Below are 72,089 nucleotides of genomic sequence, written 5' to 3'. Positions count from 1 at the left end.
ACCATGGTAGGCATGGCGAACCTAATGCGTGAATGCTGGCACCAGAACCCCTCCGTCCGGTTACCAGCTCTCCGCATCAAGAAGACACTCCTCAAGCTCGCGGCCAACGACAACAGCATACGGTTGAGTGATGACAACGAGGTCTCCGTATAGAGGTACACGCTTAACTAAACTATAATAGTTAATGTGATGACAAGACTTGACAGGTACTGTGACAAGGGTTCAAGTAGGAAATAGTGTATTTAGCGGTAACATACACCTTTATAATACTTTAGGGTTTCGGTCTTTCAAATAACATTTATTGTGAAATGAATATACAGCAAAATTATTGGTTTCTTATGTAAAAAATACCAAATGGTTTGGTATGAAATTAATATGAATGATTATTGAATGAATCCCTAAAGTATTATTAAGCGTTTTTGTAACACTTTGTTTTACAGCTAAAATAATATTAAGCCCTGTTGCAAACTTATGAGTACATTTAACTTGTGTATACCTGTATGGCATTGTAACTGCCAAACAGATAAACAAATTTCGATTATTTTGACAGTGTAATGAGCGTGCCTTGAGATGTGAAAACTCAACTTCCGTCAGTATATTTGTGCCTTTATAAATACTCTAAACGTCTTCAATATACGACAATACACGAAAAGACAGTCTTAGATTTTTGGTTAATACGTAAATATACTCGAACGTAAAGATGACTGGGTATTAAAGGAAATGACTTGGTCTGTTATTTCAGAGGGAAAAATACGTGTTAGTCTATCCAGTAGAGTACAATAATTGTTTTAAGTTGTCATCTTCCCTTAAAAAAATCATAAATGTAAAAATATATCTACAAAAGTAAATTGGTTGTTTATCGCCTAACATAATTCTAGCCAAAACAATTCTAGACTACTTTTTAATTTTCGCTTCATAAATACTATAGAAGCTAGAAAGTTCCAGAAGGAAAGGAGGTAACGTGTGGAAACACGAAAGCTTTATTATAAAGTTAAATATAATATTGTTGCTTATTATTTATAGCGTAGATATTTTTACTGATGGACATAAAACTAATCTATATTATATAGTTTGGTAGGACTAGGCTGCTTTTGTACTGTGGTTAGCACTGTGCCTTTAACCATCTGTAAAAAGAGGGGTTCAATTTCGTTGTTTGTTTTTAATGTTGACAGTCTCTAGCTGCATCGTATAAACCGATAGAGAGTATTTATCATCACTTAATGACACTTAAAGTAATCAATACATGAAACTCTGGTTGTTGTGAGTTTTGATGGGTAATTAAATTAATAGAAAATCATGGCTATCTTTGTGTAACAAAACATAGAGTCTTCTATCTAACACAACCGGAATTAGGCAAAGCACCTACATTCGGTTGTTTTAGATTGATAAAATAGGAATAGAGAATGCAAATAAGTAGATTCTCTGATGTATTGAAATATACCATCTGCTATGATCGCTCAAATCTATTCATACATCTTTGACCGTCGTTACAGGTAAGCTTAAGTCTGACAACCAGTCTAACTAAGGGGTATCGTGTTGCCCAGGTAACTGGGTTGAGGAGGTCATATAGGCAGTCACTCCTTGTAAAACACTGGTAATTACCTGAATCCGTTTAGACTGGAGGCCGACCCCAACATAGTGGGAAAAGTCTAGGCCGATGATCCCGATGATGATGGTGGCTCAAATCTGTTTAATTAACCTGCCGTAACTGAAATTCGGCAGGCTAAATATTACAACAATGTCATTTCCTCTTACAAAACAGATGACCACAGTACAATCCTAGTCTAATTAGTTACTTAAACAAGAAGTGCCGAATAGTATTTGTAATTAGATGATAAGATGTAAAATATATATTATATTGTAAATATTGATGCGTAAGGTAGCGCAGCTGTGGATTCTGACGACTCACTGAATCTCGTAATAATCTTACTATTATTTTAAAATAAAAATATATTGTTTGCAAAATTTGGATGGTAATAGTGCTGCAATTAGTCAATTTGTTACTTTTTTATTCAATAACACATTTGTGTAAAGAATTCTCCGTAAGAAAAAATGTGTACAGTTTTCATCGTGATCCTTTGGTTATAAAAATCTGTTTCCATCCTTTCACAGCTTGAGCTATAAGTTTTCTTGAAACTATTCCAGCATATTACGTCACCAGAATCCACAGTTTCAACATAACTTAGAACCTCTTGAAAAATATGAATTAGTTCTTTCTCTTACTTATTACTTTGTCAAGTATGAGAGAGAAAGCAGTTTTTAGCGGCTATCAGTTTCCTATCACAGTAAGATTTGCAGTTGTAGAAGACAGGCTTCTATACGTCGTATAGTACACTGTCTGACTTCCAAAATTGTAATCGTCTTGTACTTTGAAAGGTAGCCTTTAAAATACTTTTAAAAAGTAAGTATGTTTTATTAATTTTGACATCCAAACTTTTTGGTGATTGATCGCTTACAGGCTGTATGAACAATTCAGTTGCCATATTGTTTTTTTTTACTGAATTTATAGCATTTGTTGTGTTTAAGTTCAAATGTTTCGCAGTAATGACAATTTATGTATTAATGTTATTATCTGGTATAGTTTAGAGACGAAATTTTATTGTCTTGCTAATGTTGTTCAAGATATATTGTAAGATAATCTTATGCTCTTCAAAGTGTGACATTTATGAAAGCGTTTAAATTGCTGCGCGAATTTGATCAAATGTATGGAATTGGCAAGTTTTAGCATTGTGTTTTATTAAAAGAAGTCTAATTCCTATATACTTGAGAATTTTCCTGCCTGATCTAATATTATGAAAAACAGATTTTATGTCCTACTGAGTGCCATTTATTTTTAAATACTTTGAAACTTAGTCCTATTATTAATTCGATAAATTATTGTATAAAATTGAGTCATGTTAATTGTAGTTTTTGTCTAGAGATTGATATTCTCCTCGAAGTCTCATCTATAATTTCCTTATTAGATAATAATAAGAATTAAATAATAAAATAATAATTAAGATATTAATCTTGGACAACATTACTGAGCACGAAAGCTTTATCAAAATTAAAAATTCTAAGAATCTCTGTTTGTATAATGAAAAACAAATTAATAAACTTTCACTCGTTGATGTTTCACTTAATGTAATTAATAAAACTTAGTTCGTAAGTTGTATGTTAAGTTACAGACACGCATTTATTTTGGTTCCTCTGAAAATACTCGAAAAAGACAATAATGATTATATTCTAGAGCTATCAGTGACCAGTTTCTCATAATTATGTCTTATAAAAAAATGGATTTTTGCAACATTCATTGCTGTACCAGTTGTTCAAATGTACGTAAACAACAAATCTTGAGTTACAAGCCTTATCAAAAGTATTGTGAAGGCCATATTTCGTCGAAATCCACTCCGTTAAGATTGTTGACACTTTAATTGATTTGACGATTGATTTTCCACTAGACAACTTATTAACATGTCTCCATGTTAAAAAAAAAACACTTACTAATTCGGTCATCAGCATCGATAGCTCTAATACAGAATTTTGATTTAAATTCCGTTATAAAATGTAGTGCAGTACCGAAGAGAGTGGGGTGAAGAAAGTATCACATTTATGTAGACTTGTTTTGTGAGATTTCATTAAATATAGTATGTCCATTGAATACGAGGGAGAAAAAGAAGTCTACTGGGTGTTATGTGCAGGTAGGTCAATGGCTCCGTAAGAAATCACATTTTCAATAATATAGTTCTGTGCTTTGGTACTGCACGTTACATAATTTTTACACACGGACATAGGATCCTAAGCCAGTGATTCTGTAAAACTATTGTGTTCACATTGTAAATATCTAGGTAAGAGTAAGTAAGTCTTATGATAGACGCGACGCGTCCGTTACGAAGAGAAATAAATATTTGTCTATTACTTTGGTGTTTTATTGTTGAACATCTTTCACTTAGGAAATTAGTTGTCCATTTAAAGACTTGTGATATATTCATATAGTAATATTATAAAGGTCTTTTGAGAAAAAAGTACACATAAAATTTAAAACATTTATTATAAATTAATATAATAAAAAGCATACAAGACAATAACTTAAGCTAAGAAATGCACAAGTTGGTACGTTTCTTATAAAGTTTTCACTTATTCTAATTAGTATTCAATTAAAACAGACTTCGATAATACTATTCAATTATAATAAAATTCATTGCGCACTCGACGCGTCAATCTGGTTTGACGCGCCGGTGTCGGTCAAGAGTTCGGGAGTTCGTCGGTCCAGCGGACGCTTTGGTAATAAATGCACGCGACTTAGCCTCTACTACGTTTTGGAAATATATAAAAAGTGGTACAAAATTGGTCCAGAGGGGATAGGATTGGGCCCTTACGTAAACATCTTACAGCTCCTACCACGACACAGAAAATAAAATAGCTTTTACTTAATCCAAATTGCAAAAATATCGCTCGGTTTCTGTGTGGTGGTAGCCTCGCACCGGCGCGTCTAGTCGTGGTGCTCGTCCTGCTGCAGCTCCTCCATGTCCTCCTGGTCGAACTCCGTGTCGTCTTCGGCGGTGGCCTCCTGGTACTGCTGGTACTCCGACACCAGGTCATTTACGTTACTCTCCGCTTCATTGAACTCCATCTCGTCCATGCCCTCGCCGGTGTACCAATGTAAGAAGGCCTTGCGCCTGAACATAGCGGTGAACTGCTCTGATATTCTCTTGAACAGCTCCTGGATGGCTGTCGTGTTACCGATAAATGTAGAGGACATCTTCAAGCCCTTAGGGGGAATGTCGCACACGGCAGTCTTCACGTTGTTGGGGATCCATTCTACGAAGAAGCTGCTGTTCTTGTTCTGAATAGAGAGCATCTGCTCGTCGACCTCCTTCATGGACATGCGTCCACGGAAGATGGCGGCCACGGTGAGGTAGCGGCCGTGGCGCGGGTCGCACGCCGCCATCATGTTCTTGGCGTCGAACATCTGCTGCGTGAGCTCGGGCACGGTCAGCGCGCGGTACTGCTGGCTGCCGCGAGAGGTCAGCGGGGCGAAGCCGGGCATGAAGAAGTGGAGACGGGGGAACGGCACCATGTTGACGGCCAGCTTGCGGAGATCCGCATTCAGCTGACCGGGGAACCTCAGGCAGGTGGTCACGCCCGACATGGTGAGCGACACCAGGTGGTTGAGGTCGCCGTACGTGGGATTTGGTACTTTGAGGGTTCTGTAGCAAATGTCGTAGAGAGCTTCGTTGTCTATACAGTAGGTTTCATCTGTGTTTTCGACTAGTTGATGAATAGAGAGCACTGCGTTGTAGGGTTCCACGACTGTGTCGGACACTTTAGGCGAGGGCACGACGGAGTATGTGTTCATGATCCTGTCGGGATACTCCTCGCGGATCTTGGAGATGAGCAGCGTGCCCATGCCGGAGCCGGTGCCGCCGCCGAGCGAGTGTGTGAGCTGGAAGCCCTGCAGGCAGTCGCAGTTCTCGCATTCCTTGCGGACTACATCGAGCACTGCGTCGACGAGTTCCGCGCCCTCGGTGTAGTGTCCCTTGGCCCAGTTGTTGCCGGCGCCGGACTGGCCGAACACGAAGTTGTCGGGCCTGAAGAGCTGGCCGTACGCGCCGGAGCGCACGGCGTCCATGGTGCCGGGCTCGAGGTCGAGCAGGATGGCGCGGGGGACGTACTTGCCCCCGTTCTCCGCCGTCGCAACTGTGGGACACGAAAACGAACATTAGCTATTAGCTGGAACTGTGTTGGACTTAGTTGTTGAGTAAGATAATGTACCTCATTTGCGTCACGACTTTCAAAAAGTAAAATGTGTCTATCCCTGTCGTTGGGGGCACAGATTGCGAAACGTAACAATACACTGAATTAGTCTAATGAATCTCCTTGATAGTAATACAACTATCATGCGTGGATACAGTAAATTAACTTGTGCAAATTTCATTGCTTTTTGTCATAGTAATATTACGATGTCGACTCACAACAGTAGGTATACCTTAGCAAGTAAAACATAAACTTATCATTTCATCTACTACCAATCAAATCGCAGTTTCATTTGTTTGCCAGAAATACTGACAAGATTAGTGATACAAATTGCAGTACAAATCATAGCTAGACAAAGATCGCTCGGTCACAGTCCGTAGCTCCAATGGCCAGGTCATTCACAGCAGACTTGAACTTACTACAGTAACTGGCACCGCTTTGTTTCTTCGACATTGAAATTATATCGCATCACAGATAATGATGCAAATACCTACTATTTTATTCAATAATTACGTTTTATGTTGTGATAGCTGTGCTTTTTACTTGGATTTTGCGATCATGGTAACCGGTAGTAAGTTTAATTTAAATAAATACTTTTTTGCCTAAAGAATCATAAACTTTTTCAATAAAAATGGTAACACAAAGTTTTAATGTTCAATATGGCAGTCAGCAGGTTTTATGTACTTTGGAACGTTGGAAATAAATCAATACCATTATTACAAATTGATTGACATAAATTGACTGGCATTTGTTTAGTAGGTCAAGGTATCACTCGGATATCTAGAACAGGCTTTTGTTTTAAACTAGAAAAAATATCTAGACTTCTACTCTACACACGATAAAGAGTATTTTGGGTCGACTAACCATAGGCTTGCTTCTCTCTTATCTTCTAAGCATTTTACGTTGGCACACTTTTGCAGTGGCATCAAGCAATCTTTTTATTTCTTTCTCATCAATAATTTCTTTTTATATAAAACCCGAATAAACGAGTGCAATAAAACATTTGAAGTAAGCGCATCGAACTGTCCAGAGGCGGGCATCGCGGCTGTATGAGTAAATAGTTAACAGTTAGATCACTGTTAGTCGGCGGCCGAGCGTGCGGTGCGCCGCAAATATCAAGTGTGGACTGTAAGAACCGAGGGCGATCAATTTCTCAACTGGATAACATATTTCTAATATGAGAACCATTCAAAACACATTTCCTGTCTGCCTGCCTAACGTACAAAGATGATTCTCATTCTAAAGTTGGACTCGTAAAGGAAGTTTCACTATCTAAATAGTAATCGTTGTTATTGTTAAATTTCATAAATTGGCTGTTTGATACCTAGCCTATTTGGTATATTTCAATTAATTTTAAAAAAGATATGGATATCTGGCTTAAGAAGCCGCGTACTTACAGAATATAATCTAAATAATCAGAAGCATTGACAGGAACGAAAAAAGCAAATTCAATCAATTTATCAGTCTTGGCATTGTTAAAAATGTATAAAAAAGAAAGTTGCAAAAAAATCAGTCGACGCCATACTTTTATCTGACACTAATTTGACGTTTCGAATTGTTTTCCCGCGGATTAGCGCTGCACGAGGGGTCATTGCACCCACATTGTTAAGTCAATCATATGTATAGTGGTTTTAATTGTTTCAAATCACTTTAATTGTTGACAACGCCAGACGTGACGATTTGTGTGTCACGAATGCAATGACGACTGTATTCTCTTCCTGGTTACACAATTTATTGTTTATTTAACACTGTATTGTGCACAGATCGTGAATAATTCAGTTGTAGATTGGTAAATAACATTGTATGAGCAAATTTTACTCTCTTACGCAAAAAAACCAAATAAATTCCAATTTGAATTTTGTTTACTTTACTAAATACAAAAAGTTTAATATTTCATGTTTTTTCTCTACGATACAGACGTACGTCGACTATTCTCCTTTCACTTGTCCATGTCTAGATCGAGAAAAATCTAATCTTATATCTGAAAACGCTTTTTTATAAAACAAAGACATTTATAATTACTCGCTTATTAGACATTGTCACCATTCTTTATTTTCACTTGACTTTTTCTTCATTATTTTTAATTGAGTGAATGGATTAATCGTTTATTTTTTATCTGTGATCTGTGATAAATGTGACCGCAAGATAACAATTTACCTATTAAGATTACATTAAGATCTTTTTGTTTCGCCATTAATGGGGTTTTATGGGATTTTTTTTTGGGATGCTAAGATAGTAAGGTGAAGTAATTCGAAAGTCAATAAATATTGCTGTTGGCCATTTTCCTGTTAGGCGAATTTTAATTTCAATCTTGTCTAATGCAGATAACTTAGATTTTGGAGAGAGCAGCCATTATTGCGGCACGCAGCTTTTTGCCTATTAATTAGCGAGCGTTGGCAAACTAAAAGTCTAAGATTTCTTAATATTGGTACCTACTCCTATAGAATGTATAAACATAAGATTAAACCTGCGTGTACACGGGGATAGTACTTAATTTAAACTAGTTTCGACAGTACATATAAGTGGGAAGTCTTATACATCCGTCATGAACATATTGGTAGAAACTATTACAAAACTTTGTTATAATTATGAACGAAAGAGATTATATTGGCTTCGTAAATATCAGATTGGTGTATACCAACACATGTAATAAATAAGACTACAATATTTAATAAAGTTCTCTTTGTCAAACTATAATTATACTGTTACCTTAGTTAATTGGTTATCAAAAGAACCGACCCCCGGCAAGGTCGAGTCAATCATGAGTTCATTACCTTTTCTACATCTAGTCAGAACTCAGGTATACTAGGAAAACTAGTATTGTCCAGAAAAAAACCAGTTCGCTATTGTGTTTTTATAACAGCTGATCTTTTGAAGTAGACAAGGGTTGGTAAAAAATGGGCCTTGAGACATAGATTGTGAAGTGTGAACTATTTCCTATTACAGGCAAAAACAAGATGGCTAGATTTTATTGTGAACAGTGCATTTAATTTGCATGAGTATTGAAAAACAACAAGACGAGTATGTTGGTTCTAGCAAATTTTCTGTTTGCCCAAATGCCGTGGTCTAAACATTGCCTTGGGAAGAGCTGGACGGGTAGCCGAGTGGTTGAGGCCACCACGGCATACCCAGTGCGCGCGACGTGTCCCGCTTTCAAGCCTCGTCTAGGGCAAACATTTGTGTGATCCACGAATGCTTGTCCTAAGTCTAGGTGTCTGTGTATGTGACTTGAACGTTTGTGAAACTCCCAGCGACACAAGGATAATAATCTTTAATGCGTTACTAAAAAGACAACAACAAGCTAATAATCCTATGCTTGCGGCAAAAAGGCCCTTCGGAAGAGGTAATAAGTAGTATTCTCAATCGTATTCCCTATAAAAGTTGGAAAAAGGTTATTTGTTGTTGTATACTGACCAGAGGCCTCATTGTAATAGACGGAGATGCGCTCGAGCTGGAGGTCGCTGGTGCCGCGGTACACGCCGGTGGGGTCGATGCCGTGCTCCTCCGATATGATCTCCCAGAACTGAGGACAAATGTTAACACTGTTAGATCATTTGTAAAAAAATGCTGTTTTATATACCTAGTCCTGAAAAGTATTAAAACTATTTTAGTAGATGTTGTTTAAAAACTTATATTAAGAATACAGTTAAAATAAAAAAAAATCGGACTCTCAATGTATCTCTTTTACACAGGACTATTTATTATATAAATTTAATCACTAAAGAAAAGTATATTAATTAATGTAAAATAAATTAAACCTATAATTATTTCAACCTTTGTAAATTCAATCACATAGGTAGCAATCGATATTTGATAGTTTCTTTTTTGTTATCACGAAGCCATTTTGAATGTTTTCCTATAATGCTACGATAAAATAGTCTGTTTTTAGTTTTGCTTAATGGTATTCGTTATTTGGAAAAGGTAAATAAAATAAAATATAAATATAATAAAAATTGTGCGTTTAGTAACTAAAGAGGATCCAAATTCCAATAAAGTCCCTAATCCAAAATTTAACACGCGCGAAAAATATTAATAACAAAAATTTCGCTCCCCTCCGTTCATTCTTAGTCATTCATCTTTAAAAAATGGAACAGCTGTCAAGATCATGTTGGCACATGTTTGGACCTGTCTTTTAGTTCAAAATATTTGGGAGATAAAGATGACCGTTACATTATCAGCTGAATTAGTCTTCCTATTTTAAGAAAGGTCAAAGTGTGAGATAATTATGATTTTACCGTTATTGTTTGTAAACAGCTGCCATTTATTTTATTTTAGAATACAGATATAAAGTTTTATTAATTATAGCTTAAATTAAAGATAGATTTAAATCTGTTCAAGTAAAAGTATAACCTGTGTTAAAACAAGGTTCGAGTTTTTAAAGGCAATATTACAAAAAACAATCATCTGTCAATCACATGTGCTTGGAATATTCTTGTTTGTGTTTGATATCAACCAATCACAGAATAATGAAAATTGTCAGGAGATATCATTTCAGCCTTACAAAACTTGGCTTTAACATCTAAAGACATCTGAAATAAAATAAATCCCTAAAAGAGCTTGAGAATCCCGAAGTTCTTTAATCTTATGCCATTAGTCTTGCAAGAAACTTTCCATTCCTAAAAAGTCCATTTGATACACTGTCTTTTAAGTCTCGTGTGTGTTGTGCAGCCACGTCACCCGCATGCACCAATTACATTCAATCGAAGACTATTGACACTCAATGGAGACAATAAACATTGTCAACAGCATTCTAAATCACAATCAATGCAGACAATGTCTGTGTTGTTGGTCTTCTTGTAGTACGTTATTTGTTGTTTAGTTCAAGATATAATTAAATTATAGGTTTGATCAAAGGAGATGATGTTAGAAGAGTTTAAAGGTGCAAGTGATTGCAAAAAAAGGTTAACTTGATAAATGTAGGTCAATTATGTATTAAAAAAATAATAGATAATAGAAGTTTGATTATTTTCTCGTTTACTTGCTGATCACAGACTGCATCTAGGAATGTAGAAAATTCTCTTTGTAAATTATTGTAAGTTAGATAAGCTAACTTACAATTTACAAAGAGAATCTCGCTTAGGTAAATCACTCTTTAGTAATTCGAAAATTTGCAAAGAGGATTGCTCTCATTTATAGTGATTGTATGTGTTATGTTCAAAACTTAAATTACAGTTAAAACAGACAAACAGACAACCAAAAATGTTTTATCATTTTACTCAAATAGCTCCAGGTATATGCCTAACTAGTTAACATTCTAAGTATAGTAAGCAATCATCTTTTTTAAGTGCTAGGACTCAGGCCATCAACCCCGTTACAAGCTAGCTAAGTTTGGGAAGTCCACGATCGCGTGCGTTCTAATGTGCCTGAAAGCGTACGTGAGACCCAACAGCCGTTGACCCATGCATTAATAAGCACTCGCTGAAGACATTGACTTTGTATCGATTTTTGGTTAAATATAACCTTATTTTTTTTTGCTTTTAACATATTATTTTAATGTAATGTGACTAGTAAAATTTGGTTGTACTTTTTATTGACAGCCATGTTTTTTTTAATAAATTACAGCCTGTCGTGCATTGCAAAAGTATTTTTCAACGTAGGTATCATAATCAATCAATCAATAATTGTATTGCATCCCATTATGTATGCAAAAGCTGATGGGTAAGAAACCTGATTAATTGTAACAGAATCAAGCAATTTCGTTTTAAGATTTTATTCTCGTAGCACCAATTTAATAGATAGGTTGCAATTTAATATATAAAGCGTGGTTAACTAAAAGATACAATGCTTCATACAGAAAATAGACAAGCATGCAACATAATAAATTAGATTGCGTCAAGTTTCTAGGTACTCTACATTAGCTCGCCGGTCGACAGTCACAGTATTTACCATGCACTAACGTTTATGACGCGCCATCGTCCGTCCAGTCTAGACACCATCGATCTGTCTACTTCACGGGTTTACCCAGAACAAGGCAAACACGCGACGTATGGCAACATTGAATGCATTATTAACGGCATGGCAGTTTGTACCTATTCCATTACCAAAAGGTATTTTCATAAAATAATGAATGTGGAATTCCACAAAAACATCATAGCCGCGTCGACCGACTGTGTGAATGTCATTTTGACACGTTTCGACAATGATAAACATTGCTAAATGTATGTAGTTATTAAGTTTATTTCCGATATGTCACATGACATTTACTTCATGGAATACATTAGACTAATCACTTAAAAGATTCGCTCGAATGTATGAACCATTTAAATGACTACTTTATTAGGTTTTAACACATTTTAATCGTTTCACTGTGACTAATTTTACCTAAGTCATTAAAGGTAAAACCCATTGTAATTGAAAGCCGGTAATTAGGTACACCTTCCTCGCACATATTGATTTTCCTTTTAGCAACCCTATTAGCGGCCAGTGTCCGGTCTGCTCCCGGTATGGGGTGCATTCAGCGGGTTTCCCTAATTACCGGTTGTGGACAGTCGCTAATACAAAGGTAGAACCTCTTTGTTAGCGTAATATCGATTTTTTATCTGTGGGTGCAGTGACATAGGGCCTTTATTAGTGTAATATTTTTAAAATTGTTTCACTAGTAAAGTTTAAAATTGCGTTTCATGTTAGACATTTGAATCACCTAGCTATAAAAACTGTCTACCGACTACCGATATCGTGTACAACAAAGTTACAACAAATAACAGTAAAAACAATTTTCCGCGGCCATTCGAAGTCGTGATAATAAAGAGGTTACCCACAAATCAATAGCCACATTAAAGTGAAAGTACCTGTAACACGGCATTAAAAACTCCCATAAAATGTCAGAACGAATAGGCTGGCAACATCGGCGAGCGCGCGAACCGTGCAGCCACAGATACCTAACTGTAAATGCGCCACTAAAAAGTTTTGTATTAATTAATTGTGATGGGGACGACTCACGACGTCGCGTCGTCGACGATGGCAATGCATTGAAGATGACAGCAGTCAGATAAAGGAAGAACAAAGTGTACAGATGGTATCAAAAGTACCTACTACTGTTGATGAAAATTTAATGCAATTCGGTTTATATTCGGTTACTTTTTTAGCCAGCAAATACCATTACGAGATTTATAACCGAATCTCCGATAGGTGCTTAGTACATTTTGTTTTGTCATTTTGACTGTCACAAAAATTAGCTTAGGACAATCTACAACAGAGCAATGTTCGTAATCGCTCTTAGATAAAACACGATCGCAGTTTTTTATGAGCACTAGCGATGCCTAAGTACCTACTTAACTATTGGCTTTGCATAATTCAGGTTCTTATTAAGTGACCTAGGTAATAGGCGAATTCACTTCGTGTCCGATTACATTCCAGCGAGGCAATTCTCCCACGGAGATTAAAACTAATCTTATTCTTGATGCAACACGTCGCTGCTTTGAATAATTTACAACCATTTCCAAGATATTTATTGTAATGCCATTTGAAGCTAATAGTCTATCCTAATCGTTGCTTTGACAGTTTACACTGTAAAATCTCTGAACTATCTGATTTTAAATCATTCGGAATACCGGTGTACAAAACTGTAACCTTTTTTGTTGGTTCCCCGCCATCTTGGAGACGCTCTCCACTGCAATTTGAAAATAGAACGTATTATTTTTTTTCTTGTTGCATCGCGACTTGGTCGTTGACATCAGAGTCGGACTGCATTTTATTTTTGGCCAGCCTCCGGGAGTGTTGCCATAAATGGAATACTAAGAATACCTTGTAAGATGACACTGTGCAGACTTGAAACAACATGCATGTGTTGTCACGAAAATATATTAATCGTGGGGTAGGTAAAGAATATATTCAGCATTTAATGTTAAACTCGTGCCGTCTTATGGCGGGTATAAAAAATGACACGTCGCGTGTCGCTAGCTCGCAGGAAACCCTAATTCCAGTTTCCTTCATTTAAGCATAACCGGACGAGCAGCTGATTCACGTACATTCATTTCTACTCACACTTAAGTTCATGTTGTGTTTTACGATCAAACTAGCGATTTAAAACTTTTTAACCATAAACTTCAAGAAGAACTGTGATAGCTATAAAAGGCAAAGATTACGCGCATACAGCCGCATAAAAATAAAGAGTTACGTTAAAACCAGATGGTGCTGACGGAGAAAAAACGGTAAAATAAACTTTAATTTAAATAACATTTATTACGAAGAAGATAAAAAAATAAACATTGAAACACACTGCAAGAACGATGTTGGTTTTTAATCGCTATCAGTAAAGGATTGCGTGCTGGGTGAAGTGTTTCCTGTCATTAAATTGAAACTTATCCGAGATTCAGCCTGATATTATTGTATTATTTTAATGATAAATTAGAGAAGTTAGACAGTGTGCACTGCTGTATGTGATAGCATTTGGCAAAAACACGATATGAAACGGATTCTGTATGAATTTATCAATGCACAATGTGAGTAGTATGTTCAATATTATGCAACAAGAAAAAGTTTTAAAACAAATTCTCAATTATTTACCATTTTAAGAAAGAAAACTAAAGAGAACGTAGTTTTATTTTTAAAATATCAAACATAAACAATCCGTACGGCGAGTATGTTGAAGTAAGCCGAATGTAAACATTCATTAGCCACTTGCTCTGAGTGAAAAAAAAAATAACGGAAGCAGCCATGTTGAAATTTAACTAAAGAAGTCAGTGAAAGATTTATTTCCTCTTCTCCAAGTTTAAATAGTGCCTACTATTATTTTAAATTGAATATAATAAAAGGGAAATAAATATTGAAGGAATACTGCGTAAAATAGATCGGTAAACAGGAAAATTGGACAGAAAACTGTTTTTGTTTTAATACATTTTGCAGAGGGGATTATTCCTTATTCTGTTTATGAAGGAGTACCTAGAAATAGTTTTAATAAGAAACCAATCAGAACATCTAATAATAAAGTAGCACTGTCATTGTAATAATTAATTCCATTTTGGTACACCGTCATCACGGGTACTAATAAACTAAGCTACATCAAGTCTAGACAGCATTCCAAATAAAATAAAATAAGTACCTACTAACTCTAATAAAAAAGTAATACTCGAGTTACGATATTAAATAGAAGATTAGACATACAAAAACAAAACAGATTTAAAAGTAAAACAAATCGGAAATGAAAGTGATAGAATTCTAAATTTACTTAAAAAAATCATCAGCGGAAACAAAAAGCCCATTGTTCAATCGCGTAGTTCAATTGTTCATCTAAAATTTTCTTTTACGTAGTTAGCATTTTTATTTAGTTGGTTTATTTCCTCGACGAAGTTAACATATCGTGAGCAATAGGTACCTGCCAGACAGATTAGCGATTACTCAGCGCCGAGAGTGCAACGACCGCGCCGCGGCCGCCGCAGAAAAAATGCATCACGTATTGTCTTTCCACAGAACTTGGTAGGGGGATGTGGTGACCGATAGCGTGGTACCAGGAAGTAGAGATCATTAGCTCTGAGTACACAATCTAGATTTTGCACGTAATGCTTTGTTAATTTAACTGATTTGACAAGAAGATTGATTGCTTTTCAACGAAGTTATAAAGGGATTTGTTTTTGTTTAAAAGATTGACATTTTCTTCCGTAGTTAGTGAGTTCTTTTTCGTATATATTAACAGAGACAACCAATATAAGTTTCTTGCTAGTTATACATACTTATTTGTCAATCTTTTATCATAACTTCCGTTGATACGTCTTCCATTGATCGAGAGACGAAAGAGCGTTTATTAATGAAGCTGTGATAAGGGTCTTGAAAACGCAGTATATAACAATATCAATGGAGTTTGTTATCTGGGTGAGAAACGTTTAATTCTACTTATTTTGTGAATGTAATACCTACTATACTTACAAGAATTATTGGTTTGTAAAAATAACATTAAACAACTGAGCTAGATCGCTACGTGATATATTTGTAAAACCTTGCGACTTTGTGATTTCACGCAACTTTTCAATTAAAAGTTATTTTGATAGTAACTGTCGTGAGAATGATTCATTATTAAATGTTGTAACGGTTTATTCACGCGTATTTATCAGGATAGCCCGACTAGGACTCGCGATCCCGTCGCGTCAGCTCATGATTACGGACTCCGGTTGGGTCCGAAACTAGTCGGGCTACCCCGATAAATACGCGTGAGTAAACCGTTACATCATTTAATAATTAAATTTATTTACCAAAATTTTCGTAATATTCAAATTACAGGTCTAATAATTTCCAACAATCCACCTTCCGGATTTTAAACATTTTAGTCAACATCCGTATTGCTTAAAGGAAATCTTAATGGAGTAATACCCCATAACTCTTATGTTTAACAGAATTCGGACTTCCAGCGAGGTATGAGTGACGGCTCTGTCCTGCCACTCAATTAGTCCGAATCATTCAATTAGGATAACGCTATGCTCAACGGATCAACAATTTAAGTTTGGCAGTTGTTAACAACCGAAATGTTATAATTTTAATTCTTTATTTGGGAATATTAAGGAGAAAGCGAACTTTTCAAGAGGAGTTTAGGGAATCTACTACAACTTAGATAAGTTGCCATTTATAGATGTGTGATGACATTATTATTCATGACGTTCTATATTTCTATAAAAAACTAACTTTAAAGCTGCCTGAAACAAAACTGTATTCGTCATAGACTACTTCTAGATTCGGCGGTCATAGAAAAAATAGAAACCATAAATTGAATGTGCCATTCTCTTTAAATTTTTAACCGTCACCATAATTTTCTATACGCAGCCGTTTCCTAGAAACAGTCATTATGACTCAATGGCAATAAAACTATTGTCTTTGCAAGTTCTGACTGTTTTAAGCTATGAATCAGACATCTGACGAAACTTGTAATTATGTCTGGTTATTAAACCAAAATAAACAATTACCAGCTAAATTATTAACTAACTTATATTTAGCTGGACTGCACACCTATTGAATAAGGAAAAGTTGATTGTGTTAATTATTAATAGATTAATATTTAAAGGTCGCACGTCATGACAATAATAATAAAATTGTAATTTAAAAAACAAAAAACCCGCCTGCACGGATAACTACAATTAAAAATCAACTGAAAAGACTGAAACAAGATAAAAATTCAAAACAGAATTGCAGTCGGAGGCATGCGCAAAGAGATAATAATTTATCATATAGAAGCACTTAATTTCGTGCCTGTACTGTAATTACTGCAATTCTGTTTTGAATTTTTATCTTGTTTCAGTCTTTTCAGGTATTTGAGGTATTCAAATGTGAAAATCCATTCAACGGTTCTAGAGATACAAGGTAATAAAGAATATTACATACATACAAGATACGCGCTAAACACATAACCCTCCTGGCAGTCGGGTAAAAACACATAGTGTTAAATAAATGTCAAAGGATCCAGATTCTCTTCTAATTATTTTTCATTCGAAACTGGTTTCCCCTTACTTTTCAATCTGTATTGGAACTTCATATATCTTTATTTTAACTCTCCGATAATGCCTTTAGACTCTTTAAAAGCAACAAAAACTAAACCTAAAGACATTTTCTTTTAAACCGATTTCACCTTGAGAGGTTTGTAAAAGACGGTATTGTACACGAATCAATGTTGGCTGGCATTGAAATGGCCAACACACTCGAGGGCAAGCAAACATGCCTGCGACTGTACTGTGTACACACTCGGATAGAATATAGTTCTTGCTTAAACATTGGGATATATATCGGATCTACGTGACCAAATATGCAAGGAATCCGATGGGTTAGAACTTAGTCGTGTTGTAATTCGATATTAGACTGTTTTTTGCCTTATTTAGGGTATTGATTGGCTCATTACAATATCAGAATATTGTCTTCCTTCGTCAGAGTCAGAACTGGTTTGCAGAATCTTATCTTGAAACATAAAAAGATACTGTGTTTTTAGAACGTAGGCAAATCCAACACTTTTCAAGCACTTTAATTTTCTATTTCTTATGTACGTTATAACCAAAAAAATATTAAATCAACGAATGAGTAAACTAAGTTCTCCCTACAGGAATACCTACCTACGAAACAGGCACAGTATCACAGTATTTTTATCAGAATCGGGCAGTAAACATCCACCACACAACCGGATAAAATTCATAAGGTAAACGCTACAAACACATTTTTCCTGACCGGACAATAAACAATACGATTTATCGGATTATAATCTATTCTATACCCGTCCGTGAGCAATACAATGAATTCTCGATATCAAAGCATTCGTACGCAAATATTTTGCATATGGACGCATGTAAACATGGCTGCGTTGCCGCCCACAAGAGATGGAATACCGACTTTTTTTAACAAAAGCGGCATTTCAATTTGTAAGGCAGATTTTTTAAGCTTCTCCTTATATGGAATGGATACTAAGAAAAGAGTTTTGGAAGTTCTTTCCTCAAAGCTTGCTTGGAAAATAAACGTTTTCTTTTTTTTTCAGATGAGCCGTGTAATGTCAATTGAAGTTTTGTTATCGGCGTTACTCGATTTCGCACGATTGTGACGAATATTGTGATTGTAACTACTTTCTTTCATAGTGTATTTTGGACTTACGAGTTTTGGCAACACCTATTTATCATAAAGAACATGTATTTTTTATAAGATAGTAGAATGTTGATAGAAGAACTCGCTGCAAACAAAAAGTAGTGAAACGAGATTGTACGAGGCTTAGGGGTGGGGTATAATAATAATATGTCTAGCACTACACTGGTCTGCGAATTTATTGATGACGTTAAGAACGACATTAAACATAAATAACATTTTAACAAAAAGTTAATAAATAAATTGTCTTATTTTATTATTGACTTTATAAGACTGGTCTCTTAAGACCAGTTTCAACCAGTTTGTTTAAGGAAAACATGTAAATAGGTATCCTTTAATATATATAACCTGCACAATTAAGTTGAATTTTGTTTCATTTTTTAAGACTTCTAAAGTCTTCTAAGACAAATGGTGAACTAGTGCTATAACCATTGATTGTTGATCTCCTCAATGTTGTTTTTTCCATTTTACTTATTAGGTATAAGTTCTCTTTTACCAAAGCAAAGTCAAAGTCAAGTCAAGTCAGCAAAGGATAATGAAAGTAAAGATATAACAACAAAAATCCTATGAAACTGTCGTTATTCTTCAAGCCAAAACAAATACGAAAACCAGTCCAGAGCTACATGTTCTACCATATGTAATAACTCGTTAAAACATTAAGGATTAGTAGCACTTAAATATAACTGTGGCAGCCATTAAAAACTTTACAGAAATGGCCCACATACACGCCATTATGGCCGAGTTGAAGCGATCTCCATACGTCACGTCAGATGTTGAGATGAAACAAATGAATAAAGAACAGATTTCTAATCGTTTGATACTATTTTGAGTACGTATTGGCAAAGCAGCGTGAAATTAAAAAGTTAAATTTAAATTTTATTTATGGATCTACCATAAAGTGCAGTTTTATGCAACTCCTTGACGTTGTAGGCTGCATGATTGATACCTTTGCATTAAAAACAACAATGACAGCGCGTTGCTGCCATTTTGTGTATGCTGTTGACTCACTGAATGATAGGACTTTTTCCTTTAAATAATATCCAGAATTCTCGTAAACAGCTCGATTATATACACATCAATTTAATATCTGTATTGTCCAGTCACATTTAACCACAAAATAATTAAAAACTATCCTCAATTTCCCATAAAACGCGAGAAATGCACTCCAAAATTCAAGCATTTAACGAAACCAGATAAAATTACTCACAATTTCCAATGTGGATGGAACGCACAACACGTCTGACTCAATAGCAGGTAAAATTATAACTAAACGTGTGTAAACACATCAATACATACAGACAAACCGCCTTTAGAATTAATTCGCACTTCTCAAGGGCGGCTTGGACGATATGAAAATTCTCTTTGAATACTTTTAGGAAGTATTCGTGGGAGACCTCGGCTTTGAAATGTCTCAGAAATTTTAATTTGTAGTTTCGTAGCAAACCTGTAAATATGGCGGCTATTTATAGAGAACATTTTCCAAATATTTTTTCAAGCGTGTTTTAACTCAAGTAAAGCTTTCTGACGCCAACCAAGTCAAAAAAAAAAAAATTGATGAAACTTCTGTAGCTGTTAATCGGGCATACTACTCTATGTCTCGCTATAGATTATTTTACCTGAACATCAGTTTCGGATGTTGTTATCTAACATCTATTAGCACATGAAATTGACAGTAACATGTAAATTACTACAGTACTAGATACTTATGACGTTTATTGTAGAGTAAACAATGGATAGTAAAATTGATGACGTTTGTAAAAAGGAACGAAGAGAAACGAATTGACGTATATGCCATGTTTATCATCATTTACGGGTAACGTAAGATTTTTGACTATTAATTTAAGTAAGCCATAGTTTGCTTAAATAAAAAAAATGAATTGCTTCTAACTAAAGTAACTATTAACGTCTCCGAATGAAACATTATGTGACTTTAATATCCTTTGATCTCCTGTTAAATGTCTAAGTTTAGATGGTAATGGCACAAGACCAATAGCAGATATAGAAATGCATTTGGACTGCAAGAAAAAAACATAACTGAACATTATTTCTGTATTTTTCTTATTTCAGGATTAATAGTGTCATAGCGAATATGGCTGAAAAAAAAACAATTATTTTTACTTTTTAAAATGCGAACCGCAAGCTAAACTGACGTCAAGAACATAAAACTCGCGCGTTTTTACCAATGACGTTTAAATACGTCAGCTTTATAAGTAAGTGCTTTATTTATTTATACACGAGGATTGACGAGGAAACTACAAGGCTGCACTTGCGTTGCATAGACAATTTAAATGTCAAAACGTCCGAAGTTTTTGCACAACTTATGATACTGGGACTAAGCTAGGTTCTTACTACGACAGAGACTTTCTATATGAACTCTTTCTTATAGACAGGGAGAGATTTCGCTACCTTAGGGTCGGCGAGTCTCATCATATTCACCTGAATGACACATTTTACATCAAGCGGTTCCATAAGCTATTTTACTAAGTAACGCATTTTTTTTATTTAGAATGTAACCCTAATTCTAACACGAGGATGATCCGTCCATTCCCTTTTATTTATCTAGGTATGATGTTCTAGATATTGATGCTCTGCTGATTAAAAGATGTAGTTCATAAAGAACCAACGGCTAATTGACATTTAATCAAACTAATTGTTTTAGTTTGTCTCGACTCTGCCAGACAGATTAAATGACGTCATGCGCTCATACTTGTGACAAACAATATCCCGATATGGATACTGTAGAATGTTGATACAAGACCTAAATTGGTTAGTCTAAATCTACAGCTTAACTTTTCAAGACAGATTTATAGTTAGCATTGCAGAAATTGTTACAAGATTACCTAAAAAGTAGCACAATTGTCGAACATATGGGCACAAAATCCCTTATTTTGCAAATCAAGCCGTCAGACGTCCAAATAAGATTTTAGCACCATAAAAGTAAGACAAAAACAGGCCGGATATTCGTCAGCTGTGGAGCATAAGACAATGCTCGTATATATGGCGCCCGCCATTATTAACAGCTAATGACATATTCCGCGCATGCGCGCCACTTCCCAGCGCTATCGTGATTCACGGCTGGCATGGAGCGAATTTTGAATTTCGAATGATCTGTTCGATTTATTGTTTTTATTGTCAGTGAATATTTATTTAAATGGAAAGCTTGTGTACAGCCCGTTGTTATGTAATTTTCCATTGGTAAATATTTAATCACAAATGTTGACGAAAACAATTTTTTTGAACTGTAACGTGAATCATTTTCTAAATAACATATTGTAGAATGCACAGTCAATTATCTATGACTCATCATTGGCCTAGCCTTTTCCCAACTATGTTGGGGTCGGCTACCAGTCCAACCGGTTTCAGCTAAGTACCAGTGTTTTACAAGGAGCGACTGCCTATCTGACCTCCTCAACCCAGTTACCTGGGCAACACGATACCCCTTGGTTAGACTGGCTGTCAGACTTTTTCAAGCTTCTGACTACCTGTAACGACTGTCAAAGATGTAGGAATAACAGCCGGGACCCACAATTTAACGTGCCTTCCGAAACACGGAGGAACTCGTTATGACAAAGATGGTCACCCATCTACGGACCAACCGCGTCAAGCATAGCTTAACCTGTGATCGAATCACTTACGCAGTTATAGCTTAGCCACGAGTTATAGATTATCTATGACTGTTCGCGTCAAAACAAAATCAGAACGGTTGAAAGAAAAATCGTGACTAATCAACAATCCGATTATTCATGAACTACCAGAAAAACTAATCTAATTTCCTCAAAGTAAGTAGATTAAAGAAAACATTTCCAGCTATTAACAAGTAACTAACAATATTTTTCAACAAACCATGATAAATCGGATTGTTTTGAAAATTAAAAAATAAACATGTATTATCTTGAATGATGCTTTATACGTTTGTAATTGGATAGATGATTACATTGCCGTAGTCGTTGTTAGCAACGATAGTTTGAACAATCGAATCGTATTCGTTTCACGTTACTTTATAACTGGTTATAAACGATCTCGTCATGACTCGACAATAAACTTAACTTGACGTGAATGGAACGGTTTTCTAAAAATATTAAAACCTCCTTCGTATTTTATGGTCTGTGAAAGGTTCACGTCAAAATATCCCGCCATTTTTTTTTGCCTTGTCTGCCTGTATTTTGATCTCTCGCATACAAATCCATACATCTAGATTCATAAAAATAAAACAAGCAAATATATAATTTTATTAGAATTAAAGAATTGCAACTTTGTTTCTAAGTAAATTTATAGTAAATAGCCTTAAGCCTAGTCTAACAGCCGTAATACATTCAGGGATATAGCTTCAATTCGTGACGCCCATTTTCACATTAAAACTAATGCCAAAATAGGCATTCCAAATCTGTGTATTAAAATTTAACACTTCTGAATATAGCCGAGAGTAATTTTAATTGAACGAACGTAACTAATATTCCTTAATTGACGTATCGTTAATTTGTTATCTTTAGCTCGATTAGTAACCATCGTTTTTTTTTTTATATAGAAACTTCTGTTTTCAAATCTATACTTAAAATATAAAGCTGAAGAGTTTGTTTGTTTGTTTGCTTGTTTGAACGCGCAAATCTCATGAACTACTGGTTCGAATTGAAAAATTCTTTTTGTATTGAATAGACCATTTATCGAAGACGGCTATAGGATATATTTATATAACATCACGCTGCGACTAATAGGAGCGAAGATACAATGGAAAATGTGGAAAAAACGGAGAAAATTCTAACCACGTGGACGAAGTTGCGGGCAACAGCTAGTTTATCATGTTTTACCTATGTGGATCGTGTAAACGACGAAATAATTACTGGTCATATGTATAGATGCAAATTTACGTCAGAGAATATCAAAACAAAAAACGCTTACTTAAATCTTGCCTACAGTCCGAAGTTATAGTGCAAACAAACATAATGCGTTAATAAAACTAGAAAAAAACTCTACAAGTCATTTTGATTAAAATCATTTCTTAAATTTAAAATCCGATTCGCTACCGAAGCGTTCATCACTTAGATTTGAACTTAACGATAACTGCCAATAACGGTTGTCGGTTCATATTTCGAACGAAATAATAGTTGTAATCACAAATCACAATACGAATGTACGCCTGCCATGGCTGCCAAAGAGATTTGTCTGTGGATTGACGTTTCGGGTTAACATAATAGACCGCTATTCCAAAATTTCCTTAATAATCGACCCCTTGGTATAGGAACGGGTGTTGATTAGTATATAATTCTATTTCTGGTCATAATTATTATTAAAAATACTAAGGTTGATTTTTTTATTTCTTTTTAATGCCTTACAACCGATAAATTGTGCTAAACTTGGCCCTGTTTGGGGACACTATATAATATTACCAGCCGGTAAATACTTGCACCTGTCGTAAAAAGCCAGAGCCATCTAAGGCAAGAGACGTGACCTCCACATAACAATTATAATTACTCCAAGTTGTGCCATTTACTAAAGTAATAAACTTTCAGCCTTATTAATGCTAACAACGTAGCACATTATTAGTACAAATTTAGAATTCCGTTATGTAAGTATGCTTAATAGTTATAAGCACGAAGTTAAGCAAAGAAATTAAACGTCTGAGAAAAAATCTGACAATGTTCTAATTAAATTAAGAAAGACGTTTTTTAATTAAGTATTTAATCAAGTCTTGGAGATAAAATGTGTCACGAAAGCGTTACAGACTGTTATTTATGATATAAAATTCTCGTTAAATAAACGACAATAGTTAACCAGTGGACGATAGCAGTTATTTTATTACTTTTCTCTTCAGCCAGGTTACGATAGTCGCTGAAACCGAAAAATTGTTGAAAGCAACCATTTTAAGTTAGAAAGCATATCATTTTGCGTTGCTCCAATAAAAAGTTGTAAAAGCGTAGCATAGAGACCGTTACTTAGGAGAATGAAAGCAGGCAGAGTAATAATGGGTCTTTGCGCTTTGAAAAAAAACGCTTTCTAGCACACACAAACTTTTTGAGGTTTTATTTAAGTTGGACTTGTCTATGAATTAATAGTTCGAAAATAAAACTTTGGCAAAAGTTCTTTAATTATTTTTTTATCGAATCGATGGACTACTTCATAACGAATAACTCATATTTAGTGATTTATTACTTTCCTAATGGCCCAAAGTCTATAAACCTTAATCCTACTAACATTATTTTCGAAAACATTAATAACTTTTTAATTTGTTCTTTATTTGGGTCAGTTCTCACAAGCAAACGCCATAAGGACAAGTACGAGTGATGACAAATGATTGTTTTCCATGAAACCACTTGAGCGGGGTTGATTGACAACCACCGTTTATTGCCGATGTGGAAGAGGGACGCCGCTCTATACGGTGTATAGCCATCACGCTTCCACATGAGAGGTCAGGTTACTTGAAGACGTGGTTGTTCCTCTGGTTTGGTCGGAGCGTGGCCGGTGGCGATCGCACGCAATATGTCAGATAACATCAGCATTATGTTAACTGTGTTAATACATTTGTTTTAGGAGTTTTTCTTTTGTTTTGTCAAAGTTAATGAGGTTTTTGTCCTGTATATAACATACGGTACTATATAGGACTGGTTAGCCCTAATCTTGAAATCAATTTAAATCATTTATTCTACAAGTAGAGTCTCATCACTTTTACATATCTTTTTTTGAGAACGCTGGAGTCGATATTTCTTACCCTGAGAAGAAATGTCGAAATAAACTCAGGGATCTTTTAAAGTCCAGACGATTATAAAACGCGAGTATAAGTGTATAAACTAATGCAGAGTATTTCTTTGGACTGGCCTGTTGACGAAAGTAAAAGATCAATCTCGGAGTATAGGGGCTAAAATTTTACAACATGATGATGAAAACATGACATGCATCATCTTGAACTGTACAGTCTAGAAAGGTATCTTAATTTTTTTTAGAAATTTACTTAAAAGTCGCGAAGCCTTCCGGGACTATTTCTCCATTCTTTCCATTTATTCAATCTTGCTTTTACACACGAATAAATACATGATAACAACCAAGTTAAAGTTCACTAGCCGAAACAAATGCAGCGCGTCTGATAAGCGATGATTCTACATGGTGAATGGTGATAAGGACACACATTATAATGACTAATGCTTCAGTAGAAGGGAAAGCGGGAATATTAAATAGAAACGTCATTTTCTCTTTGACGTTTATGTCCGCAAGGGAATTCACTGGTACTGCAGAATGAAAGTAGGAAGTCTGAGGAAAATATCCTGGAAAGTAATGGTCTAGAAAGCATAACTAATCGAGAAAATTATCAAAGGACTAACAAGGGGTCTTCCTGGGTCTTCCGTTGTGTAATAACGATAATCCCAGGGAACTCTCAGAGAAGATTGTTATTTTGGGCATAAGGAGAAAATTAAAGGTCTTCAATTAAATTCTCAATAATTCTTATCGGATGGTTTAATCTAAAATGGTATCAAACTACGAACATGAAAACAGTTACTGTTTTGTATATCGATGTAGTTACGGATACACCGAGACATAGAGCTAATATTAATAAAGTAATTGTATGAAATATGTTTCATTAAGAACCATCCAAGTAAAGCCACTCGGAGGAATAACAAGAAACCTATTTCTACTTCGGAATAACTTCCAAAATTTCACCTGTTAATGGGAATTTCCTATCAAAAAATCCAACAGTCCGGAAATCTAATCTAACAATCGATATTCGCGTATGAACTGCTGATTGCCGCAACTTAAATCGAACTTGTGTTGTATTGATCTATCCGTATATCAAGTTCCAAGTACCGCGATGTAAAAACCTTTGGAGACAGGGGAAAATTATATTAAAAAAAAAAACAGACATATAACATAAATGTCAAGTTGACAGCTAATTAAATCCAGGCAAGGTTTATTTTCAGGTTTTCCTGCTTATAATAATAAGTCTAGATTATAATTAAACACAATATTTAATTAACAATGTAACGTGAACAGTTTTATCTAATTATTGAGGTCGTCACGAGCTCAAACAGATTTTTAGATTATCAGCAATAAATTGTGTTTGTTCTGAGTTGGCATTTCTATTGTCTGTATAATGCTATTGTGTATTAAAGTTATTAATAAACAACTTTGTTCATTTTTTTATATCTATCAAACTTGCAACGTGTTTCGACATGTTTTACTTCTTGGTCAAAAGCAAGATATTATTTTTTCTAATTGTTCTTCGATAACTTAATTCAGTTCCCTCCTTCTAATTTAAAAAAATAAAAGTAATAATCATAAATGTATACAAAAATAGACAGACTATCTATTAATATTACATTTTTCTATTTAAAACACTTAAAACACCTAGGTATGCCGTAAATAATATAAAGTGCGGCACTGATAAGAAATGTAATTTTATTTTATTAAACCTATAACAAGCAATAAAACCTCATTCGTGAATAAATAAAGTTTTAAAAAGAAAACAAACTTCCAACTTTTGACAGACGTGTAACTGTCAAAATAACGTTTTCAATTCGAAATTTAAATGAATAAAGTACTCACTTTAGCTCCGATCTGGTTTCCGCATTGTCCGGCTTGCAGGTGCACTATTTCCCTCATTGTGTCTGTGTTATAAATTAATGTAAACTAAATAATATTAGTTCGTTGGTAGCGCGATCCCGTCACACGCACGGACGGACTGCCCGAATGAAATGAAATGAAAAAGGAACGGTGAACGGCGAACGAATCGGTTCTGGTCGGGGTGTGTGTGTGGCCAGCTGCGAGAATTTGCCTGAAGTACAGGGAAAAACAAAAACTTACTATATAAAAACTTATCATAGTGACTTCAAGATCATTGTTTGTATTAGACATCTAGTATTAATATCAAACGAAGTTTAAGAATACATTTCTATAAGATTTCATTTTCCAAACATATCTGTTTATTACTTAATTTATTTATATTTCCGCAAAAATTTAAGCACTCAAGTTTTATTTACTAATCCTATTTGTACATCTACAACCAAATTTAGTAATTTACAAGTACTGTCTAGTATTTACTTGATTTATTTTCCCACGATGAATGTTCGAGCATTATTCAGATCGGTGGCTGACAACACTGCGGTATGATTCACCGAGCGGACGCAAGTTCAGGCCGACAATGGAACCATAAATTAATTCGAGCGCTAATTACATTCTCTATGCCGACGACCTATGAAATGTTCCCGCAACAAATCTATGGCGGATAGACTAATAGAACATAGAAATAGGTTTAGCCTGTAGTCATTGTTATTTATTTATTTTTCAAAAAAGTTGTCAGAAAAGTGTTGTTATGTCTTAGGTCATTAAAATAGGTAATAAAGTTATTTTTATTTTTTCTATTTTTAGGTAGACGATTGTATTCATGTAAAGTTGATAAAATGTAGGAATATAAAGTCTATGTAATACTGAGATACTTTAACCTTTAAAAACAATCATAATACATTTTAATTAATATATTATTTTGTTAAAAAAAACTTAACTAGTCATTTGTTCCATAATAACTTACAAAACCTTTGAATTATATAAAATACTGGTAAATATTAAGATTGAATTGTTTTGATTTTCATCAATCACCTGAATAGCAAAAATCAGCATGACGGCAGTAAACTGTAAAAAATAGGTTTGATTCCCGATTAAAAATGACCTACTCAATTTTTTTTCTAAATAAACTAGTAAAAATATAGTTTACTAAATATCTTATACATAAATCCTCTTGGCAAGGTAATTGATATTCATATAATAAAAAAAAACTTATAATCTTTAATAAAATGTCATTTATAAAGTGTAAAATGCAAACGCAGCCATTTTTCATCACGATTGCAATAAGCCGTATAACACGATCTTATTGTATGTTAAGAGCAATATTTTCAGTTAACTCTGCGTTTTATTAGCTGTTTGAATGAATGCTGACTCACACATTCCGTTATTACTGCACATAACTTTCGTACAAGCAGTCTTTGTGCATTTTATTGATTTACAAGAGAACATCTTTGAAGTCAACGTGAGATTATCGTGAAGAACATTTGAATTCTCAGTTTCAGACGCCATCTTTTGTAATAATGGCGCCAATATGTGTTAAAATAACATTATATACAACGAAGTCTTTGTTGTTAGGAACGTTTTTCTATTAAAATAGTATAAAAAAACCTAATTTTAAAGTCAAAGTATTTTTATTGTGTTGATTGAGTAGGTTAAATTAAGTTAAATTCTAAAACTTAACGTTTCCTCAATGGCTTTTAAGTTTCAAATCTTATTTCTAACTTTCCAAATAGTTTCAAAACCAACTAATTTCTATTTGAAAACAGCTTGAAGCCATCAAAATGTCACAGACACAGTCAAAGCAAAATATAGTTAACATCCAGACTTTATTAGTCTCAAAATGAAAGAAAAAGTGTTTGGCGCCGCGCCAGCTCTTAGACATGTTTTCGTATCCCCCTAGTGTGTCTATATGGTAATGAAATGAATTTATACATTTTACTGTTCACTGAACTATTAATACTGGAATTATACATATTGAAACAGTGAATGTTTCAGTCTTTCTAAGCGTAATGCAGCTGAAAAAGCTAAAACAACGTTTTTTCGGAGCACTTCCATAATTAAAATTGAACTTAAAACATCTTTCAACAGAAATTAGCATAGTAAAATGGTGGCAAGGCAAGGATAAATATTATTTTCCTTCTTATAACTCTAACACTAGAATGCCTACACAGCATTTGGTTGTCTTTTACTATTTATAACTGCTTAGTTATGATGTATCCTGATACGTTATTGCATGGTTAACTTTAACTTACATGTAACTAAAAATGCGAAAAGCATACTGTCCGTCTTGTAGTTTTTTTGTATAATAACGGATACGTATTTTTTAATTTGTCCCGCAAACATAAATTGACCAAATTACAGTGAATGAAACTTACGCGTGACGTCACGATTGAGTATAAATTTTACCATATCGTTACGTCACAAGCCCCCTCTCCTAAACTTTAAAACAGTTAATCTTTGTCAATTCTAGTTTTTCTGAAAAAGGAAAAAATACGTGTCTAATACTTTTTAATTATCTAACTGAGGGACTAATGAGATTTTTTCTTTTTATACCCAGTCGTCATCCCTTTTTCGGTAATTCAAACAATGAATTGCCATTAATCTCATTCCAAAATAACTTTTTTCCCGTCAGTCGAAATGTCAAAAAATAACTTCTTAAAAAACATGTCTTTATGCCTTGTTTGTTCTTAGTTCGTTCGCCTTCACCTAATAATTTATGTATCGTGGTATTTGACCATCTTTGAACCTATGAATTTTTGAGCAGCTGTCGATCGATAAAAAGGCTTTCGTTATTATGGCCCACTAGCTAAAGTCTACGATTTTTATTTTCTTTGAATAGAGGATGATAAAGTCAAGATATCTTTTAAATAAAGCTTTGGAAATCATCGAATACATTTATAACAATTCGGATAATTTAGCCGTGAAAGACTTACATAAAAACAAGACACTCTTTTTTAACTTATAGACAAGACAAAGTGCCTTCTTTACCTTAGCAACTTATCTGCATACTTTACAACATTTCTATATTACTCATGCATCAATTATAGCCACAATAAGAGCTAAGAGCCAATGTATTCAATGCGGTCCAATGTTCTATTGTATCATTGTTGTCTTTAAAGGTAAGACTTATTCTGTGTGTCAGTTCAAACCTATCTGAATTGAGTATACCATCAAAATGTGTTTAATGGTTTAGTAGAAAAATAACTCAGGCATATTAGACAGATTTTATTATAAAAATTAATAGTCGATACTATAGCTTTTTTGCACGCAGTTCAATCACTGTTTTTCCAACTGTACTAGTATACAATTTTAAGAACTCATAACCCATAACCTTACCAAATTGACGATAAATGAAAAGATAGGAAAATAGGTCAGTTAAGTACAAATTAGGATTCCAAACTTACTTTTTGTTACCGTTACCGCGTTAGAGCCTGTTTTATGGTGAAATGAGGCCGATTTTATCGGAATTTTATCACGTTTCCTATTTTTGAGTAGTTTATTACGGTTCGTAATTAGGTTTGTTTACTTTCTTGTTTCAGATTCAATGCGACATTTTTGTTTCATTCCGTCTTTCAAGATATACCAGATTAATAAATGAAGCGATTATACAATTATCCATTTAAAAACAATATTATTTAAACTTTGAAATTTATTTTAATATTATTATTATCAAATTTCCCTTACTTTCATACTACTCATATTCCATTGCCAAAAAAAACAGAAATTAAAAATGAAAAATAATCTTTGAAGAAAGACGTGACAAACCGAAGTTTAAGCAGTGTTAACCAACTCTAAACTTATATTACCAACGAATTTGATATTTATAAGTGACTTTATACATTTAGCATTACAGTAATTTATACAACGGTTGTCAGTTTTTGCGGCGACTCGCCCGGACGGATCTAATGACCGACAAACAATGGGCCGCGAATATCCCGCCAGTTTTACTGTCAATTTGACAGCTAACCTACAATTAGGGATGCCAGTGTCCATGTTGAAATTACCTTTTCGTTTGAATTATTTAAAATTAGTTTCCATTAAGTATGACGATAAATAGCTTTGAGAGAAGTGTTTACCTAATTAGTGAGATAGTAACTGTTAAAAAAACAGTAAAACATACTTTAAATCGCCTTTATTCTAATTGAATTTGACTCAAACCAAAATTAATCGAAATCTCTCAGTCTTCTTGACAGCAATCTATTAGTAGTGTCGTGTATCTTAATTTGGCTATAAATCAAAATCTTGAAATATAAATTATACCAAAATGTCGAACGCAAGCTTTTAAACATAAAAATAATCAAAATAATTAACGCAGGTGGCTGAGCAAAAACTAATTTATCTTTAGAATACAGTAGCGATGATCGTGATTTGTTATTTATTTCTACAAGTTAATCTAGATACAAATTACAGTCGCTACTGTCTGACAAGTTACCGTGGCCAGTAATAATAGGTTTTTAAGATATATTAGACTTGGATATGTTAATCAAATGTACGGTTAAGCGTGGTGATCAATGACATCAATTTTTCGGAACAGACGATTTATATTGCAAAAAAAACTCGGTGAAGTACAAGATGGAGTCGCGATATTGAGGTTCCATATTATTATCAAAAGAAAAAAAGATTTGAAAAAGAAATCATCTGTCATCTGCATGAGCATAAAACATGACCATATAAGTCAAAATCAGAATATTATATTTCAAGGAAGCCGTTCTCCAGCCACTCTTCTCTTGATTGATTCTAGGTACACGGGTCCAAAGTATATAAGTAAGTAACTCTTTTAAAAATAATACATTATTGTTTTGTATGCAAAAATGGTGCAAAATGGACGAAAAAGAATCCAACATGGAAAAGTAAAAGAAAAAATCTATTAAATTTTACCAGGGTTAACACTGATATACTTACAAGGCATATTTGAGAAATAAATTACAAGAATTCCGTAAAACCAACAAAACAAAAGAAAAATATAACAACTGATCTTTAAAGCTGCATCTGAAACACAAAATTTATGAATCCAATGCATCTTTTTTACATAACATGCCATTCACAACTGATCCAAACCTTAATATGGTGTTAGACGATAACAGATACTCTGTATTAGGATTGAAACGGCCGCCATGTTGTAATCGATACTTAAACATAGCCCAACTCATCTTACCGGAGGCCCGAAACAGTAATACGTTATGTTAAGTATCAAAGTAGCTGTCACTGAATGATTATAATTACGCAACAGTCAATTTTGACTGCACGGATAGCCGTGTGGTTGAGGTCACCACGCCAAACCCACTGCGCGCGTCGTGTGATCCACGAATGCTTGTTCTGAGTCTGGGTGTCTTTGTGCATGTGTATCGTATGTTCGTGAAATTCTACGCGACACAAGGATTAAATTCTTTATTGCAGGAGTCGTTTATTGAAAAAAATATAGACGTTCTTCCTCTCCTTAACCTTGCTGTGTCTGACAAGGTCCATACTGTTCTCCATTATACGTATAGCATCATCTGTTAACATGTATGTATACTAGAAAGAAAAGTACAACACTAAAGTATTGTGTACTTCTTTTGTTTTCTTGTGAAAGTTCTTTATTTTTCCACCTCCCATAATTCTTTTCCCCGGTCTACTTCTCTTCTAGGTATTATTTAAGAAGTCCCTGACAACCATAATGACATATCAATTATATGGGGTAGGTCTGTGGAAGAAGCCGGGAAATCCATTCCTACCCCTTTGCAATTAATGAATCATATTCTTTTCCGGAACACAATTGGAGTTCTTTTAGATCAGGGGTTACCAACAAGTGGCTCGTGGATCGCGAAAACCTAAATATGTTCCGTGAGTGATTCCGTGAGGTTGAGAGCAAGGTATATAACGAATGAACACAAATTCCTCATAGAATGTTATTTACCAATAAATATGTATTCGCATTCAACAAGCCATCCAAACCTTACTAATCTGACTCGCAGTTGACCAGATTTATTATTATTCCTGCTTTCGGTCCCTGTAACAATATTAAAGTAGTCCCGGAACAAGGAAAGGTTGGTAACCCCTAACTCAGATAATAACAAAAATCGCTTTTACCACAGATTATATTCATAAATTCGATTGTATATAAATTACTTATTAAAGAAATAAAGATCGATTCTTTTTCCACCTTAACATTGAAACAGCTCTGTCTAGACCAGATAAAACTGTTATTATACATAATATGCATGACATTCAGTAATCTAGATTGCAGGCAGCACTAAAAACTAGACCGGAACAATATAATTTGCATTCGTGATGTACTTACTGTGAGAAAGTAGAGATTTCTATTTAGGTTGGACTAACTTACACAAACGGACTACATAATAATATATGACTGAATATTCCTCTGACGTCATATAGGTAAAGCTGAAAAATATTTTATAAACACTATGTAGAGTCAAATTCCAGGTGAAACAGCAGTGAGTCCATGAATGGATTCGTATGCACAAAATCGCAGATTCGAATCTTAACCTGGATTTCAGATTACAGATGACAGGCAAACTATTTTACTAGCTATTAAATGATGTAACGGTTTACTCACACGTATTTATCGGGGGTGCCCGACTAGTTTCGGACACAACCGGAGTCCTTAATCATGAGCAGACGCGGCGGGATCGCGAGTCGAACTCCCTTGATTAAGGACTCCAGTTGGGTCTGAAACTAGTCGGGCTACCCCGATAAATACGCGTGAGTAAACCGTTACATCATTTCATAATGAATCATTCTCACGACAGTTACTATCAAAATATTTTACTAGCTGAAGTAAATTGATGAAAACTGTCTCAACTGTATGAGCGTCGATGACTTTTCTTTCATCCTTCTTAAAAACGGAAATGTCATTTAAAATGACATAATGTGTAAATTAATTTTTCATTTACACATTCTTTGACATGAGTCTAAAATTGAAATTCTTTCATGCCTCAAGTGAAACACGGACAATTCACTTTAGTTTTTATTTATTTGCAGACTCTCAGTTTAATTACAGAGCGTCTTTTGAGCATTGGCATGGGTGGAAAGGTTTTCTTTGTGTATATTTGTAAAAGATACAAGTGTTAAACAACTAACTTAAGATTTGTAAATCAACACTCTCAAAACAAAACAAAACAAATCAGATGAAATATAAATAGGATTACTATAGTACCTAATATATAATTAGTAATTTATAAATCCGTAAATCTGTTTTCTTCAAATACAAATCGGATTAAACTTACAACCACGCACAGCAGTAAGTACTATACAGACATACAGTAAAACCTCCACTGAAAAGAAAAGCAATCTCTGAATAACCTAAATCCCCAGACATAACCAAAAACAAAAATAAAGCAACAAGTCGCTTCAGATGCTGGTGATCACGACTGCAGGACCGTTACACGCAGACGAAGCAAATCGCGCAAAAAGTCCGCGACGCGGCGACGGCGCGGCGGCGCGGGGACCGGTGCGCGCGGCGCGCCGCCGAGGTGTTAGCATACATACAGCCATATTGTATCAATGTAGTTGTTAACTTGTATAACATGATGTTTCAAAACAAAAATTAAAGTTTAGATTTATTTGTTTTATTTTAAAAACATGACTCCATCATTTAGGCCATCCTTGTGTAGTTCCCGCATTTAGGATATTAATCCTTGTTCAGCGGGAGGTGTCACAAACATTCAAGTCACTAAGTGACACCAAGAATCAGGCCAAGCATTCGTGGATCACACAAATGCTTGGTCTGTTTGGATCGGACCGTCATACGTCCCGGACAGTGGATTTGGCGTGGGGACCTCACAGATTCAGCTGTTTGGGCAGAGAATTTTGAGTAAAATACAATTTCGTTAGGAACGTGGCTCTTATAATTTTCAGGTCAATGTTAGGACCGATTTTTTGCAGAACTGGTCCCAGTTAGCCGTAGATAGGTAGGATAGGAAAAAGGGAAGGAAGATCTTTGCACTGCAACAGCAAAAAGACATTTAGAAAAGTAGTGGTTAACCGCCTATAATTCTGCGGTCCTACCGCGGTTGCTAAAAAGGTTCTTTACGATGTCAACATTGCTCACGGTGGAATTTGGAGACGTCGCACATGCACATAGAATAATTAAAAAAAAAGAACTTTGGCTTCAATATTTGTTTGCGACGGATTTTGGTGTGCTTAATTAGGCGACTCAGCTGCAACTGCGAACGTTCTATGGACAGTAATACAACTGTATACTTAAATACCATTGCTTGGCATTCGAAGTGAAAAAAAAAAAACAATCCGTCATGGGTTTTTTTTTTACTTTGACACCCGTCCACTGCTGAATAATTAAGTTTTGTCATTTCGACGATTGACCAGTCGGGCAGGCGAGCGACAAAGCCCAATGTCTGTTGTACCGTGTGGGTGATACGCGTAGGCGTGCTTAAACAGCTTTAAACCAAAGGACAACAACTGAAAAACTATAAAACTTTAATAGCAAAGAAGTCAGATTATTTTATAACTGAGGAAGCAAAGGATTCTGGCATTCAGCCAGGAAAGTCGTTGACTGTCGGTAGTGGCGCCTAGCGGCCGACGCAGGAAACTGACGCATTTTTGAACTTTTTTGTACTTGAGCGTTAAGAATCTGAGTATTTATAGAGTAAGGAGTTTGTTTAGCAGTATCTATAACTCGTAAAATGGACGTTTGTGTGTTTATCGTTCTATTAGTTTACAAATACATGTTTTAAAAAACATAATTGGCTAGTAAAACTCATAACTCATAACTCGTCGACTTCCTCAAGTAGGTATATATCGATATATTGATCCCAGCAAATTAGAGAAAAGTCACAAATTTTTAAACAGGGGTGTACCTATTTTCATTTTATTGTTTTTAAACCTAGTCTGCTCTTTAGATATGCGTTAAACCAGATAAAAGCAATTCAACGGAAGTATTCAGAGACCTCTTGACCTCTCTTTAGACATTAGCTAACCACTTGCATAATAAGATAATTATGTTATCTTATCTTGGCCATACATAACATATTAGATGTCATCATTAAAATAAATGGAGTAGGCTTACAAGATACATTATTTCTTTTGATAGAAAAGCTAGCATTTTTATTGAGAGTAAAATAAAAATCTATCTACTCATATACGATCGACTTTCATAATCCTTCGATGCAAGTAACAAAGTCGTCAGAGTATCGGACATTTGCCTAAACAAAAAAAGAAGTTGCGCCATTGTCGATGGACATAGCGCAGCGCTCACAAGTATGGCGTCTTTGGCGCCTGTTTGTTTATGTATCGCAAGCTATCTCCGCCATCATGCGATGTTTACGACAAATAGGCCGTTACCCTATGCCGGATTCCGCGTACTATATGTGCAAGCATTTATTTTTGTTTTATGGGTATTTTGACAACTATCGACATAGTTTGAAAGTCTTTCATTTAGCGGATAAATGAATATAAATGAATAATACCTGAATAGATACTTTGCCATAATTTGCAATGTCTTGTTATTGAATAAGGAAAAGGTTTGGATAAAGATTTTTTTTTTAAGTTTCCGAAAGCCCCTCAAAAGTCAGAGAATCTTCTCTTCTCTTCTAAATCTTGGGAAATTCTCTATGTTCTAAGTCTGCAGACCTACTATATACTTTTGCCGTATTTTAAGTACAGCTATTATTTACCATACTTAAAAAAATGCTAGCAAAGCATTTCCTAAACCAATAATTGGGTTTTCCTCCCACAAGATAACTGCATCACTACAATAGTCGCTATTATTAACAGGCGCCATTACAAGCAATTTCGGTGAAAGTATAAAATTAGCTACTGATGGCTAATACACGTGTATTTGAAAGTGTGCGATCTTTAACCTGTCACGTTTGGGTACCTGCACGTGTAGATGTGGCCGCGTTCTCTGCTCACCTAACTAAATAATTAGAGCGTAAAGATATGTTGTCGTTACGTTTGTACTTAGTTCCAAATAAGGAAGTTAGATGGCGCTGTCTTAAGAAACTTTTTAAATTTGTTTTTTTTTTAACACAATTGCTAAAATTGGCAATTATTCCATTGTATTATTATACATTATTTTATAAGGTATATAATATAGGTATATATTATATATTCTTATAATAATGAACACATAGCGATCATGACTAACACATTTAACTTACCACACTCTACCTTAATTAAATACCTTAATACAAATATACGTACATGGCCACATAGATACTTAAACAAATGTCTACTATCTATAGACAAATACACAATAACAGTAATAAATCTTTTTTTTTTCAATCAAACCTCACAAAGGATACCAACCTCCTTACACTCCGTCCAAACTATAAAACACCCAAATAAGTAACAATTGCCGAGCAATACAAAATAAAATCAAAGAAAACAATATCCTTCCGCTCGAAAAGTATCAATATCGAAACAGAAAGGTGCAGCAGTGAACTAAATTAATATACAAGCGTCCACGTTGCTCAAAATACTCACAAATCCCCGACAATGCAGACAAAATAAATAAAACAAATGATTTTTGACATTTGCCGTCACAACTTAACACTTACTTACACTTTATATTTTAAAACTATAGGGATAAGACTCATAATACTTTGAAATCGGTTTTACGATTGCAAAAGGTAAGTTTGTACTCGGTTTTGGAAGTTAGGAATGTATATTCTATTTAAATAACGGATGGATGACAAAATGAAAACTGTTGAGTTTTCACGTTTGCTTCACGTGCTCATAAACTAGTATTTCTAGATATTATGATTATTTTACTATGAAGGCTTCTTTATTGGGTTTGTAGGTACCCTGATAATTTCAGCCTCTAGCTTATCGGGAAGTGCCTCAAAATTGAGTTGCAAAAATCAACCGAAACGACAAACAAACAAGAAAAAAAAGTGTATAAAAACGTGGGAAAAATAGAGATATCGACAATTTCAAATACCTAAATACTTACTTGATGTTTTTTTAATAATATTTGCATTTTAGGATGTCGTCAAATTAATTATGCCATTTAAATGTCCATTATAATGTTGTTGTATTTTTTTATTTATAACGAAAACAACATTTTTCTGCTATTTACTGCTACTTATGGCATCCAAAACGCTAATTACGTAAGTTAAGCGTTTTGAACTGTAATTAAATAAAATTTAGACCTAAAATTGTATATCTATCATTTAAAATGAGATCATGTAGGCCGAATGTTAGTTTTCGGAGCTTTACACATAGAGTGACAGTCATCGCCCCATCACTATTCAATACTTTTTGCATTCCAAGTTACTCGTAATTTTTATAGTTACGGAGTCAGTAGCAAGTTAGCAACATTGATTTGTAGGGGTTGTCCTAACATATCACAGGCGTTGTAGAGTAAGGAAAAGCCTTGTTTTTTTCAAAGAAAAGTTCGCTATGTAAGTACTAAATAAACTGAGTGACTTTTTTGTTTTTTATTTATATTTTGACCATGCATTTACATTTAGTAGGTTATGTTTAATCATGAAAGAAGGTTGGAGCTTTCGGCCTATGGATCTGAAAATTTTGATTTTGATTATCAAACAAAACTCTACAAATAAATACGGAATTAACAAATATAAATCAGTGTTTTATAACCAAGGATAGTATGTGTTTCAAAGTTACTTAATTAATTTATATTTTATACCCTTGGACTTGAGACCAATTCTCAAGAACATCTATTAATAAGTCCGATGTTATCGGAATTAAACTGATCTAAAGATATCAGTATCTCTTCCTAGTTGCTAGGAGACTATAATCATGAATGTAGCCTTGACATTCATTCCATATTTAAATGCATTTGTTTTAATTTAATTTTGTACATAAAACATGTTTCAACAGCGCGATAGACTTCGAATAACTCTGGCGTACAACCTGCCAGCATCGGCAGAGTGGCGCTGAACAGGATCAGCCACTTGGTGTACCTGGATACTTAAGTAATGAGGACTTGACTGATGATCCAGATGTGGAGTAGGAGAGGAATGGATGTGGAGTGTATGCTTGTCCGCAGGGGTGTAATAAGGAGGTTAAACATATGCTATATAGAGCCTACTTCTAATCCTACTACACTTGTAGCCTGTAGGTCACCTATACACCGGGTCGTCAGCGCCTTGCGGATCCAGGATACGAGACTCCGACACTGTGGGGTGAACTTCGAGGGTTGAATTCGTTACCGTTTCACCCCGGAGAAAAAGGACAACAATGCTTTCAGGTTGCTGATGGGACTGCCTCGCCATGTCGCCAGTGTGGCGCCTCTGCAGAAATTTGCTATCGCACGAGTGGACGGGTTTCAAGCCATGAGTAAACGACCGTCATCGATATTGTTGCAGAGGGATAGTTCCAAAGGCTGTCTCATCTATAATTGCTTGTAAACTGAATAGCTGGCAGTGGATACAAATACATCCCAAAAATAATAATATTTACCATATCACCATAGTTCAAAGCCACAAATCTGCAATAAATATAGTCTTACAGGGGAAGTTTAAATCTGAATTATCTGCCTATTGTAAATAATATGGCCGCGAAAATTGGCTACATTTATTTTGTCAGAGACGCGGAATTATCCAATGCTAGTTTCGCGGCTTTGCACTATCCCCGTCGATTTGTTTTAAATTAAGTCTGTACTAATATTTATCCCTGTCCGATCTGCTGGTAAAAAGTATGTACGATTATTAAATACCAATTATGCTTGTACCTCAAACCAACAAGAAAAAGAAACTTAGTATTGTATTGTGTAAGAAGTATATGTTGTATAATTGGAAGAAGACTAGCCATAGTCTTCTTCCAATTATAGAGCAATAAGATCTTTAAACAAACAACTGTATACAAACTGACCCTTGTAACTAAAACATGCTGTTTAAAAGAAAGTGACTCATACTCATTACATAGAGATGCGCGCGAGCGTCGCAGATCAACCTTCAAATCGATCGACTGCCATGTTTATTGAGTCACTTATCGTCTTGAATTATTATTACAGTGCCGAGAGTCCGAGACGCTGCATTCAATAATAATAACATTATTAACAAATAGGTATTTGTGTAGCCAGACTGTATAATTAAACAGATTCAATATACGATTATAATGAGGTTTGTCTACTAGTTTTGAATTTAGATTCGAGAAAATTCAAGACCGATAAATATTTGCGATTTGTGCTGTCTCATATTTCAAATCTTTAATGATATTATTGTGGAAATGTATAGAATGGTTATACCCGAAAAGGATTCTTTTTTACTTTGTGTCTACGAAATTAGTAGTCAATTTATTGTATAAGGTGTGTATACTGTGTATACTGAGTGATCTGGTAAGCCATTTTCACTATGTCCAAAGTGCCTTTCATACTTATTTTCTCTGCATCTCAACCTTCCATAGTAGACAATTAAAGTCACTGACCACCAGATGTTGCCCAAAATTAACAAAAAAAACAACTGTGTCCTGTCAGTCAGTCACCAGCATTAGATTGTTAAATATATTATTAAAATCAACATATGATGGCCAGCAATCAGCAAAAAGAAAACAAGTTTGCGAAATTATAGCAAACAAAAAATTAACGAGCGAAGTCACGGAAAAAAACCTACATAACGAACTTATACAAGGAACCTATGACTTTATTCTACACGCAGACTTGTTTACAATCATTATAGTGAACAGATAGCCAACGAATACATGTGCGCTAAAATAAAATCAAAACACGCCATCTTGAAAAAAAAACTTTTTGCATTGGTGTTTTACTGACATCCTACAGGTGATAAATAGATTTCATAATCGATAAGAATTGTTGTGCAATGCAATGAAAATGTGGTTTTGTTTGTGAACTTTAGAAATGTGTTATTTATATTAATATAGTTTCTATTTTATTTTTTGTGTATTGGCCAGCGTCTGTCGCCTCAAGGAAGTAGTTTAGTTTTGATGGAGGGAAATGGATCGTTTGTTGATCGCGTAGGGGTCTAAGCAACCGGTCATTGCAACATTGGACTTCTAAATTCAAATCTTTGTACCGCGAGTGACATAGAACTGTATTGACGTCCAAAGTGTTACACGTTTTTTTTAAAAAAAAACGTAAGTATAAAATATTTATTTCAACATTTAAATGGAAAGTTATAAATCTTTTGCTTATCTCGACGCAATTTGTTAATTGAGTCATGAGCGAGAGAAAAGGGCATTCACACTTATAATTAAACTAACCTTTCGTAAGAATTATAATCGGCTCAATATGATTCTAAGTAAGTACGATGTTCATAATTTTATTTTATTTTTTCAGCACTAGAAAAACATGATAAGAAAAGTTTTTTAAAGTAAACCTTAATAATATATGACAGCCAAATATCTATTTTTAACGTTTTTTACGAATCGATTACGCTCTAAAATTAGCTAATTCTTAATCAAGAACATTAAAATAACATTTTATCATTAAAATACACACAATGTATAAAAAGTTCCTAGAATATCAATAGAATGTCTGTCCAGAACTATTTAAATTAAACCTCTTTTATCAGAAACTGCTATTGAACTTGACATTTACAAAGAAGTCGTTGTGCTATCGAGATAAAAATCTATTAAAATATTTATCAGATCGTTAACATAATCTGTAAAGATAAGGGAACAATGAAGTTTTGTTAATAAGAAGTGGACCTAGTAGATGTGTGAATACTTCATAAAAATTGCTACAATTTGTAGCAGTATGAAAATAATAGAAAATTAACTATTAACAGACTGCAATACAGTATTTATAGCTCAAAAGACGTCGTTGCAAAATATCATTTAGAAAAAAAAAACAAATACCTCTTGAAAAATACTTTGAGACGTTACTTACTTATGTTTTTGGAATAGGTCAGTTACGGACAGATATATCTTAATATATATAAATCTCGTGTCACAATGTTTGTCCTCAATGGACTCCTAAACCACTTAACCGATTATAATAAAATTCGCACTCCATGTGCAGTTCGATCCAACTTGAGAGATGGATAGTTTAAATCTCAAGTTATAGTCGCAATTTCTTCTAACCACGCGGACGAAGTCGCGGGCAACAGCTAGTAATATTATAAAAAGTTGTCACCTATTTAATTTCTAAGGATTTTATACATTATGGAGACCGATTGATTATCGTAAAGAAAACGTTTTCACTATTTCCGGATGTTTATTCCGTGGTGCTTATTCAACAACCTCGTTGAAAGTATTCAACTTTTGAATATGTTCGGCTATAAATAAACTCTAAGCAATAAAAAGTATAATTAAGTTTGTGTGAATTGCAAATTAACGACATAGTCATTTGAAAGTCTATTTTTAATGGTCTAAAATAGTCTAAATAGTTAAAAAGTATCTGAACATTCCGTTACGTCATAAGGTATTCGACCGGTTAATTTCGGACAAACAGTTATCTCGGCTGGTTCCTAATTTTTTTTAAGTTTAAGTAAAAAGCTTATTAAACCTTCTTTTTATATGACTTATAAACTTTAGGCTCTTATATAGACAAAATGCTAGAAAATAAGCTTGCGTGATGAATTGCAACGCTTTTCCACGCACCGGCAAAACTCGAGAGACGTTGCACGGCGGTTCAGGTTGGGTAGTAAGAGTCTGACACTACCCATTTAGTCTCCAAGGAGATGGTCGTTGATGACGATTCCACACTTTCATCATCATCATCCCATTATTTCGCCCGTCTCCGGACATAGACCTACTCTACAACCTTCTATAGACACACAGAGTCAGAGTGTCTCTCGCTAAAAGTGTAAAAGACTTTTCCCAACTTCTGATACTTGGCACTGGGCCTTTTTCCTCTGCCAGCCCTTTTCCAATCATTCAGAGTTCGCATAATGTATTTTTCTCCATTCATCTCAACTACTCGTCATCTTAGTTTCTATCTCTTTCTTGCTCATACCATTTATCCTATATCCATCTCTATTTACTCTCTATGTAAGAGGACTGTTACCTCCTTATTAGATAAAATGTGAGGAGGTTTACGTGCGCCTTCTTATGTTAGATAATGGTGAATCATCTCGCTTTCACAACTACCAACATTTTTACTTTATTATGCGGATGAGATGATGTCAAATTAGCAATAGGGTCTTTGACTAAATGTCCAAATTGAATAATACATCTGTATCCAATGTCCAATATCTGGAAATCTATCTGACGGGCTAAACAGTTTTTATTTGTCAAATACCCTGTTGTTTCATCTAGTTTTATTTTCAAAGTTTCTTTGATGTAAAATTAATTGTTATTATCGCATCACAGTGTTGATTCCAAGAATTCGAGGAATGCATTTTCCTCAATGGCTTGGAGTCAGTTTGCCAAAAAAATCCAAGACAGCTTTAAAAATATTTTCAAGAATGCGACTGACTTTTGACCAGCCTTATGAATGATGCGGCAATATTATGAAATTATAAATGTTATGAAATGCTTCCGGTTCTAAAGCACATAGAGGTGTTTAAACTGAATTTTTGTGACATGATCACAAGAGGGACCCGTGATCATATCGTTATAAATAGATCACCGCACGTGTCTCTACACGCGGCTTTGGACTCTCGCTGCACTTAAGACCGGTACTCAATGTACCTAAGTTTAATTTAACAAATAAATATTCTTAGTTCTTGACTATTGCAACGTAAGGAGTTCTCATGTAGGTAATACGTAATGACAGAAACTGACCGATGAAATCATGACGTGTAAATTATAATCAGTTTTTTTATTTTGGTTTTAACGGGTCAATGTGCTAATTTGAGAGTAGACCTTTAAGGTGCTGTTTTTGTATGCTATCGAACTTAAGTTATAGTTATACATATTGAATAATACAGTTATTTTACGATGTCGAAAGGTAGGTGCTATAGTTGTACGGTGGTTTTGACCGATAAGCCCAATTAGGTAATAAAAAAGCGGATACATACCTTCATACAATGAAAAGGTACCCTTTAATTGTATGAACGATTGCAATTCATTACCATACACCGGCACAAAATCGCGGATGACGCAGCACGGCGGTTCAGGTTTAGTCAGTAAGAGTCTGACACTACCTATTTCCTCCCCCGAGGGAGTCCATTAAAGATTCCACCGCCTTAACAAAAAATAGGGTACGTTTTCATGTTTCCATCAATATTGAACAATAGTTCTGCTTTCTCGCCTAGATCAAGATGGATGGCCTCTGATAAAACCCTATGACAACTTAGATTAAAATCCTCAATGAGATCTCTGACCTGCGCTTCCGTGTCCACCTTTAAAAAGGTAAGGGACCCCTCTTATACAGCTATCTCTTGAAAGAAAACATTTAATATTTACACCTAGTTTTAATAAGGTATATTTCAAATATGTAGATATATTTTTTAATTTCTTCCTGATCGAAGTAGGGTTAGTTTGATGGTTAATTTAATGACAGGTGTGCGAAATAAATCTTCCATATTTGATACCTTGAATAGATAAATCTAATCAAGTTTGGAACTAACCTAGGACACCAAATTGTATCTCGTAGGGCAAGGTATACTAAAACGAGAGAAATTTGATTTTTATTTAGGATAAAAGTATCGGCTGATATGAAATCTATTTGATAAAATGATACAAATATTGATCTTAGAAAATATTCTGATAATTTTATCCAAACCCGGCATTTCTTGCGCAAGATTTAATTTTATTAATTTGAACTCAAAACACGTCATAGCATTGACTTGATTTAACTGAACACGCGAACAAACACGTTACTGTGTAATTCGACCGGTTTATGACATAGAAGTTTTTTGTTGCTTCACATTAATATTGAATGGTGGAAGAATTTCTTTGGTGAAACTTCGTCCTGATGGCCAGACGATCTGAAACCACGATTCAAAGAAATTCTATATGGTTGTGGTAGCGTGACATGAATGATATGAACTAGTAAGTCTAGGTGTTAGAATAGGGATAAATATTGAAACCGCAGTGATTGACGATCATTAGAATTAATAGTAAAAAAAAACGACGAAACTTTATGTTGCGTCATGGCGCCATATATGCATGGTGCATCGGTGTCCTAGATAAAAAAAAATATACAGCAAAGGTATTGGCTACTGCCGCCAGTATCGCAAGATTCCAAGGCCCAAATTCTGCTGTTTACAATGGCTGATGAATGAATGGAAACTGAATAACATATTAACATGTGACACTATTCGTAATTTCCTAAGCATTTTGCTAACTCAATATTCGACAGTCGTTGTTTTGACCGTGAGTGTTCCGCCCCATCCAGAATCCAACTTCTATTCATCCATCCGGGCCCAGCTAACTAAACAGGACAGGTTTAATAGTGCACAAGCGCGTGCGCAAACTTCCTAAACCTACAGCAAACCTAACAGCAATCCTACCTGACCGGCGACGAATCAGGTAGTCCTACACTTTTACATGCCTGAAAAATAATAATTTTATCAAAAAAAAACCTGATTTGAGTTATATAAATTGAATATTTATTAAATTCTCGTATTAAAATCCTCGGAAACAGCATGACTCAGTATGAAATTTTATGAACTAATATTAAGTAATTTTGAGCTAAGTAATATCTATTTTTCACACCACATACTTCTACTTCTGTACACCAAAAAATCCCTACACGTAATTTAAATGGCGTAATATTTTTTGCCGCGTTACGGTCAGCTAGTATATGTATGTATGTGTGTTTATTCCAGACCATGTCATCCCTGAAGGAGCTGGCGGTGGCGCTGTTCGAGGCGGGCGCGGTGCGGCTCGGAGACATCGAGGCTAAACTCGGCCGCCGCACACCCATCTACTTCGACCTCAGGGTCGTTGTCTCTCACCCCAAAGTCATGGTAATTATACATTTTGTTTGTTTTGAAAAAGCTTTTTGGAAACCCTGCACTGTTTTACTCCGCCTCGGGGAAAAAGAATGTGCCGGAATCCTCCGTCGTATCCTCCGGTAAATGTTTGTTCTAAACGTTTCGTTGATAGCCTCAACTTCCAATGTTCCAATTATTGAAATTCAATATGTTAATTAATTAGCAAATTAATTAATACAACAAATAATGAAAAACTGTAACCATCATCGTAAATTAACCTACCAACTGAATAATACCATCCATTTATCTGCGGCTGACAAAAACTTTAGAAATCTCTGAGAACTAATTTATTTGGTCATAATTTACAGATTTCCGTCGCTCAACAGCTACAAAAGTTGTCTGAAGACATTCATCACGACTTGCTGTGTGGCGTCCCGTACGCGGCGTTACCGATAGCAGCTGTCATGTCTATCAACACCGACACACCAATGATCATGAAAAGAAAGGAAACCAAACTTTATGGGACTAAGAAAATGCTGGAAGGAAAATTCGAGAACAACCAAAGATGTCTTGTTGTCGAAGACGTAGTGACATCTGGTGGCAGCCTTATGGAAACCGTTTGTACTTTACGCGCCGAAGGTTTAAACGTGACAGACGCTGTCGTAGTTCTCGACCGCGAACAAGGTGGCGTTAGTGTACTCAAAAAGAACGGAATCACCGTAACATCTATATTCACTCTAACCGATTTGTTGAAAATGTTAAACGAAGCCGGAAAAATTAGCGACGAAACTGTACAAATTATTGTAGAACACATTAAGGAATGCCAATTCAGCAATTTGGATTTCATGAAGGATAACTTGGAGCTCATTGAGTGAACCAATAAATTCATATTTTTATTAGGATTTTTGTTGACACAGTAACTGAAAAGGCATTTCCATTACTGGATCATAATTTTAAATATCTTTAGGCCATTTACTATAGGTAGTTGACCTTATTTTAAGTTAATTATATGTGTATTCCATCTTTAGTATGTTTAAGGTTATCTCAGCTTATAATTCATTTGCTCGCATACCATGAGCGCTAACATAGTGTAATAAATACATATTAATGTGTGTACGTACATACCTACTTTATTTAAATAACAGTAAACTTAATACCAACTTTTTCCTTCCTTCTGTTTACATATTAAAATATACTATGCTGAAGCATGATGTCTTTATGTATTTATTTACCAATATGGTGCGTACAATCCACATATTTTTTTTTTTAATAAATGGTTACTGACAAAAATTTTGACAATGCAACAATGGTATTGAATTATGCGGCTAGAGATAGTAAATAGTTGGTAAGTAATCTACATGGCAGAAATACAGAGTGCTATTATGTGACTCTCAAATCATAATATGATTAGTACCTAGTTAAGTATAAAGTGCCAGTACCAGTGCCACATATACCTAGTTGCAGATTACCGTGATTAAAAAATAATATTGGTCGCAAATAGCATCAGAATACCTAACCTATACATAATGAACGAGCCAAGTTAAACTCCAATTAATTGAATTAATTCATGTTTTGATCCTTGTGAAACTGAGTGTCTATACATTCTGATTTTCTATCTTTCATAAAACTTGCATTAAGGTAAGTAGGTAGGTATTTACTTATTTAGGTATGTATCTGTAGTCTTGAATTAAGGATGAAATTATTATTTTTTCTGGCACATAGGTGACATAGGTAGCAGGTTGATATGTTGGGATTTTACAAACAACTCAGCGGTGTTTTAGTTATTCATGTGCACATTCTGTGTAGTTACAGATGTAATACCTATATATAATACCATTATCACGACTAATGGCTATCCCTGTACTATTTTCCTGTTTCAGTTTGTGTCTGGCTAGGTAGGTATAGTAGCTATGCACTAATGACAATGCATAAGCACCGTTAGAAGTCAGGAAATGGCCACGTCCGGTAAATGCAAATTGTTGTAACCTATTAATTATGAACGTAGACTACATTATTGTATTGTCTACCACGCTGTCTACTCTCTAGTAGGTAGCAACTTTTCATAATACTTTAATTAGGTTTTCAGATATTTCTTACTAATTAAATCAGGCTTTGTTCGCTACGGACAACTCTTTGCCTATTCTCAGTAACCTAACCAGAACTAATGAACAGTTCTTTCAGGTATCGGTGACAAATTCTAATGTAGGAATCTAAATTAGCCAGCGGGACCGTACGGGCTCCGGTGTACTAATGGGCAAAAGCAAGAACATTAAGATTTTAGTGAGTAAAGTTAGATATTTGCTCTTTGTTCAACTTAAAGCTTTATGTAATATCTAGTTGATACGGGGTGTAGGGTTAGAAGATACAGTCATAATCATTGGAATATTTCATAATTCAGAAATGAAAATTAACTTATTTACATCCATGTTTGCAACTGTATTTTAGGACAAATAAAACCATTGAATAAAATCATTGTATGCAGTTTATTACTCACTGGAATATAATAGTTAAAATTATTAAAAACCTTTGATCGATTTCGAAATGTTGTACGAGCTTTTTAGTAAAAAAAGCCAATGAATAACACATTATCTGAACAGTATCAAACGAAGTATTAAAATTAAACTTAGGCATTAAAAATAGTTCAGCCTTATCAAAAAAAAGATCTTTTCCTTTGTGTTATCAGTGTGTCGACAGCACTGCGTGGTGATCAGGCGAAGGGCCCACGTCGCTGGGGGAACCTGTTTACAGCCATAAACATCCGAGAGTCGCCCTTCGGTCAAGGAAAACACACGGGAATGTAGACGCGACGTCACCCAGTGTAGGCACGTCCTACGTAACTTAAACAAGTCGACGGTACAGTTACACGGAAATACTAATGCAAATCATAAGACGTCCCGTGCGACGCGCCGGGACTAGGGAGGGTGTTGGGACTGCGGGGAGAGAGGGGGGCGGGGTGTTTAGTTGTCCTCGATCTCCTGCTCCTGCTCCTCGTCGAACTCTGCGTCCTCGTCGGCGGTGGCCTCCTGGTACTGCTGGTACTCGGACACCAGGTCGTTCATGTTGCTCTCCGCCTCGGTGAACTCCATCTCGTCCATGCCCTCGCCGGTGTACCAATGCAAGAAAGCCTTGCGCCTGAACATAGCGGTGAACTGCTCCGAGATGCGCTTGAACAGCTCCTGGATGGCGGTGGAGTTGCCGATGAAGGTGGCGGCCATCTTGAGACCACGGGGCGGGATGTCGCACACGGCGGTCTTCACGTTGTTCGGGATCCATTCCACGAAGTAGGATGAGTTCTTGTTCTGGATGTTAAGCATCTGCTCGTCGACCTCCTTCATGGACATGCGTCCACGGAAGATGGCGGCCACGGTGAGGTAGCGGCCGTGGCGCGGGTCGCACGCCGCCATCATGTTCTTGGCGTCGAACATCTGCTGCGTGAGCTCGGGCACGGTCAGCGCGCGGTACTGCTGGCTGCCGCGAGAGGTCAGCGGGGCGAAGCCGGGCATGAAGAAGTGGAGACGGGGGAACGGCACCATGTTGACGGCCAGCTTGCGGAGATCCGCATTCAGCTGACCGGGGAACCTCAGGCAGGTGGTCACGCCCGACATGGTGAGCGACACCAGGTGGTTGAGGTCGCCGTACGTGGGTGTGGATAGTTTGAGCGTGCGGAAGCAGATGTCATATAGGGCCTCGTTGTCGATACAGTAGGTCTCGTCTGTGTTTTCTACTAACTGGTGGACTGAAAGTGTGGCGTTGTAAGGTTCAACTACTGTGTCTGACACTTTGGGCGAAGGTACAACTGAGTATGTGTTCATAATTCTGTCGGGATATTCCTCTCTGATTTTGGAGATAAGAAGTGTGCCCATACCGGAACCAGTGCCGCCGCCGAGCGAGTGTGTGAGTTGGAATCCTTGGAGGCAATCACATGACTCTGCTTCCTTGCGAACGACGTCTAATACTGAATCGACTAGCTCAGCGCCCTCGGTGTAGTGACCCTTGGCCCAGTTGTTGCCGGCGCCGGACTGGCCGAACACGAAGTTGTCGGGCCTGAAGATCTGTCCGAAGGGTCCCGAGCGCACCGAGTCCATGGTGCCGGGCTCCAGGTCGACAAGGATGGCGCGGGGCACGTACTTGCCACCGGAGGCCTCATTGTAGTACACGTTGATGCGCTCCAGCTGCAAGTCCGAGTCGCCATGGTAGGCGCCGGTGGGGTCGATGCCGTGCTCGTCGGAGATGATCTCCCAGAACTGAAATAAGATTAAAAATACTTAGTGATGCGAACCTAATACCCGACATATTAGGCGGAACTGCGTGTAGGATGATCGCAGAGCCACGGTTGCCTAGGCGACCAGATTGCAACAAACGAAGGCTCGCTTAGTCATAAGGCGTCGCGCTGAGAAATTAACATATTTACGAGGCCGCCAGTATCGATCCAGCCCACTACCATAAAGAAACATCAACGATTGAAATCACGTCTTGTACCGATGAATAAGCGTAATTGCAATAAAAACATAACGGCCGCCTACTTTCGTGTATTCAAGTTTGCCTTAAAAGAGGAGAGCGCGGGACAAGTTTCTCAATTGGTCCGACAGCTTGTCGAATAATAAATCAGTCGGGTCGGGGTTGCTGTGCGCACACGTCATTGTGGCATTTTTAGGACGAAATGAGCGTAATGCTTAACATTAAACACAAATCATCCATTAACATAGCAGAGAGATTTTATCGTGAATCAATTGAGGCTTTCTAGGTAAATGAAACTCTGCGAGTAGAGAACGGCCGATTATATCTTTGTTGACTCATTCGTAGCGAGATTATAAGTATAAAGATTTTTTACCAGTATAGTCACGTAGCATGTTTAATCATGACTACGCTTTTTACAGGGTACTAAAGAGAACAATAGGCAGTATTTTCGTCTAAAAAGGATAACCTTAGTGCTAACTGGGATCGACACGCAACCATCAGAATACCATTTTATTTTTCTTTACCTTACAATTTCAAGAATCGTATCTAGGTTTTTGTTAAGATACAAATGCAACTATTATCATTAGCGTTATCATTCATATCTATATGTGTTGTTATAAATATTATGAAGATAGAGATATCACTTTGTTATCGTTGACGTCTAACATTGAAAAAAATACTTGGGTGTTAATATTAGCAAAATGTATCGTTGGATTGGTGGACACAGTGCGATAACCACACCTGTCTTCATCTTAACGGATATTTTCTAGCGCCCTGTTGGTAGGCACATATGCAGGGTACACATACACCTTCATTGAAGCGCATACTACAATTAGCAACGTCTACTTGTGAATTTATTGACACAACTTTTTTATCTAATGACATTATTTGTAAGTATAGTGAAGTACTATCAGTTATACAGATTCAAGAACTAAGAAGAACTGTAACTTGTTTCTCCAGTAACATTTTTCAAAATAATTACTAGCCATTTATCCTAACTTTATGGTTAATGCACAAATCCATGAAACCGAAACCGGGACATCGTTCACAAGTTAAATCCCAATAAATTAAATTTACTACCGATTTGGAAGATTTTATAGCCGGAAAGTGATCGATACGTAGATCACGCACAAAAAGCGGGTCAACGCGGAAGACGCCGCGGGATTGGCGCAGCTAGCTCGTAAAATCACAGACTGGCACGGAGACAGTCGCGTGTCGCCGGCAATTACCATCAGTGACATGCAAATAACTATGAAAGTTTGAAAACTGCGGCTTATTAGTTTGGGTAAGGCAAAATAATGAGCGGAGAATGTTTTCTATTTACAAAGAACTCATGTTTATAATAATAGTATTCACTCATGCTACAATGCTAGCTAATCAATTATCAACAATAGCTGTCCTCAAAATAACTTCGCCGAACTATGCATTATTGTTTTAATACTTTTACTGAAGAAATCCTCGCTGCATTTCTCAAAAGCACTTAACATTTCTCGAATGAGAGTTAAGCTTTCCGTTGCAAGATATCTATTCGAAGAGTCTGGCGCCGTGCCAGATTCTGGAAAAAATCTCTTCCTGAAGAACTCGTTTGATTCGAGTGAAATTAGTTGAAACGACACGTTTACACGTCATGTTTTTAACAGTCGGAATTAACTGACGTGATAAAGAATGAGCTTACATTTCGCATGACAATTAGGTTTGTGACTAATTTAGAATTATGCAAGCGATAGCTAAAGAATTTATATGAAAACGTAATACCTGCTAAATTGATAGTTTAATTAATTTAAAGAAAGTATGTTCATACTATTTTTAATTAAATTAGAAGTTGAGTGATTATTACTAAGAATCGCAAGAAAACACAAAAATACGAAGTCCGAAAAAAATATGATACACTCATGTACCTACGTGACTTATTTCGAATTGATAAAAATACACGTTTCAGGTACTTTTCCTCTTTATCAGCAAGTGTTATGTGTATTGATTATTTCTCTGTAGTTAAAAATTAAATGAATAGTGTTAATAAATGAGTAATCCTATTTCCCCTAGGTACTTAGATGTGTCAATTACTAATAATTCGACTTCACGATGGTTTATTTGTCGTTTTATCGTGTTAACTGCATTAGTAATTATTCAATAGTTGAATCTATTGAATAATTGGCTGTCGCGTGTTTTATTCAATTAATCCAATTAAAAGAATTGGATTACTGCTGTCTTAGAATAGTTAACGGAATTTAGATTACATATACTCGTTAATTGAGATAATCTTTGAATTGGGTTAATTTTCCGTAAATGGTCACAATAACTAAACTACGTATCTATGAAGTACTGAAAAGGTCACGGAGATATTGCAATAAAACAAGATAATTTTCTTTCGTATTTATAAGATAATTTTACTAGTGACAGATTGCCTATCAATCAACATATAATCTGAACTTCTGGTAGCGGAGAAAATCTTAAAATGTTTTACTTATTCAGATAAAGTCCTAGGTGCTAAAGAAATAAACACGCTTCTACAACAATTTTACCTTTTGTAGACTTTTCGTTTTAAGTTTCTAGTTTTAACATCAAAGAGAACATGAAACTACTCCTATAATGGGATGAACGTCAAAGATAGTATTCTCCGTCGTAAAATGATTTTCAGAAAGATCATGTGCTAAGCTGCTCTATTTCGGCCATCGCGGAAGAAGCCCGGTCAATGAACCAGTCTAAATAATACGGAAACTATCTCAGCCTATTTAAAATTCATTTACTTTTTGCAAGTTCGCGCATGAAAGGTAAACTTGCAATTATCTATGACGCACGAGATTATATTAATGCATTAATACCTTTTATGTTGCTATGTAGACTACACAGTAGGCTAAAATCTAGCTTTGAATGCCTACTTTTACTAGGTAAGCAGTTTTAACAAAACTATACCATTTGTAAATATGCTTAAATTTTAAGACGATGTTCAATGACGACAGAGACGAAAATGACAACTTGTTATAAAAATAATGCCTACCTACCAGTGCCTATTCTTATATTTTTTTTATATTATAAAAAAGGCCGCAGACCGGAGCAGCTGTCATGACATTTGTTAACGACGGTTAAGGCTCAAATTTCGAACGTTACAAAACCAGGGCATCCCATTGGTTGTCCCTTATCATAGGACGCGGTAGCCTTGAGCGGGGATTCAAAACATGCGTGCCCTTTTAACGGTTTTAATATGGCGGGAACTAAGCTGTAATAATAATTCATCACCATTGTATAACACACTCGGTGTTGTAAAAACTACCGTTATGAACGCTCAAACTCCAGATGAAAGTTATAATTGAATGAATTCCTTTGTTCGTAGGACTCACGTAACGAATAAGCCATTACTGTGTTGACTGGTCTATATTCACCGATAATGCAACTACAAAACATTTTAATCGTTAATCGACATAAGAACGAAGCTACTTAATCGGTGATCTGAATCATAAATACATCCGCCAACCGGTAACATACACGTGGAACAAGGCGACAGACGACTTCCGAAGTCCCTGTCTACGTATCGATCGATAGGTGTGTCGGGTGCGGCTTTCACTATAACCGGGTTTTACATAATATTTACATGAAAAATGATGACACGACAGTGCAGAGTGCGTTTATAACGGCAAGCACTGCATGATATTAGTAACGTAAGGTCGAGGGCAAGTCCATATTCAGCGACCACACCCACCCAGTAAGTACTAACTGGATGGCACAAAACACTAGACAAACGATAATTGACAACAATTAAAACTATGCTTGTGTGAATTAAAAAGGAAACAGTTGTCAATTGTTTCAATTTTGGAGTCGTGGCGTGAGGCCGGCGTCACAAAATGCCGGCCGCTATGCCCACGTTCGAATTCAGAAGATCAAAAACAAAAGAATCGCTTACCTTGGCTCCAATCTGGTTACCGCACTGTCCAGCCTGAATGTGCACGATTTCCCTCATTTTGTATTATGTGAACTTATTTTACTTAGTTTCTATAAAAATTGTATTTCTGCTCCGCACGCACCACGTACTCTCGTGGTCGCTTGAAGAATAATTTTGTTCCGTTTTGTCCGATCGACCTAAGCTACGAAGCGACTAGTGCTGTCGCTCGTCCGTGGGTGTTATATATCGATAGTCTTTGTCGCATTGCGACACACTTTAAAATGTATGAATGAGAAGTATAGCTTTGCAGGAATATTTTTCTGTTAGAACATTTTCAACCTACAGGACTCTATTGATTTTAAAGCGTTGTGAATTTAGGCATTGCATTTATTATGGTGCGCATCTGGTTTACTCATATAATAACGAACGAGAACGATACTCAATAATCATAAATAGATGCTTCTTTAATGAGAAGGTTCTTCAAAAACTAAATCTTTTATCAATAATCCCAAGCCATTAATGGAAGGATAGCAAATGAAGAAATGTCGAATGATTGATTAATTATTTATATATTTTTTTCAGATATTAGCAGTAAAAATCTGACGGCAATATTGTGTAAATCTTTGATAGAAATTAAAGTCTATATATATTTTTTTTTGATTGCACAGTATCGGATTTTTTTCCCTTACAGCTTGGTGACTCCTTCATTTGATAAATACATACTACAGCTCGTTATTATACTATAAGGAATATACAATATTATACCTGTCGTTCAGGCACTAGCATGAGATATCCTTTTCATAACATGTTCAATAAATAAATACAAAAACTCTTTTCAAATGTCCCACTTTGTAGGAATATTTTAGATAAATTTCGAGCACTTATGTAAGTATGAAAATAACAGTTAAATTACTTGACAGACCATCTTTGTACGATCATCATCACTCCCGTGCCCCTATCCCAATTATTTTATTTGGGGTCGGCGCAACATGTCTTCTTCTACCATACCTTTCTGTATGGCGTCATCTCACAATAAACACTCTTTCTTAAGTTATGATTATGTTATTTACTGATCGACGAAAAACAAAATTATTGTTTCAGTTCAAGTGCAAATACTTGGACATTTAAAAAAACAGAGCCAAAGTGCACATTCAAAGTATATTGATTAAAAATATTAACAACAATAAGATTAAGTAACAAGAACAACATACTTGTAGAAAAAGTGGAACACAAAGCATCGATAGCATGCGTCGATACGTTCACAGCCCTATTTTCTGAGCTGCTTTCCTATTGGTCGAATGATGCCATACTGCGGACATGGCTACCAACGTAACAAAAATAATTGGCGTCCTATTTTAGTGTCGATTGTCGTTTTTCTTTATTCTTTAATATTAATCAGATGCCAAAATGCATGAATAAATATATTATGAGTTGGTTCATTTGGTAGACATTATTGTTTACAGTTCTGAATTTAAATAAATACCATATTTTTAGTTCTGAGTCACAGATGTTTAGTTTTCTGATGTTGGTACGACATTGGTAATGCAGGCACGTCATGGCGCCGGCCGGCGAAAAAGCAAAACAAAAAACTCAATTAGATTAACATTATAATTAAAACATGTTCTTTCTAGTTTAAAAACAATTTGCTATGAATTTATTTTGATTCAGGAACTTGATGCTTAGGTCTATAAGAGTCAATCAAATATTATGTTGTATGTTCCTGTGTAGACAAAAAAATGCTAACAATTAGGTAGGTAGGTTACGGGAGGGTAATAGCAATTAGCTTGTCTTTCTTCATCCTATGGATAATGTCGTACGCAAATATTCTCCTAGTCCTGTGTGTAAATATGTCCTCATCAGTCATAATGTTGCAAATTTCCTTCCTGTTTTTATCCTCGCCATTTAGGTAGGTACCTAGATAATAGGTATATTGTCAAAAGATGTACCCGAGTCCTGAATACCCAGGTAATTATTATAAAACTACTAGCTGGTACCCGCGACTTTGTGCTTTATTTATGGTATTAAATTAAATCAATATTTTTTTTCTGTAAAATTGCTGTAAATACAGCTATGTTGTCATATTGCAGTGCTTAGGTAGGCAGGTATCTAATGATTAATTATCGTATTTTAGTTTTCAACGTACCTAATGAATTTTCAAAAATATAAATACTTTATAGACAATGTTTGGGATGCCGACTGCGGTGTTTGCATGAATCTATCATGGAATGTGACCTATTGGTGAACCGACAGACAGAGATGCACCATCGCTGCGTCGTCGTAGGTACATACATGCATAATCGTCGCGATTTCAATAGGTGAATCAGAGGCGAATAATAAAACATCTGCAGAACCAGTTTTATTTGATGGCAACTCATTTCTTTTTTATTATGAAGAACTAGTTCTCTATTTAATATTATCATATCGTAAGTTACTTAGTTTTATATTTGACAATTTATCAAAAGCCTAAATCACATATTCAATTATGAAATGTATATTCTTACGCACCAGGTAACACCTTCGAAAAAATAAAAAGAGAAATCATGAGTCATCGTTCGCAAAAAGTTGATTGTTGTTCGTTGCACGTCATTGATTTCGTCTGTCTGTCTACCATTTTAGAGTAATGTCTTCAAGGCTTTGGCGAATAGGATTTAATATAATATTTTTGTTTTATCAATATTTTTTAAAGGATGACTGGAGCCCCTAGCTGATTAAATATTTTAATTGGCTAGAGGCTGACTTGTAATTTTTTTCTTAATTTAAAATTTTAATTATTGTAGGCCTATTTCAATCCTTTTACGCATAAAGTTTGTATTTGTAGAAAAGCATTAGTAAATAGCGAATTACGATAGGTGTAGATACTTAAATATGTCCTATGTGTAGTCAGAGTCTGAACTATGCTATAAATATTTGATACACTTAATTTTACGACATAATTTAGCCTGGTATAAAAAAAAATCATAAAATTGGTGCAGTTAGCAATACTCTATTTTATTTTGTAAACAATGAAATATAACACCATTGCATTGCCAACAACTGTCAGCAAAAGTCAGCTGTTAACGTGATTTCGTCCATTTTGAAAAAAAAAACATATTTATGTCATTACTGCAATTTTATTAACAAAACATAGGTAATATTACATCATATTTTTTTCATGTGTTACATTTGTCATGTTTTTGAGTCCCGCCGCAGTTTTACGGGTGTGTACTATCGACTCGATACCCGGGTGCCGCAGTGACGTAACAGCCGGCGCGCCCGGTCGTTGACATGCACTTTTAAAAATAAAGAAGTTTTTTTAGGTGCTTTATGTTTTTAAGCACAACATGAAACTAAAGTGTTATGGAGTTCCGACTTCTGTACAATAATAAACGGCTAATATTAAGTCGGGTTTAGTTTCCTTATTTTATGAGTGACATTAAATAGTCTTATGAATACGACTACACTACTATTTGACGGCTTATGGCGTGTTCTTTATACCAACCAAGCGACAGAGACAAGAGTCTCAAACATCCAGACAGACCAAAATAAGCAATCATTGCGTTCATCTCAAAATCATAAAAAAATTAAACAATCTGCAATTTATTTTATCTGTGGCAATAGTTTTTTTGTTTCTTTCACGAAGCGAGCACCAGTGTCTGCACTGACATCCCACTGATTTTGTAATAAAGTTGCCTAATAATTTCTCTTGTAAATATTGTATAGACAGACCTTATATGTACTCAGAATAATAACATTTTTAACTTCCATAGCCGGTTTGGAAACTGCTATTTTGAATGAAATGTCTGACATCCTCGTCCTACTTCAAAAATGAGGTTTTATCCAAAACCCTAAAGATTTATCTACATTTACAAACAATTTTAAGGTGGCTAAAGCACTTTAAGGTTTTAATCTCCCAGTGCCATATATTATCCTTAAGCAGAATGGAAAATATTTAAGAAGATTAGGTATCCTTACCTATTTACTTGCCCTACAAGCTATGTCCGGCCAGGTCTAGTCGTTCTAGCAAATCTTAACATCACAACATCCGGTGCAGGACAGAAACCCAAGGATTTTAACTTTGAGCCATTCCTTATAAAGCTCAGGAAATATGTTTGTATATAATTACGTTTGCTGGTGTATATAAAATTTCAGTAAGTAGTTCCTAAGTAGCTCTTCATCGAATCGTACAATATTGGGTCATACCGAGCTTATTACATTTCTAAAAAAAATGAAAAACTGCTAACAACAAAATATAAAATGAATTCATCGACCTTTGTATTGACAATAGGTAAGCCTAAATTAGCATAAAGACTTTTGGTCTGTCAAATATTGAGGTTAGTATTGACACAGCGCAGTGCGTCAGATCGCAGACAACGACCATCTGTTGTGTTCACACTAACTTGGCTTGGACGAATTTCTCCACTCTGTGGCGCCGGCAGGATTCTGGCGATTGTAATACAGTGGACGATATACATTGACGGTTTTATTTCTTGGACTAAGACTCGATTTTCCGCTTTCTGTCTCAGCGCACCAGTTGTTCTACCAACTAAGCTATCTAGGTTACAACTTACAAACCTAGATCAAATTTGTGCACGTCTAGCGGGGCACATGTTTTTGTTAACTTCGTTTTTTAGACTATAGTCTGAATAAAACTGTTTTCATCAACTGATTTCTGTAAGAATTCTCAAACAATATAAGACGGACAGCTAGAAATTCTACTCGCAAATGCGGAGTTACACCGTGCCACATAAAATCCCACTTGCAATAAGTGTTCCGGGTTTGATTCGGACTATAGTCCGGTTAAGCCTTCAGAGTGAATGAGTGCATAGATCTTTTTAAAAAAGACAGTCACACATGACAAATATGATAAAATATGTGTGATCCACGAATCTCGTGCGTTTGTGAATAGCGTACAGGACATTGAGATCAAATACCCTATTAGAAGATCATATTCCCACCCGTCTTGCCAGCAATGAACACCATCCCATCCATTACCCTCACTCAATTTCGTTCGTTTCGTAAATCGGCAGTGATTCACAACTTTCTACAGCATCGATCAGTTCTCTCGGCATGTGTGCCTCTGTGGTAATACACCGAGTATGGAGAACAAGTTGTATTGTAATGCCTTGTAAATAAACATTACTATAACCAGTGCTGACTTAACTGTTAAAGCTTTCTAGTACTGGCTTGCTATTTTGGCTGATGGATTTGTCTTTTTCAATTTATTATTAACAACAAATCATACAGTTGACGTCAAATAAAAAACTACTGCGCCTAAGTTGATAAATAGAAGACAAAATCAGTTTATCCATAAGAAGTTCTGAGGTGCCAAACATAAAAAAATACAGACGTATAGAGATCTCCGACTTTTTAAGGTTGGTTGAAAGATTAGCTATTCTCAAAAAAAAATCTTACATGATTGTTAATTATTGAGCTTGCTCAAATATGGATAAGAGATTTATTAAGTGATAGATATATTTATATTAAGTATCCATTGTTGTCTTTCCTTTTAGTTAGTATATTAAATAACAAGTAAACTTCAGGATCCTAAAATTAGTGCTCTTGCTAAATGGTGTAATGTGTAAATGTGTCTCAAGATACATATCTTCACAATTTCAAGCACAGACATGTCTAGTCCAACAAATACTTAGATGCTATGTAACCGCTGAAAGAGAGAGTTCCCAACTAAAAATACTCATGACATAGTCAACTTGTACCACTACAAACTTACTAATGCATGCGACAGTGGCGCTAATCGTTGCCTTAAACTGACATTTCTGCGTGCATTTTCTTGTCTTGGCGATTAGTTCCAATTTTCGCCACCGGCATATATAAAATTGTTGTTGTGAACGTGATTTGATTGACAGTTGAGGTCAAAATTGCTCTTAAGTTAGCGTAAGATAGCTATTTTTAGAGTCGGAGTAATATGTGTTTGGATAAAACTTAAGGACAAAAACCTTATTAGTATAAAATAACTTAATTCCACAGAACTGATTATTTATTAACTTATTGATCGGCGCTTATTACATACACATCAAGAAGTTTTCTAACAGTTTTAGAAGCGGAACAATATATCAAGAGTTGTATCGTATAGTTTTAAAAACCACTTCTTCAGGAGTGGTTGCTGATCTAGCTTATCTTAAATCTAACGTTGATGTGTATAAAAGATAAACCAAATCAATATAATCAAAAGATTTTATTTTAAGTAGGCCATTTCCAGGCAGGCTTTTCAAAACGTTTCAATAGTTTTGAACGTTCTCTAGGTGCAAAACATAAGTAGTTTCTACTTACTATTCAGAAACTTGAAGTTTACTTTTTATTTGCATAAGAATAAATGCGGGAAAGTCTCGTATTGTCTGTTACGTGGAGTCATTATTTCTGTTTGGAAACAATACTAAAGCGAAAACGAATGTGATTGTTACAAAAACATTGAATGGGATCGACGCATGCGCAGCGTAGGAGGCAGAGTTGTTACTTTTACAAAAAATATAGTTTATTGTATTGTTACACTTAAAGGTTATATGTTTCGGTATTATATCAATATGCTGTCAAAGTTTCAGCTCAATCAGAAACCGCGAAGTACCCAGATCATATTCAACTTGCAAGATTTGATTACAAACGGGATAGGTAAAACTAAATAAAACCTTGTAAAATACGAATAGTTAATAATGTACGACAGAGACATTTAAGATTTGAATTAATATTGTTACCTACACTGTGAGTTTATAGTACAGGGTGGTAATTTTAGACCTTACAAAATCGAATAGACTTCGCAAAAACAAAACACGATAGAATCTCAAGGTGTACTCTATCGATAGGTATCTAGGTACCCATTGCCAACAGGAAATTTAATGTATAGTAGGCCGTAACGTCAACAAATCAGTCACCCACCGCGAGAACCTTGCAGCGACGCCCTCTTGACTCTGTTACTGCGCCTACGCATAAAACTACAACTAAAGTTTCACACAGTAAGTAACATAACCTCTTCTTAACCAAAATTGTAGTACACTGAAAAGAGATAGCACTATATGCCAGTATAAGTCTGTCTCTCTCTTTTAATACACGTAACGTGGTTTTGATGTACTACAGGCTGGCATTAAATATTCTGCAGTAATAAAATGACATGAAACAAGGTGAACGAGTGTAGGATTTTATTATTGTAATCGTGAATGAAAAGGTACTATTATCTACATTGATCTTGGCCATTTATGTCCTGTTGATTGCTGATTTGCCCGCAATGATGTCACTTGTGACACCTCTTAAGATTTAAACTTAATAAGCTTAAAGGCAATTTAAAAAATGTGTGTGGGTAGGACTTGCAAATTCAGGCCATTGAATTTTTTACTCAGTCAATTTAAATACTTAATTAAAAGGGCCTCTTGAAATCGAATTCTGAAACAGACATACTAAGATAAAATCTGATAAAAATCTCGCGATTATAAATAGTTAAAAGGAATCATAATTGATTAGTTCAGTTGTAGCCTCTGTGATCCTAACTGATACTTTAAACAATAACTTTTTTATGAATTACCATTGTCCGTAGACGGACGGAGATATCTAATATAATTAATGAACTTCAAATTCTGGACGGACATTTTGAATAGGCCGAACCAATATGGCGACGTAAAATACAAACTTTTTTTTAATCAACGGCAATTACTATACAGCCGAATTGGCAATTTAATTACCAAAAAAAACAAAATATGATAATTATAAATTGTGTGAAAGTTTGTTTTAAAAACGTATTTGTAAATAAAATTATTCACCGTACTTTAGTGAAAGTCGATTGTAAATACCGCTTGCATATTTTGCTTGATTTGTCACGATAAAATATTAATATTCGAATGAAATTAAGTACCTTTAAAAGGACATGGTATTCCATGTGTATGTTTTTTATGTTATTACATTCAAATTAATGGCTAGCTGTATTTTTAGTTAAGTATTTAGTAAATATTTGCCCTGAAACGGATTAAAGTTTTTTACGAGTAACAAATGTCGTTGCACTTTTTAGAAGCTGTAATTCAGCTCTCCTTAAGTCACCAAAATGTTGCAATCTAAGTATTTTCCTTCATTTTTAATCATAAACATACAAACCAAAAATCTCAACTTTAGAGCTTCGTAGAGCTAAGTACTTCTAAAGCATTGCCAATTTTATATAATTACCTATCTGTTATGTTTTTAAAAAGGGCGCTATTACCCGGATGCTTGAATAGGAGAAATCCTTCGAAGCCCGGACGAATGACAAAGCTACCCCAAGCTATCCTAAAAGAGAAAAAAAAACACAACGATTTTGACATTGACATTTTGACTCACGTTACTATAATCGTAATTTATTATTGTAGTGTTCACAGTAATTTCATGTTCAATGCCTATCGGGTAAGTCCAAGAATCATGAGCTAATTGCAACAGTATGCCTGTATAATACAAGTTATCACTCATTGCTCATACTATGTTATTGTAAGCGGTTCATAACGAAAACATTGCGCCATCTTTATTTTTGGAATAGTGCATACGATGTAGGTCAGATGTATATAAAGCTGGTATTTATTGTCTGTCTGTGCAGCTGTGTATGGTAATGGTAGGTAGAGACATTTTTGATGTTTTGAGTTCAATTAATTAAACTTTCCGTAATGTCTCTATCACTTAATAAAGCGTTTCTGACCACTAAAAGGTCATTTTTCATTCAATAGGTAAATAATAATTAATAAATTTGTTAACACAATTTCATTAAGAAAGTCAAACGACGGTACTGACTAATTAATGATGGCATAAAATTATTAATTTAATTTGAGTGTCACAAATTAGCAGTTTTCATTGAATTAACGTTATAAATTGTAGCTACAACTTTAACTGTAATTCACTCAACTCAATACATTATTCATTTTTTATATTTGTAATTACGTGACACTGCCTTCATAAGACAGAGCAGGACAAATGCAAGACAATAAATCACTTTGCAAAAAGTGACTTTTGAAACGTTAGCAACCACAGACAAATCACATTTGTTTCAATGCAACATCATGTAGTCAACATTCTGAATGTCACACAAACCTAAATGACATAATACCCGTGATGTTTGTCTATGACATCATTCCTTATCACCTGACCAATTTAGATTGATACCCCACGGCCCCACTAATTTGTTTATTAGTACAAATAGTGGTCATAACAGCGACTGACAGGGGTCCATTTAAAATGGCCGCTGCGGACATGCATTTCTAAATTTAGAGCTATGCGATGATGTCAGGTGTTCAGCCTATTGTAAATTTGTTGTCAAGTTGTTAAACAAATTGAGGTCTTTTTCAGTTTTCAGATAATTAAACGTAATTTCGAATGTTGCTTTAGGCTTGTAGATAAAACTGTGTCATATGGATAGATATGATAATTTCACGTGAATAACATTCATCGATGGATTTGATAATATTGTTTTTATTTAGATTGTCCATAGATAGTCATCTTCAACTCTTTCAATCCTAGGAATCACTCTATTCTACGATGACGTAAGTGTTGTCAACCGTGATGAGTAATCTTGGTAGGTACTAGGTACTAAGAAAACAAGTTCGTAAATAAAAATCTTTATTATATACATTAAATCATATTGTTGAAAACAATTTTAAATCGTAATAAAACTTCTGTTATTGAAGCACTCAAATCTTTGATGTATGCCCATGTTTAAAGACATCCTAACTTTATCATAAATACATAAAGAGTGTCTATCAGCCTTTCAAATGTTCAGATCTTGGTTTCAACGAGGCCAGGCATGGAGTCACAAGGAATGTATACACTTACATAGTGTAGGCCCTCGAGTTATCGTCATATCCGGGGTTTTAGTCGTGCATTCTGTTAAAAGTTAGAAAGCATGTCTATTCAATACTCATCGTAGGAATTAATGTTACTTAAACAAAAAGTAACCAGTAAATACAATGGCAATGTAGTGTCGGGGCCGGGGCCGCGGCCCCGCGCCCCCCTCCCACGCCTGCGCGCGCTCTAGTGGTGCTCGTCGATCTCCTGCTCCTGCTCCTCGTCGAACTCGGCGTCCTCGTCGGCGGTGGCCTCCTGGTACTGCTGGTACTCGGACACCAGGTCGTTCATGTTGCTCTCCGCCTCGGTGAACTCCATCTCGTCCATGCCCTCGCCGGTGTACCAATGCAAGAAAGCCTTGCGCCTGAACATAGCGGTGAACTGCTCCGAGATGCGCTTGAACAGCTCCTGGATGGCGGTGGAGTTGCCGATGAAGGTGGCGGCCATCTTGAGACCACGGGGTGGGATGTCGCACACGGCGGTCTTCACGTTGTTCGGGATCCATTCCACGAAGTAGGATGAGTTCTTGTTCTGGATGTTAAGCATCTGCTCGTCGACCTCCTTCATGGACATGCGTCCACGGAAGATGGCGGCCACGGTGAGGTAGCGGCCGTGGCGCGGGTCGCACGCCGCCATCATGTTCTTGGCGTCGAACATCTGCTGCGTGAGCTCGGGCACGGTCAAGGCACGGTATTGTCTGCTTCCGCGGGATGTGAGGGGAGCGAAACCAGGCATGAAGAAGTGGAGACGGGGGAAGGGAACCATGTTTACGGCCAATTTACGGAGATCCGCATTCAGCTGGCCGGGGAACCTGAGGCAGGTGGTGACACCAGACATGGTGAGGGATACTAAGTGGTTGAGATCACCGTATGTGGGGGTGGATAGTTTGAGTGTACGGAAGCAGATGTCATAAAGGGCCTCGTTGTCGATGCAGTAGGTTTCGTCTGTGTTTTCTACGAGCTGGTGGACTGAGAGAGTCGCATTGTAGGGTTCGACGACGGTGTCTGATACTTTGGGTGAGGGGACGACTGAGTATGTGTTCATGATTCTGTCGGGGTATTCTTCACGGATCTTTGAGATTAGAAGTGTACCCATACCGGAACCGGTACCACCGCCGAGTGAGTGTGTGAGCTGGAATCCCTGCAGACAGTCGCAGGATTCGGATTCTTTGCGTACGACGTCAAGAACAGAGTCGACTAGCTCAGCGCCCTCCGTGTAGTGACCCTTGGCCCAGTTGTTGCCGGCGCCGGACTGGCCGAACACGAAGTTGTCGGGCCTGAAGATCTGTCCGAAGGGTCCCGAGCGCACCGAGTCCATGGTGCCGGGCTCCAGGTCGACGAGGATGGCGCGGGGCACGTACTTGCCACCGGAGGCCTCATTGTAGTACACGTTGATGCGCTCCAGCTGCAAGTCCGAGTCGCCATGGTAGGCGCCGGTGGGGTCGATGCCGTGCTCGTCAGAGATGATCTCCCAGAACTGGAACAAAATTGTAACCGTTAGCGGAACGAAAGCAGTTGTGTGGTGAACGCAGTATAGAATGCAGTCAATTAAGATGCCTACACGAAAGCTCTTGGCGCACTATTTGTAAGTGCGCCGGCGCTACTTTCCAACCGGTTTCGCGTCGTGTAAAATATCACGGGAGTGCCTGGTCCCCGGCGCGGGCTGGTCGAGTTTCAATGGGCACTTTCGTGATTCTATTCAAATGTAGTTTTCTAAAGGTTATAAAGCTCAATGAACCGTCGTAAAAGGTAGGCAGGCAGGATACATAATACATCATTAATGAACGCGCGGCGCTGGGAAGGGTTACGCAAGACAATGGCATGACTTATGACAGTGGCGGCCGGCGCGGTGCCTCGCCTCGCCGACACCCACGTCCTCCCGTATTTGGTTTATCTCGCCTTATAAGTGGTGAATGTCTCGAACCACTTTGCTTCGGCTTATTAGCATTCGATTTTTCGATGCCCCTAAAAATCTGCGACAAGATCTCGGCCCGGCGACCATATGGCGGATAATTTCGCAATAAAATAATTATTGTCAGCTTATTTCTGAGAATCAATGTACCCGAACGTAATATGGCTGAAGATACTTATGTGCAATTAGCTGACGTAACCGGCACGCCTATCAATTAGGTGTTCAATAAACTTTTTGCAGTTCTCAGAACTTGTTATTGTCTCACTTACGGAGGAATAAAGATTGAAAGAGGCTTACAGTATCGTAAATCAATTTTTCAACGCTTACGTAAGTGGTGAAAATGTAGCTAGTAACACAAGGCTGTGCGCGCAGGCGCTGTGTTTAACATTCATCGGTGCGCACACGCCGATCCTAGTGATGTCATCGTGTGGGTACAACTCGACATGTACATATATGGTAATATGACTAAGATGGCCGTCTTTTTGGTTCAGGGTTTAACAGCTTCAACTCTTGTTTATTTAGCGTGTATAATAAACTGGCACTCACGAGTGAGGCGACATTTATTTTTGGAATGAATCGAATTATTTTCGTCTGAGTTCTTTAACATCACAAATAAGGAGGATATTAGTTTAGACTATGCATGATAATTAAGGAAATGATACGAGGCCATTTATGGATATTTCTAGTTAAAACAAATTGATAAATCCTTTTTATATTATAATAAAAAAATACTAAAATATTCACATAGCGTTGAGATTTTTACCCAAATTAACACTGGCAGACGACTATCATCCTTACCTCGCAAAGAATCAATCAACTGTCATCTCACATAGACAAAAAAGCCATAACACAAGTCGCAAAAAACATAAACTCGATTGTGAGACACGTCAATTCATCAAGCCTTTCATGGATGACATTGTAATGATTTTTAATAAGAGTGAAAAGTGAAAGGCATTCCGTTGGAAAGGCTTGCTTTCATGGTAACTAGATAGAGCAGACGAGTTGAAAGTATCGTGTGAACAGCTAAAGGGAAACTATGGCCTCTGTAATAGTTTCATGGTCATAATACTGTTACCATTGTATACGATTTCACCCAACGCAGTTGTACGAGCTAATATATTATGACTTTCAAACTTGGAATTGTAGAAAGGGATTGTAATTTTTTTAGAACATTCGAAATATGAACTGGAGATTAAAGCATTGAGATTTTTGACAGGTAATTTGTGATCGACATTAAGTCATTTGTTTCTTTTTTTAAATTTAGATTTAGGTTTTTAAAATTGGAATGTTACAGTTTTAATGAAGTGTGACAAATTCTGGGCTTTGGTTAGTTGTTTTCGGAGCTTCAGTTCAGCATGATTATTGCTCGCTTCCTGCAGTTAATCCGTGAGTTATACTGGCATATTTATATGTTAACGGTACTGCGCGCATGCACCAACTCTATGGCGGCTCGCTGCTATGCCAGCTATTTTTAAATGGACATCGACCGGCATGTGTCGGGCCGTTGAACTCTATAATCTACTCTATTGCCAAACGGTGATAAGATAAGCCACACTTATGAACTCTTTGCGTTTCAATTAAGATGAGAAACTCCAGAACATCTCAGATATTTGTTTGCCTCATAATATTGAGTTGGATTTTGATTGCATTTTATCGGCACAGCTGTATATAGCTCGATATCAGATTAATGTGAAATTGATCGTGAAATACCAGTCTTCGATGGAGATTTTATTTTAAAGGCGAAACATTACTTTAACCAACCTCGTTCTAGTCGATACAATTATTCAGAGTTCATTTGTTTCGTTTGTAACGAGGTTTTTGTCCGGAATATTATTGGGCATATCGAAAAATATTAAAATGACTCAGAACACAACGAGCTCAATAAAAAGTTGCCGACTGAAGAAGTTTTTATAACAATTTTCTCGGTCAGTGATCTGAAGATTTTTAACACACTGTTTAGAACAATGTCTGTAGTTAGTAAAGTATACATTTACTAGGAATGAGTAACACGGTACTTATTTGTCGAGCGAACATATTTTTTGCTGTAGGTGGCTATAAAGGTGCCAAGGTTTCGATAAAGTGATGTCATATGTTATTTAAAATACTCCGACGGATAACCTAGTTTTATATTAACAATAATATTTCCTTAAAACATTACACACCTGGTGTTATTACCTACTTTAGTATTTATTTTCTAAACGCCCGTATTGTATGTTCAAGTATCAAGATTGACACAGCTGCCCAGTGTGGATCTGACTCGCATTCAAATACCAAGACTGAATGATTCATATACTGAGTAATAAGTGACTTACAGACGTTAATAGTTATAAGAGCTGGATGAATCAATTAGGTACAAGCCGAGTTGATGAGAAACTCTTTGGTCAGCTCGTTTGTTTTTCAAAGTTTAACAGACTGAAACAAAAGTGCTACCAACATAAATAACTTGTTCCATATTCGATTTGTGGCTCCTGCTGATGTTCACTTTATTTTAAGGCGTTACAAGATTTATGGCTCTCGTTTTGGTTTGTAGTCTTGTTGCGCATGCTCATATTTTAAATCTGGAACCACTCAGATGGGGTTGACGATTGCCTGATTGTTGAAAATACACATTTACGCCATTTTATATCAAGTCTTTATGAAACACGTCAATTATTCCTAAATTAAAGTTTTAATTGGTTGCTCTCTCTCTTGCCGCAATTATCTAAGATCTCAGAATCAAAGTAGAAATAACTTATTGGAGCGTATACAAAACATTTACAGTAAAATCCAATCTGGTATCGTATAATATTACATTGTCTCGATTGTATTAAAAACTCAAGATTGATGACTTATAATTGACCTCAATTCGTCACAATTGGCCGATCTGATGAAGCGTATAAATGACACAGCTAAAATAATAATCGGAATTGGAATAGATTGGGAAAAGAGATGTGTGGAATAAGGATAGAGTGGGCTGTGGAGCCGGGGAAGGCGGTGGACTATAGCATGTTATTCATGCACCAACGGTGACCAACAGTAGTTTCACTCACAATTGATAAGAAAGTATTTAATTACAGCTTATTTGCAAGCTAATTAACTGGATATCCGGGTCAATCAAGGTAATTATCCTATCAGGTTATCGAACATTAAAGTTTGGAGAAGAAAGTGCGCGAAAATGAGCTGCCATCTTGTTTTTTTGGCAAGCGTTCAACTGTTTACAATGCGACGTTTCATAACTCATTTTTTATGTATTTTGTAAAACATGGCATGTTTTAATAGTTCCAATTAAGTATGTAAATTGAAATTGAATATTTATTCGTAACTTGTAACGAGAAAGGCTTAATTGCGTAATCGTATGCGACCACAGAAAATTGAGAAAGGTGGCTTTACATAATCTCGTTTGACAGTTGTCTTCTGTAATCAAAATTACCTTTTTACTGTCGTTTTCTATAGCAAGATAAATTTATGACATCAAAACAAGATAATTATTAAAACCAGATTAAACTTTAAACCGGTTTTCACACCAAAGCCTTGGATTTATCATAATACTCGTATATGGCTAGGCCAAAGGGGTATCCATACATAGTGATTACGACGTCTCTAACTTATTAGCCTATTATAAATCTATTTTATTGTAATCCGATCAGTTACTATGCAAGCTAGATAAGGAAAGAATGCCTGTATCAAAATTACTCGGGGTATTATGATTTAACGCTATTTATAATGATTATGTTTTACATATCGTTAATTACAGAAGTAGGTATATATATACTTAACTTTGTGACCTCATGATATGGTACATTGTTACATGATTTTTTTTACTTAAAAATGCAGTTCTAAAATTAAGTTTATGCGTGAACGAGGTTGTTTTGTTTTAAAGCCCTTTGCTCGTGCGCCCGTGCGTGAAAAACTCGCCCTCCTTGTCTATTCCCGAATTGTGAACGGAACTATGCGAGATACAACACTAATATCTATTCGACCTCCTTTATTTCTAAACTATGAATTAACATCATTTGTTAGAATGAGGCTTAACAGTTAACCAACATTAATCTAAGTACAAATCCAATTGGATTTCTAGCGAATTCCATGGTAGAGTTGAACCGTTAGTGACCGTTACATAGGCGCGAACCTGAATGTTAATACATCGAGTATTCCGTACGTACCTTAGCTCCAATCTGGTTTCCGCACTGGCCGGCCTGGAGGTGCACGATTTCCCTCATATTTGATTATTTAAATATTTGTAATAAATAACTAGAACACTATACGCGACTCTCGCACTACACAACTCGCAGATTTGATCAGCGGTTCGAGCCGGTGGGGATTTTTGAGGCCCGCTTCGCCTCCGCGCTGCGGTCGGACGGCGCGCTGTGATTGGTCGACGCCGATAGAGCGCTGCCAACTTCACGGTACATGAATGCTTATCAATTCGTAAATGGAATCATCCCACATTTCTATACATGGATATTGTCGCGATTGTGTGACGGGTCATTTAGGATCGTCTGTTTTTTAAAGCGATTTATTTTTTATTATTTTTGTATTTTTTGGTTCCGTTCGACATGAATTCGTGTCGGGGTGTGATCATGCGTGTATTTCTAAATGTGTAGGTTTCTGCGAACGATAATTTCGTTTGGATGGCGTGTGGGCACTCGCCACCCCTGTTTACAGCCCTCGAACACGACACATTACGAATTCCATAAAACCAGCTTGTCATGTTATAAAACGTGATCCAGTTTTATAATAAACAATAATAATTCTGGAATAATGTGTCTTCTTCGTGTTTATTACGTTTTTTAGTAGATTAGCATGTTTAATAAAAATGTAGCGTCAATTATTTACATATTTTTGTTATCTACCTTTATTTTGTCTGTCTGACCTCTACGTAGCAATTAGTCTGCAATCAATTCTCGCTAAACGTTAACTTAACATTGACATCATAAAAATAATAACTTAAAAAGATACAGGTCTTTTTGATTGAACCTCCTTTTCCAACAATAATTAAAAGTAGGTAAAACATTCGTGTTTTTAAATCAATCTGACAGTTATGGAATCATAAATCTGTCTATGGCAACCATAAAAAGCGAATTTTGACGTATTGATTTTTTACTGTAACTGTTTTCTTAACTAGATAAACAGTTAGGTTGTTTTTTGCATGATTATGAACCACTTTCTGTATTAAAGACTTTGAATTGATTTAATTTGATGCTTTGCAAAACGATATTTTCTAAAGATAATAATTTTATCGATCGACATGAGTATGTTATAAAATCATCTTGGCTACTTCAACGACTGATTTATTACACTATTCCAAGAGTGGTTCTATTTTTTTTAAACCTCTACCTTACTAGATACGGAATTTAGTACACAAACATTCAAGTCACATGCGTAAAAGCACCCAGACTCAAGACAAGCATTCCTTTATCATATGCGGGGATCGAACCCGCGACACTTACTTGTATCACTGTGATGTACTTGGCTAACTGTATCGTCAAAATTTCCGGCTGTCTCTACAATCCGGTATAAAAAGACAGAGACAACATACTACTTAAATGTGATATTAAACTGAGCGTCACTTCTTAGTACATATGATGACGAGTATGCTTACTGATTTATTAAAATACTTCTTCCAATCATATACCTAAACACAGGACCCCACAAATAAGTTTACACAGTTTGTAATACGTTGGTGAGACAATTATATTCGTGGCAAGAGTTTACTAGGTCAATATGGCGACTGTGCTGTCACCAAGCAGGGTGTGGGCTGAAGATGAATGAAAACAAAAGACCTATAATAAGTCATTTGACGCTTGAGTAGGCTCACCAGAGGCCTGATATAGTTCATTGAGGAAGAGGACTACATAAGGTACCTATTTGAGAGTCAGGATGGAAATGTTAGAGTTAATAAAGATGATGGCTTAATAAAAAAGAGCTAGAAAGAAAATTTAAAGAAATAATATTTATTCAGCACAGACACAGAGACAACACATGCATGACAATAATAACCAAACGAAAAAGAACAACTCAATTTTAAACAAAAAAATTGAAGTCAAATCTAAAGACATTTATTCAAATTAGGCTACTAAGTAGCACTTTTTGAAGCAAACAGTTTCGCTTACCCTTCACCGAAGAAAGAAAAAAAGACGAAATAAATGATAACTAGGTATGCTGTCAAAGATATTCCCGTGCTGAAAGCCAGCTCAGCATATATTATGCTGGTAAATGATGACTGAATTAACTTAAACGAATAGACAAGTCGTTGCTAAAGAGCATAATTATTTAAGTCTAGCTTCCGTAGCTGATTTATTAAATAAAAAAGCTCTTCAAATAGATATAGACAGTACAGTTTCGGGGCTGTGCCAGGTAAATCAACGTTTGGGGTATTTCTTTCTTTGAGTTTTATTTTATTAGCCGGCAGCAGATACGTCATGCTCCCTTAGTCGTCACTGCCTGCGGTGGCGTCTTGGGTCGGGTCACCTCCTTCCCTCAAATATGGCGAGGGAGGTGATGGCTGACCCTTGCGTCATACTCGTGAACGGGTGCTGCTTGCGGTGGCTGGTCGG

General features: G+C 35.9%; 5 protein-coding genes across 9 annotated transcripts in view; 2 read left to right on the top strand and 3 right to left on the bottom strand.

The window, feature by feature from the left end:
• The window catches only part of LOC113494448 (activin receptor type-1-like), a 986-nt gene extending 657 nt beyond the window's left edge, over positions 1-329 (top strand). Inside the window, exon 2 of the mRNA XM_026872783.1 lies at positions 1-329. Coding sequence (XP_026728584.1) covers positions 1-153 — 153 coding nt within the window. The 3' untranslated portion in view covers positions 154-329.
• A 3,682-nt stretch (positions 330-4,011) lies between these two features.
• On the bottom strand, positions 4,012-26,944 carry LOC113494447 (tubulin beta chain-like). The gene is made up of 3 exons (XM_026872782.1): positions 26,806-26,944; positions 9,151-9,259; positions 4,012-5,679 (listed from the first exon to the last, which is right to left on the bottom strand). The coding sequence occupies exons 1-3, from the start codon at positions 26,860-26,862 to the stop codon at positions 4,472-4,474; spliced, it is 1,374 nt and encodes a 457-aa protein (XP_026728583.1). The 5' UTR covers positions 26,863-26,944; the 3' UTR covers positions 4,012-4,471.
• A 12,673-nt stretch (positions 26,945-39,617) lies between these two features.
• Positions 39,618-46,741, top strand: LOC113494445 (uridine 5'-monophosphate synthase-like). Of its 5 annotated transcripts, none has more exons than XM_026872777.1 (3): positions 39,618-40,054; positions 45,423-45,563; positions 45,899-46,741. In XM_026872777.1, the coding sequence occupies exons 1-3, from the start codon at positions 39,959-39,961 to the stop codon at positions 46,403-46,405; spliced, it is 744 nt and encodes a 247-aa protein (XP_026728578.1). In that variant the 5' UTR covers positions 39,618-39,958; the 3' UTR covers positions 46,406-46,741. The 5 variants fall into 5 exon arrangements, with proteins under 5 accessions (XP_026728578.1, XP_026728581.1, XP_026728579.1 ...); XM_026872780.1 differs by lacking the exon at positions 39,618-40,054 and adding an exon at positions 40,331-40,525; XM_026872778.1 differs by lacking the exon at positions 39,618-40,054 and adding an exon at positions 40,332-40,839.
• Positions 46,742-47,994: 1,253 nt separating this feature from the next.
• Positions 47,995-54,067, bottom strand: LOC113494444 (tubulin beta-1 chain). The gene is made up of 2 exons (XM_026872776.1): positions 53,887-54,067; positions 47,995-49,774 (listed from the first exon to the last, which is right to left on the bottom strand). Exons 1-2 carry the CDS (start codon positions 53,941-53,943, stop codon positions 48,488-48,490), a joined length of 1,344 nt encoding a protein of 447 aa, XP_026728577.1. The 5' UTR covers positions 53,944-54,067; the 3' UTR covers positions 47,995-48,487.
• Positions 54,068-63,427: 9,360 nt separating this feature from the next.
• Positions 63,428-69,840, bottom strand: LOC113494443 (tubulin beta-1 chain-like). The gene is made up of 2 exons (XM_026872775.1): positions 69,696-69,840; positions 63,428-65,118 (listed from the first exon to the last, which is right to left on the bottom strand). The coding sequence occupies exons 1-2, from the start codon at positions 69,750-69,752 to the stop codon at positions 63,829-63,831; spliced, it is 1,347 nt and encodes a 448-aa protein (XP_026728576.1). The 5' UTR covers positions 69,753-69,840; the 3' UTR covers positions 63,428-63,828.
• Between the last annotated feature and the right edge of the window lie 2,249 nt (positions 69,841-72,089).

This window comes from Trichoplusia ni, chromosome 5, assembly GCF_003590095.1.
Source record: "Trichoplusia ni isolate ovarian cell line Hi5 chromosome 5, tn1, whole genome shotgun sequence".
Lineage (NCBI taxonomy): Eukaryota > Metazoa > Arthropoda > Insecta > Lepidoptera > Noctuidae > Trichoplusia > Trichoplusia ni.
The sequence above is the reverse complement of the archived record's forward strand: the minus strand, read 5'-3'. Positions and strand labels throughout refer to the sequence as shown.

Bases quoted from the DNA above. Each gene is read 5' to 3' on its own strand.
- LOC113494447 (XM_026872782.1), bottom strand. From the start codon at position 26,862: ATGAGGGAAATAGTGCACCTGCAAGCCGGACAATGCGGAAACCAGATC. The intron at 9,260-26,805 runs GTGAGTACTTTA...ATTTGTCCTCAG, and splicing joins GAAACCAGATCGGAGCTAAA to TTCTGGGAGATCATATCGGA. The intron at 5,680-9,150 runs GTCAGTATACAA...CGTGTCCCACAG, and splicing joins CTATTACAATGAGGCCTCTG to TTGCGACGGCGGAGAACGGG.
- LOC113494445 (XM_026872777.1), top strand. From the start codon at position 39,959: ATGATATTATTGTGGAAATGTATAGAATGGTTATACCCGAAAAGGATT. The intron at 40,055-45,422 runs GTGTGTATACTG...TGTTTATTCCAG, and splicing joins TAGTCAATTTATTGTATAAG to ACCATGTCATCCCTGAAGGA. The intron at 45,564-45,898 runs GTAATTATACAT...CATAATTTACAG, and splicing joins TCTCTCACCCCAAAGTCATG to ATTTCCGTCGCTCAACAGCT.
- LOC113494444 (XM_026872776.1), bottom strand. From the start codon at position 53,943: ATGAGGGAAATCGTGCACATTCAGGCTGGACAGTGCGGTAACCAGATT. The intron at 49,775-53,886 runs GTAAGCGATTCT...ATCTTATTTCAG, and splicing joins GTAACCAGATTGGAGCCAAG to TTCTGGGAGATCATCTCCGA.
- LOC113494443 (XM_026872775.1), bottom strand. From the start codon at position 69,752: ATGAGGGAAATCGTGCACCTCCAGGCCGGCCAGTGCGGAAACCAGATT. The intron at 65,119-69,695 runs GTACGTACGGAA...ATTTTGTTCCAG, and splicing joins GAAACCAGATTGGAGCTAAG to TTCTGGGAGATCATCTCTGA.